The 72,089-nt window shown below is 44.4% G+C and overlaps 4 protein-coding genes across 4 annotated transcripts in view; all 4 read right to left on the reverse strand.

Annotated features, from left to right (window-relative positions):
* Positions 1 to 24,453: 24,453 nt before the first annotated feature.
* On the reverse strand, positions 24,454 to 26,933 carry LOC133134522 (zinc-binding protein A33-like; the record flags this gene model as incomplete). Its single annotated transcript, XM_061250724.1, has 3 exons — positions 26,904 to 26,933; positions 26,482 to 26,581; positions 24,454 to 24,842 (listed from the first exon to the last, which is right to left on the reverse strand). Coding segments are annotated over exons 1-3 (519 nt in total), but the record flags the coding sequence as incomplete, so codon positions are not given.
* Positions 26,934 to 39,363: 12,430 nt separating this feature from the next.
* LOC133134523 (zinc-binding protein A33-like) lies at positions 39,364 to 42,528 on the reverse strand. The gene is made up of 4 exons (XM_061250725.1): positions 42,280 to 42,528; positions 42,062 to 42,084; positions 41,858 to 41,976; positions 39,364 to 39,920 (listed from the first exon to the last, which is right to left on the reverse strand). Exons 1-4 carry the CDS (start codon positions 42,526 to 42,528, stop codon positions 39,364 to 39,366), a joined length of 948 nt encoding a protein of 315 aa, XP_061106709.1.
* An 11,593-nt stretch (positions 42,529 to 54,121) lies between these two features.
* Positions 54,122 to 57,964, reverse strand: LOC133134524 (zinc-binding protein A33-like). The gene is made up of 6 exons (XM_061250726.1): positions 57,557 to 57,964; positions 56,880 to 56,975; positions 56,510 to 56,740; positions 56,296 to 56,318; positions 56,092 to 56,210; positions 54,122 to 54,675 (listed from the first exon to the last, which is right to left on the reverse strand). The coding sequence occupies exons 1-6, from the start codon at positions 57,962 to 57,964 to the stop codon at positions 54,122 to 54,124; spliced, it is 1,431 nt and encodes a 476-aa protein (XP_061106710.1).
* A 7,675-nt stretch (positions 57,965 to 65,639) lies between these two features.
* LOC133134525 (zinc-binding protein A33-like) overlaps positions 65,640 to 72,089 on the reverse strand; it is an 11,569-nt gene continuing 5,119 nt past the window's right edge. Inside the window, exon 3 of the mRNA XM_061250728.1 lies at positions 65,640 to 66,196. Coding sequence (XP_061106712.1) covers positions 65,640 to 66,196 — 557 coding nt within the window. The remainder of the gene's footprint in view (positions 66,197 to 72,089) is intronic.

Genomic DNA, 72,089 nt, shown 5'->3' on the forward strand with positions numbered 1-72,089 from the left:
GCTGTGCGGATCTTACTTTGGCTACACTGGGAATCGAACCAGCGACCTTGCATGTCCCTATATACAGTAGCGGCTGCCACAAATCATAGAGGGCCCACAAACAATCTCTGCAGCCGTGTTAGCGTGTTGCTGCTATCCCTGGTATGCTCGGAGAAGGGCCAGGCCTGCTGTGGCTGGATGGTGTGCATAGTTGTCAGTGTTTTGAAGGTGTTCAGTAGCCTTTTTGATTTTTGACAGGGCCACAAACAGTTCTAATGTTTAAAGGGCAGCCAGCCTGATTCTAAAAAAGAGCAGTACTTTACGATTCAGATACAATTCAACACTTGCAACTAATTTGAGCCTGGAATGCCAGGCACGCTATTCAGAGTGGCATTCTGGTATCAACACGCTCCTTACTGAATACGCTAAAGGTGCCCATTTCCTGTTCAACACGTCACAACAGCACCCTCTGCTGGATGTGCGGGCGAAGTTACCTCAACTTTCAATCTGTGAAAACACTGAGACTGAGACATCTCTGCACCCCCACTGGAACAGATTCTGCAGATGGTCACATGTCTGAAGCATGCCTGACATTGACTGCACCTGGATTTACACATGGGAACATCCTCGTCATATCCAACACTGTAAGAAATGTAATCTATCAATATATGTGCAGGGTGATGGTTATGCTTCAGAATAAAAGTCCTCTGATGTATTCCCTTTGGAGCGTTTCATACTGTAGCATTCAGTGGCTGCTTGGCCTGGGACAAAGTGGTGTAGTAGGGTGAATGTTCTCCAGCTTTCCCCTATACCTTTATGGTAGCACTCACACTAATGTAGAAGCACTAAAAATATACCCCCACTGTATAGTGAAATACAATATTGTGATATCCAGCATCCAGCATTTTTATGTATCTTAATCTCTACTGTATCCTGCCCTGCATACTGTATGTATAGCACTTAAAATGTATATGAATATGCTCTTAAAAGTATTCAGTTGGAGCATGAAATAGGTTTTGAATGGATAATAGGTATGAAACTTTGGGTGTGCAGTATGTGTTCAATAACGCATAGCTTACTCTCTGGACACCAACTGCAGAGCCACAACAACAGAGAGAATCGAGGAGTTTAAGTATCTGGACACCATTATAGACAACAAACTGTCCCTTTTGGCCAATCAGGCCTGTTCAAAGGACTTGAAAAGTTCTGTGGTTGCTTGCTTGCACAATGTACTTCTCTGTAGCAATTTCAGCCTATTTTGTACTAGTCCTATAAAAGTGTCAATATCTCAAACTATTTACTGCACACCTGGCTGAAGACTTAAATGAAAGAAGAGGCTTGTACCATTCCAAACCATTTGAGACAGAATCAATTTATGTCAGAGCATGTACATACAGAGTACACAAAATATACATGAAAATATAAAGAAATTACATAAAGCCTTATGTTTTTATATTTTTACACTGAATATCTAGTGTCTATAGTGGACTTGTTTCCCATACATCATCATTACATCCTACATTCAATAAAAACATATCATGCACATATGAAAAGAGTTTGAGACCAATGGCAGGTGTGCAGGTAAGGCTACTGAAGGCTCAGATGTAAATCCTACAGCATGGTACTGACAGGGTGAATTTATTCTTCACTGCATCTGCAAAGTACAATCTGAAAAGAGCCCAGACTCTAATTAAAGCTTGTACACGCTCTCATGAATCCAGTTCAACAGGAATGACATCCATCAGGTATGAAAGCATTTGATTTACCTACAAGAGCGCATCTGTTTTATGTATAAACACTTCATAAAATAAAGTTCAAATGCTTCAAAACAGAACCCAAAAGATACAGCCTGCATGCACATGACCAAAAATGCATGTACAGTAGAGTAACTCAACAAAAGAATTGGTGATGAAAAGAAAATTTATTAATTTAAATTATTGAAATGGATTTCACCTTTTGTACCCTATAAGTGTGAAAGCACTTGGTCCTTTGCAGTTTCCAAAGTTCAGATGAATAAGAAATTACATTAACAAGAAACAATAGTCTCCTTTACAGCATAAAACACACCAGGTAAAAGCAAATAAGCACATTGTCATTACTCCCTTGTGACAGACACCCCCCTTTGTGCTAGATGTGTGTACCTGTCTAGACACTGAGACAGTGTACCTCTGTCTGTTTATCTTCCATTGGATACTGGTACACCATCAACCCCCCCCCCCCAGGCATGCTGAGGCAGATCCCTGACAGCATTTCTAGTTTCATTTTTACACAAACACCTTCACTGGGATGATGTCACTGTTACTGAGACTTTCACAGGGCAGATTTTCAGGGGCTCATCATTCCTACCACCATCTCTCAAACAGGGAGAGAAGAATGGGAACACCCTCTCAGTAAATGTGTGTTTAAAAGTGTAAATGAGTGACATGTCACTGGAGTTGAAGAAGGACACCTCCCCCCTGTCATAGTCCAGCTGCACCCTGATGCTCTGGGGTTTCCTCTTCAGTGTGAGGTCAGTACCTCCTGCTGCACTGTACTTATCACCATTCCTCAGCATTATGAGCCAGTATCCTTTCCCTGGGCTGTATGTTATATCTCCCTTCCTGTTGATGGACTCTTTCACCACTCCTACATCCCACTCACGTTTATTCCCAACCTTCACCTCCCAGCTGTGTTTCCCTGAGGTGAACCCCTCAGATCCCAGCACATTTACACAGCGGTTAAATCTCTCTGGGTTGTCAGGACATTTCTGCACTGTACCTGTGTGTCTCACAGTGGTCAGATCATCAGAGAGAGAGAGATAGGCACGTGCAGTGTTGGGGTCCATCATCACAGGAGCTGAAATATGAAGAAGAGAGATATTTAAACGGTGGGAAGAAGAGGTACAGGAGAGAACACACACACCTGGTGGAGGAGTGGGCGTTGCACCTCCTACCGCTGCTGTCAGGGGAGGTGCAACTGGCAGCATGAAATATACCAGCCGGGGCCCTGGCCAACTACACCACCAAAAGAGACTGAGGGAGCTTTCTTTTAAGACCGTCGCTCCTTTAAGGCAGTCGTGTAAGTGTTTGTCTTGTCTTGTTATTTGTTTGTTGAGTGAATGTATTTCCGCAATCACAGTATTTATTATTATTATATTTTATCTACAATGTGTTGTTTTTATAATTATTTGTAACTGGCTGAATGCAAAGCCCTTTGAGCTACATTTTATGTATGCAATACAAATTAAGCTTATTATTATTATTATTTTTTTTATGAATTTTTTTATTCCAATTTTTTTATTTATTTATTTATTAAAATGCCAGTGCTGCCTCACGTCTCGTGTTATTGTATCATAGCTTGTATCATAGCTTGTATTTGTGTTGAAATGTTTAGTTTCATGTTTTCTTGTCACGTTCCGTGCCTCTGTTGTAGTTCATTTCCCTGTTTATCCTTTTCTATGTGTTTTATGTCAATGTTCCATTCCATGTTTTCCCTTTCTCCCGATTACCTGCCTAGGTAACATTTCAGAGATTTAAAATGAAAGGTCAAAAGATAAACGTTTCTATAGAAGCAAGTATCAGAACCTCTGAACTGTAAGAACCTTCAAATGTCTTAAAAACTATGGTTAAGGTTTTCTTGATGTTGGTAGTTTGATGAGTGCAAAACTCAGACCTAGAAAGGTGGTCGTGTCATGACTCAGCTGTGCCTGTGATGCAGGCGGACAATTGTTTGGGAGGAATGAGGTGAAATGTGTTTTTTTATTTTATTTCATGGATTAGAAGTGAGGAAGCATCTGTAGCTTTGTGTGGAAGATTCTACAACAGCAGCGATGTTCAGCAGGAAAAAGACTGGAGAGGGAGAGCGGGAAAAAGAGACGGAGCGAGAGAAGAAAACGAGTGTGCCAACGCCAGCGCCATCTCCTGGTGAGACTCCATATTTGGGTGCATATTCTGGACATTTTCTTGTGAATAGTTATATATATGCTGTTATCGTACAACTGATATCTATTCAACCTGCTATATATGGCATCGAAAGCAGAGTTAAAAAATGAACACAGAACATAAGGGTCCATACGTACATGCACACATATTCATGTTTAAATACAATAGAGATATACAGTGCATCCGGAAAGTATTCACAGTGCTTCACTTTTTCCACATATTGTTATGTTACAGCCTTATTCCAAAATTGATTAAATTCCTCCAAATTCTACACACAATACATAATGACAATGTGAAAAAAGTTTTTTTGAGATTTTTGCCAATTTATTAAAAATAAAAAACTAAGAAATCACATGTACATAAGTATTCACAGCCTTTGCCATGAAGCTCAAAATTGAGCTCAGGTGCATCCTGTTTCCACTGATCAACCTTGAGATGTTTCTACAGCTTAATTGGAGTCCACCTGTGGTAAATTCAGTTGATTGGACATGATTTGGAAAGGCACACACCTGTCTATATAAGGTCCCACAGTTGACAGTGCATGTCGGAGCACAAACCAAGCATGAAGTCAAAGAAATTGTCTGTAGACCTCCGAGACAGGATTGTCTCGAGGCACAAATCTGGGGAAGGGTACAGAAAAATTCCTGCTGCTTTGAAGGTCCCAATGAGCACAGTGGCCTCCATCATCCGTAAATGGATGAAGTTCGAAACCACCAGGACTCTGCCTAGAGCTGGCCGCCCATCTAAACTGAGCAATCGGGGGAGAAGGGCTTTAGTCAGGGAGGTGACCAAGAACCCGATGATCACTCTGTCAGGGCTCCAGCGTTCTCTGTGGAGATGGTTGTCCTTCTGGAAGGTTCCCCTATCTCTGCAGCAATCCACCAATCAGGCCTGTATGGTAGAGTGGCCAGACCGAAGCCACTCCTTAGTAAAAGGCACATGGCAGCCCGCCTGGAGTTTGCCAAAAGGGACCTGAAGGACTCTCAGACCATGAGAAACAAAATTCTCTGGTCTGATGAGACAAAGATTGAACTCTTTGGCGTGAATGCCAGGCGTCATGTTTGGAGGAAACCAGGCACTGCTCATCACCTGGCCAATACCATCCCTACAGTGAAGCATGGTGGTGGCAGCATCATGCTGTGGGGATGTTTTTCAGCGGCAGGAACTGGGAGACTAGTCAGGATTGAGGGAAAGATGAATGCAGCAATGTACATCCTGGAAGAAAACCTGCTCCAGAGCGCTCTTGACCTCAGACTGGGGCGACGGTTCATCTTTCAGCAGGACAACGACCAAAAGCAGACAGCCAAGATATCAAATGAGTGGCTTCAGGACAACTCTGTGAATGAGTGGCCCAGCCAGAGCCCAGGCTTGAATCTGATTGAACATCTCTGGAGAGATCTGAAAATGGCTGTGCACCGACGCTCCCCATCCAACCTGATGGAGCTTGAGAGGTGCTGCAAAGAGGAATGGGCGAAACTGCCCAAAGATAGGCATGCCAAGCTTGTGGCATCATATTCAAAAAGACTTGAGGCTGTAATTGCTGCCAAAGGTGCATCAACAAAGTATTGAGCAAAGGCTGTGAATACTTATGTACATGTGATTTCTTAGTTTTTTATTTTGAATAAATTTGCAAAAATTTCAAAAAAACTTCTTTCATGTTGTCATTATGGGGTGTTGTGTGTAGAATTTTGAGGAAAAAAATGAATTTATTCCATTTTGGAACAAGGCTGTAACATAACAAAATGTGGGAAAAGTGAAGCGCTGTGAATACTTTCCGGATGCACTGTAATAGAAATATACGTTTCCTAAGTTTTTATTGTGTGCTGAGAATTTCAATACAAAGCAGAGCTTTGTAGTGCAAAAGCACACACCTTAATATTCTCAGCCATACTTCATAATTGTGTGCTGCGCATTGCAATACAAAGCAGAGCTTTGCCATACTTCATAATTTTATTTATTTAATTTTCTTCCTTCAAAAGTTTGGCATGCTACTCCTCCCACAGCTTTGAGAAATCCCAGGCAAGATATATATCAAAACGACCGGAATAGATGGGAATCGATGGGAAAGACTTACGAAATGCGAAAAACCGACCGATTTTTGCCGATAGGAATGAATGAGAATTCGTTAAAAAAAATCTCACAAATTGTGTTTAAAGGTTTAAACGGGTCACAAGACTTTGAACTGTGTTGATCTAAAGGCACTTTTTGATATCTTCTACGGTTTTTACAAAATCACAGTTTATGTTTTATGAAATATTTGAGATTTTCAGATTTTATAATGGGTGTGTATTGCGTGGCTTTAGAGTGCGGTGACATCACCCACTCTAGCATTCAGCCCTTCTAAATTTTATCAAAAATATTCAAGACATTCTCATCTTACTCCCACAGCTTCTACTCTACAATAACAGTGCCGGATCCAGCTCTCATTGACTCATGTTATCTGAAGCGTCAACTGCTAGCTTTCGTTAGCTTCGTTGCGCTAGCTTGCGTTAGCTTCGGCGCTAGCTTGCGTTAGCTTCGTCGCGCTAGTTAACATTAGCTTCGGCGCTAGCTAGCTTAACTAACTAACTGACGGTCTGACTAACTGATTAACTAAGTGACTGTTACTAACTAACTAACTAACTAGCTAGCTGACTGGCTAACTAGTTAGCTGACTGGCTAACTAACTAACTAACTAACTAGCTGACTGGCTAACTAACTAGCTAGTTAGCTGACTTACTGACAGACTAACTAGCTAGCTGACTAACTAACTAACTAACTAACTAACTAACTAACTAACTAACTAACTAGCTGACTGGCTAACTAGTTAGCTGACTGACTAACTAGCTAGCTAGCTGACTGGCTAACTAGTCAGCTGACTGGCTAACTAAGCTCAGCTGATTAGTGAACTGTCACTGTAATTTATATTTACCAAAACTAATGCAGTGTAATATTCTATAAAGTTTTTATTATTTTAGAGAGGTGTTGATTTGGTTGTTTGTTATCTGTAGTTTGTGATGCTGTTGAACTGTATGTATGTTCTGCCTCTGCCTAACATGTCTAACTAAGTAATTAATAAGAATAATTAACTAAATAACTAGCTAACTGACTGACTACATCCTGTCCACATTATATGAAAATACCAAGGTTTTTAACTGTTTTATTTCTATGTCCATGTCTTAATGGTTGTGCTAACTGTAACAGGAGGGTGGGTGTGGTTGAGCAACCCATATTTAGCCAGACAACGCCACCTTGGGAATTGTACCCTTATACTGCCCAGACCACCCTAGCAACCACCCAGAACACCCTAGCAACCGCCCATAACACCTTAGCAACCGCCCAGAACACCCTAGCAACTGCCCAGAACATGTGTATAGATGAGGATGTCTATTTTTGTGAGGACCAAATTTTGTTTTAGATCTGTGTGTGTGTGTGTGTGTGTGTGTGTGGCCTATGAACTTATCATAAGGGCAAATACACACACACACACACACAAGTGTATAGATGAGGTTCTCCATTTTTGTGAGGACCAAATTGTGGGTTACATTTGTGTTTGTGTGAGGGATGGGCACCAGCACACTTAAAATTTCCCTGGAATTTTTTCTAGTTTTATTTTAAAGTGTTCCATGTGGGTAAATGACTCAGACTGGCGCTGAAGCTCCATCACAGAATGGGAACCAGCTGTCCCCCTCTCTCCTGCAGGTGGCGTGAGACCAGCATCAGGGGCAGAGGAGGGGCAGACCCCTCTTCCTGGAGCCCCGTGTCCCTCAGAGCTCCGATTGGTGCTGCTGGGGAGGAAGGGGGCGGGGAAAAGCTCTGCGGGAAATGCCATCCTGGGCATCAGCGAGGGGGGCTTCACCGACGGCAGTCCGACGGAGGAATGCGTGGAGAGGTGGGCGCACGTGGCCGGCAGACGGGTGGTCATCGTGGACACCCCCGGGTGGGAGTGGTACTACCCTCTCAACGGCACGCCCGAGTGGGTGAAGTGGGAGACAGTGCGGAGTGTGACCCTGTGCCCGCCCGGACCCCACGCCCTGCTGCTGGTGGTCCGGGCCTACGCCTCGGTGGACGGAACCTACCGGAAGGAGATCCAGGAGCACATGGAGCTCCTGGGCGAGGCGGTCTGGAAGCACACGCTGGTGCTCTTCACGCAGGGCGCCGATCCGGAGGTCGTGGCGGACAGGATCGGCGAGGGCGGCGCGGACCTCCGGCTCCTGGTGGAGCGCTGTGGGAACTGGTGGCACGTGCTCCGTAGCACAGCCAGGGGGCGCCACGCCGCCCAGGACGCCCAGCTGCTGCGCAAGGTGGAGGAAATGGTGGCTGCCAACGGAGGCGCCCCCCTGGAGATGGAGCCGGTCCGTCTGCGCCTGGAGCAGCAGGGCGGCGGCCGGAGGCCTGGAGAGGAGAGGAGGAGCCAGAGACTACAAGAGGAGAGGAAGCTGAGAGAGTCCCTGCGAGAGATATTCACCGGTGAGTTCACTCAGTCTGAGTCTGGTAGTCACTGTGTTTGGTTTTTATTCAGCTTTTCAGGATGAATTAGCCCATTTACTCGGCAAATCTGACTGCGTTAATACTTTTCCATGAGACCGTAAAGAGAAAACTTGTTGAATTTTTTAATTCCTGTTTACAAAAATAACTGGAAGATCTAATAAAATTTATCTCAATAAAGTCCCCTTTAGTCATCTTTTGTCAAGCCTGAATTGTAATGTTCCTGTATTTGTCCTGTGTGTATTTATGTTTATTCTTGTTATTTATTCATTTTTGAAATTGGTTAGTGTTTTCCATTACAGTTCTCATTTGTCATCCCCTGTTATGTCTGCATCTGAATTTTTACCAGTCTAGTCACTCCCCTGTCTGCGTGTCCCACTATTCGGGCGGTTACGGTAGTTACAGTGAAGTGTTCGCACCTGTCTAACTATCACTACGTCTTCTAACTATGCAAATGTCTACTCCCTAATCCGGAGCCGTATGTTCTACATGTTTTGTTTCGTGCATCCAGTCCGCGTTTTCGTCTCCCTCCCGTTATTATGTTATTACCCTATTATGTTTCCCCACCTGTTGTCTATTTGTTTAGTCCACCTTTTCCCAGCCCCGCCTAGATTGTCACCTTCCCTCATGTATTTAAACCTCAGTCTCTGCATTGTTCTTTGTCAGAACGTTGATCAGTTTTAGTGCCGAATACCCTGTAAGCCTAACTCTTGAGATTCTTGATAGACACCCCTTTGCCTTTTGATTTCCGAGCCTGCCTTGCCCTTTTGTTTTGTTTGCCTTTCTGCTTTTCTGCTTTTCGACATTCTGCTTTGTTTTCTGGTTTTGATTCTTGCCTTCATCCTTTTGTACTTTAGCCTTTTGATTTTCTGGATTTTTGACCCCCTCCCCCTATTCTTTTGCCTTTCGTTTTTGCCTTTGTATTGGATCTCCTGGCTACGATTTTGGACTATTAAACAACGATTTTGGATAATCCTGTGGTCTGCGTTTGGGTTTTCAGAGCCGTACATAACATGAATAAATGTTGACCTTCCTCATAACAAGTGAAATGTAAAAATACAAATGTAGCGGCTCATCTTTGGGCACTCTCAGCAGCATCCATGTGTGTTCTGCCGTATGATTTGTATAATACTTTTGGGGAGCTGGAGGGACACATTTGCATGGGTCCAAATAGACTGAATTCACGCTGGTTATGTCTCTTTCTCACAGGCGATGGGAGCCATGTCACCTGGAGAGAGGAGGTACAGGCGCGCTGGCCCACAGGGCGTGGTCGTGGCCTCCCGGACCTACGGCTGGTGCTGCTGGGGGAGAGCGGGAGACCGGGAAAAGCTTGGCGGGAAACGCCATCTTGGGAGGGGCTCCGTTCCTGGCCGGCAGGGTTACGGAGGAGTGCACCAGCTCGCAGGGGGAGGTGGCGGGCAGACGGGTCACCGTGGTGGACACGCCCGGCTGGGAGAGCAAGCGGACCCCCGAGAGGGTCCGGCACGAGATTGGGAGGAGCGTGACACTGTGCCCGCCAGGGCCCCACGCCCTGCTGCTGGTGGTGGGCGTGGACTCGGACGTCACTGTGCAGGCCGCGGTGGAGCACATGGGGGTGCTGGGTGAGGAGGCCTGGAGGTACGCCCTCATCCTGTTTACGGGCGGAGACAAGCTGAGGCGTGGCGCCACCATCCAGCAGCACGTCCACAGTTCGGCCAAAGCCCACCAGCTCGTGGAGAGGTGCGAGGGCAGGTACCACGTCATCAGCGGCGCGGAGCCGGTGAACACGCAGGTCACAGAGCTGCTGGAGAAGGTGGAGGACCTCGTGGCGGGAAACGGCGGGCAGCCGTTCACGCCGCTGACGCAGGAAATAAGAGAGCTGATGGGACAGAAGGAGGAGAGACGGAAGAGTGAGACGGAAACGAAAGCAAAGAAGGAGAGAAGCAGGATGAGTTTTGAGAGGAAACCCAAGGAAAGGGAAAGAATGGAGGGGAAGCCGGAGGCGGGGAGGCAGGAACAGGAGGACAGAAGGCAGACAGAGATGAGGAAGCTCCTAGACAAAAGAGTAAAGGAAATGAAAGAGAAAAACGACAGAATCACAGCAATTCTTGACCAGGAGTACAGGCTTAGAGAGGGGGATATGAAGCTAAAGATGCAAGAGAAAGAGCGGGAGATCAAAGCCCTGATGGAGAAGAATGAAGAAAGAGAAATTAGAATACTGACCGCAGAGAGAGAGATGCACCTTGACAGGAGGATGTGGGAAAAGATGCACCAACAGAGCGCAAAAGAAAGGGAGGAGCTGGAGAAAAGTGCTGAGGAAGAAAAGAAGAAGAACAGTGAGCTGATGGAAAGAACAGCGGCGATGGAAAAAGAAGCAGACGAGTCGAGAAGGTTATGCCAGAGTCTTGTTAAAACAGAGGAAGAATTGAGAAAGATCATTCAAAATAAAACTACAGAAATGGAGGAGCTGAATCGACTGAATGAAGAGAAAAAGACAGAGCTCAACGACCTGGCGATGGAATTCCACAAACGTGGAGAGGAGATGGAGAACCTGGAGGAGAAGAAGAAAGAGAGAGACTTAATGTTGGATAAAATGAAAGAGTTTTATGAAGAGCAGAGGATGAAAAGAGAAGCTGAGATCAAAGCAAACATGCAGAAGTGTGACCTGGAAATAGGGGAATTAAAACGCAGGAATCTGGAAAAAAAGACAGAATTGTGTGACTTGCATCAAATGTATGAGGACAAAGAGAGGGAGGTGGAAGAACTACAGCACACAATTCAGGTGGCAGAGCAAACCACTGAAGTTCTGAAGCAGGATTTTGAGAAGAAACAGCGACAGAGAGAAGAGGTGTGGAGAGTGGAAACTGAGAAGATGAAAAAGCAGATAGAGGAGATAAAAGAGATAGAGCAGAATACAAATGGACAAGAGAAAGAGATTGGAGAGCAGAGGGAATACTATGAGAAATTAAAAAGCGTTCACACAGAAAATGAGGGGAAACTAAGAGAGCAAGAAAAAGACATCAGAAAGATGGAGTTAGCAGTCAGGGAAAAAGATAGAGAGATGGAAAACGTAAAACAGCAATATGAAGAGGAACTGAGGAGGATACAGATGGAGATGAAACTAAAGGATGCAGAGAGAGAGAGGGAGGCAGAGAGAAACACACAGGCTTTGGCAGAAAGAGAAGCACAACTTAAGCTGAAGGACAGAAGGATTCCAGAGCTGATGCATCAAGCACAAGAAAATGCAGGGGCAACAGAAAAGAGACTGAAGGATGAACAGAGGAAAAAAGAGGAGGAGCTGGAGAAGAAAATCAGGGAGAAGGAGAAGGAGGTAGAAGAGATGAGAGAGAGGTATGAACACAGTGAAAGGCAAAGAGCAAAACTAGAGGTCATGATTAAGCAGCTAAGGACTGATACCGCAGAACTGATGGAGAAATTTCACATTGCTGTGGAAGAGAGGGACGAGATTAAACAGCAACGTGGAGAGAAAGAACTACAGAGAGAGGAAGAGATGGAGGGAGTGGTCAGAGAAAAAGACAAGGAGATAAAAGACATGAAGATGGAACTGAATGAATTACAGAAGAAAAATGATAAGAAAGAGAAAGAACTGAGATGCATCATCAAGGAAAAAGAGGAAGAAATAACAGCTTCTCTGCAGAAATATGAGGAAGAGCTAAAGCAGAGGGAAGAGGAATGGAGAGATAAACACAAGACGATGCAGAAGGAGATGGAGGGTACAAAACAGATGGATGAGGAGAAAAGGCAGACGAGAGAGGCAGAGGTAGAGTCAGTCCTGGAGGTGAAATAAAAAGTGATTTCTGAATTAAAACAAAGGTATGATGAGCTGGAGAGAAACTTGGTTTGCCTCAGAGAGAGTTATGAGACACTGAGCCTGGAGAGAGATGAGATAAAAGAAAAGTGTGAGGACTACAGGAAAGAAAATGAAGAGCACAGAAAGAGGGCTGAGACAAGAGAGATGGAGATCAGAGAAATGGAGCAGAGAAACAACATGCAGAAGAGAGGTGCTGAATAAATAGATGAAATAAATGAGAAGAAAGACAAAGAGATGGAATATAAGAAAGAGCAATATGAAGAGGAACTGAGGAGGATACAGATGGAGATGAAACTAAAGGATGCAGAGAGAGAGAGGGAGGCAGAGAGAAACACACAGGCTTTGTCCGAAAGAGAAGCACAACTTGAGCTGAAGGACAGAAGGATTTCAGAGCTGATGCATCAAGCACAAGAAAATGCAGGGGCAACAGAAAAGAGACTGAAGGATGAACAGAGGAAGAGAGTGGAGGAGGCAGAAGAGAAAATCAGGGAGAAGGAGAAGGAGGTAGAAGAGATAAGAGAGAGGTATGAACACAGTGAAAGGCAAACAGCAAAACTAGAGGTCATGATTAAGCAGCTAAGGACTGATACCGCAGAACTGGTGGAGAGAATTCACATTATTGTGAAGGAGAGGGATGAGATTATACAGCAACGTGGAGAGAAAGAACTACAGAGAGAGGAAGAGATGGAGGGAGTGGTCCGAGAAAAAGACAAGGAGATAAAAGACATGAAGATGGAACTGAATGAATTACAGAAGAAACAATATGAGAAAGAGAGAGAAGTGGATGAACTGAGACACAACGCTGAAGAAAGGGAGGAGAAAATATCAGCTTCTCTGCAGAAATATGAGGAAGAGCTAAAGCAGAGGGAAGAGGAATGGAGAGATAAATATGAGAAGATGCAGAAGGAGATGGAGGGTACAAAACAGATGGATGAGGAGAAAAGGCAGATGAGAGAGGCAGAGGTAGAGTCAGTCCTGGAGGTGAAAGAAAAGGTGATTTCTGAATTAAAACAAAGGTATGATGAGCTGGAGAGAAACTTGGTTTGCCTCAGAGAGAGGTATGAGTCACTGAGCATGGAGAGATATGGAGCGATTGAGGAGATAAAAGAAAAGTGTGAGGACTACAGGAAAGAAAATGAAGAACTGAGAACAAGGGCCGAGATGAATGAGACAAAGATTGCAGAACTGAGGATTCATTATGAGGAGATCAGGAGAAATATGCAGACAGAATATGAGAGGAAACAGAGTGAGCGAGAAGCAGGGATTAGAGAGCTGGAAGGGGCGCTCAGAGAAAAAGACAAAGCAATGGAACAGATCAAGAGGGAACGGAAGAGAGAGGGGGATGAAATTAGAGGGACAATCGAGGAAAGAGATGAAGAGATACAAAAACTGAGCGAAGACACGTGGAAAGAAAAATATGAAAAAATGGAGAGAGAGACGAAGGACAAGAAACAGATTCATGAGGAGAAATTGAAGGCAATAGAGACAGAGATGGAGGTAAAAGAGAGATGCATTAATGAACTGAAAAAGAAGCACGATTGCAGTGAGAAACGAAACGATTGGTTTCCATCACAGAGAAGTATGAAGACAGTCAGGAGCAAGTAGAGGAACTGAAGAGACTGATCTCTCAAAGAGAGGCTGAGTTAGAGGAGATCAGAAAGAGCTGTAAGGAATACAAGAAGGAACTAGAAGAGCTGCAAGAGGCCATTTCTGAAAAAGAGAGGGAAGTTGACGGGAAAAATCTGAATTGTCCAGAGGAGTTAAAGAACAAGGAAGGGATAATACCATGGACAGAGGGTGAAGACGATAACGGGGCAGGGAGAGATAGACAAGTTCTAGAGGAAGGAACAAGAGAGAGGCAAATGGAGAGTAAACTCATTCCCCAGCCAAAGGAAAAAGAATCCAGAGAGAAGGAACTACTTTCTAAAGGAGAAACAAGAAACAGAAAGCAAAAGCTGATGGTGACTGTTTCAGAGAGGGAGGCTGTGATTCAGGAATTTAAAAGGACTTTTGAAAAGAAAGAGCAGGAGATTAAGGAGCTGGTAAAAACCCATGAAATGGAGTTAAACAGGAAAGAGTCTGAATTTTACCACAAGCTCAAAGGGACCGAGGATCAGCTCAAAGAGCTACAACTGAGGTACACAGAAAAAGAAAGGAAACTGTTAGACATGGAAAAAATGTACAAAAAGGCAAAAAAGGGACCAGTGGAATTCTGTACAGTGGATCCGGAAAACGGGGTGGACAACAGAGAGAGAGAAAAAGACAGGAAAGAAACACACGTGGAAGGGGCAGCAGGGCTGCAAAAAGAGAAGCAGGGGATGAGGGAAGATGATCCTGATCCCATTGTGAGCGAAGGACGAGGTTATGCCCTGAAAGAGGCGAATGGAGGGCAGGAGGAAGAGCTCCACAAGCCCAAACAGAAGAAAGAGAGACACGGAGCGAGGGAATGGTCAGAAAGAAAGAATCTCAAACTTTGCAGCAACAGTGAGAGCCTCAATGACCTTTTGCCTGAGTTTATGGACAGACGCTTCCAGAACCGGGTGAAGGAGATGAGAGGGAGAGGGGAACTGAATGTGCCTAAACCATGTCAAAGACTGGACTCCCATAAACCAGCTGCAGGTTAGTCTCTCTCATACACTGCTCGTATGGTACTTTTTAGCTTCAGATGTGAATAACTATTGTTAATACGAGGTGTGGCTATAATGAGATTGATTACACGTCTCAGCAGCCTCAAACTAATGAATTACGTTGTACAGTTGCACAACATTTGAACCCTATATAAGCTCAGCCTTGGTTCTTTTTACTTCATCATTCTTGTTTGTACAGGTGGGTTTCTAACTCTTGTGAAGTGTACTCTGTAGCGCTATGAATCTGGTTGCGAAGCTCATCTGGGGAAAAATCCAACGGAGACCCTTCTCACGCTGAAAGAAAGGTCTGGGGAGCACCATGCACCTGTCTGAGGGGAACGGGCAGTGCAGAGGGGGGCGGGATGACGCGTAGGATGATCCAAAAACCCGCACGATGCTCAGATCTGACGCCGACCTCCAGAGGGCCAAGGACCTGGCGCGGACGCTTCACACGCTGACAATCGGAGCGATCGCCGAGGAACCGGGATTAAGATTAAAGAGTCTGTGAGGACCACCTTGGGGGAAATCTGGCCATGGGGAAAGGCGTTCGCAAAGGAGGTGCCCAAGTTGCTTGACGAGGACCACAAGACTCGTCCCTCTCTGAACCGCTTGTGCCAATGGCACGGGCACAGGGCATAGTCTGCTTCCTGTGCACTCCGTTCAACAGTTAGAAACCCACCTGTGAAAACAAGAATAATACGTAAAAAAGAACCCAGACAGGGCTTGTATAATGTTTAGATATTGCGCAACTCTATAATGAAATTAATGAGTTTGAGGTTGCTGAGTTGTGTAAGCCTCTGGTTTATATTTTGCCCCATCTGTTACAGTTAAAGCCCCTCCATGAGGAGGAACAACAATAATGACAGCTGCTCATTATATCAAGTACACAACCTCACAGTTTGCCTTTTCTTGTTGTTTCAGTGATCGCTGAAGGGAGCCCTGCACAGCCTCCCAGTACGGTTTCCCCAACATTCCTGCTGTCTCCTCAGTCTCCCAGTCAAATCCGTACCGCATTCCCACCATTCCCAGAGTGTCCCGGTCCATCTGAGCTCAGGCTCGTCCTGCTGGGAGAGAGCTGGGCCTCCAACAGCTCGGCTGGAAACAGCATCTTGGGTGGACAGGAGGCCCAGACAGAGAGAGGCACAGTGAGGCGAGGGCAGGCAGCCGGGCGGCGGGTCGCTCTGGTGGAAGTGACAGGGCCCAAGTGGTACCTTGGGGACGGGGCCGCAGGTCACGCCCTGCAGAGGGCAGCTCTGTGCCCCCCAGGGCCCCACGCCTTCCTCCTGGTCGTCCCCGCGTATCTCTCTTTCACAGCCGGCTACGGCCGGGCGGTCAGGCTCAACATGGCCGCCTTCGGCACGCGGGTGTGGAGGCACACGCTGGTGCTCTTCACCTGGGCGGAGGCTTTGGGGGAGAGTGTCGAGCAGCACATTCTGAGGAGCCAGGGCCTCCGCAGGCTGGTGCACAGGTGCGGGAACAGGTATCACGCCCTACACAGCCGGAGGAATGCCCGTCACGTCTCCCAGCTGCTGGAGAAGGTGGAGGAGATGGTGACGTCAAACCGGGGCAGGTTCTACAGCTGCGGTGAAGAGGAGGAAGAGGAGGAAGAGGGGGAAGAGGAGGAGGACGAGGAGGAAGAAACAAACAAGTGCAGGAAGATTGTGGAGAACCCAACACAAGTGGGGAACCAGAGACCACACTGCTCTTTACAATGAACTGTTATTGACACATGCAATGTGTTAACAATTAAAAGGATCTCAGCTGACTTTAACCTCTTTTTCCCAGACCTGTTTTCAGTACTATTTAATAAAGCTGTTCCACTGTGTGGAAACACATTGCATGGTTGGCTGAATTTGACGGGCACATGTGTACCATCAAGATCAAAGTATAAGAGCCTAAGAAATACATGAGAAAGTACGTCTGGTAAACACAAAAAGCAAAAAGATCATACATTTACATGCTCTCATATTCATTGCACCAAATCTAAATCTGCTTGGGACAACAATTATTGTATACAGTTCATCCACAACAAAAAGTTTGTGTGGCTACATTACATTACATTATTGGCATTTGGCAGATGCTCTTATCCAGAGTGATGCACAGTTGATTAGACTAAGCAGGAGACAATCGTCCCCTGGAGCAATGCAGGGCTAAGGGCCCAACGGCAATGCAGATCTTATTGTGGCTACACCAGGATTTTAACCACTGACCTTGCCTGTCCCAGTCATTTACCTTAACCACTACACTACAGGCCCCCAGCTATCTGAAAGCAGTGACATTCTGCAAGTGTTTTTCCAAGATGTCCTTTTACTTATCCAAAATCTAAATGGCATATTTTGGATAATGTTGTGAACAAGTTCTCTCCACCTTCTTCTTCACTCAAAATTACTTATTTTGAACAGATAACAGAAGGAAATCAATTCTAATATGTTTAGTCTGTCTGTCTCAGGTGCAGCACAACCTGTAGGATGTTCAATTTGTTTGCCACAACATGTTAATCATGAATGAAGTAAAACAATTTAATCTTCAGTCCAACTGCTTAAAACTTTATTATTGCCTAGAGGTAACATAAAAAATGTTTTGCCGTTCTTTTATTTGCATAAAAGAGACATTAAAAGTAGTTTTCTCCCGTTTCTATGCATGATCAGCCCTATACCTGCACATCTGTGTTCATCTTTGCAGTTCCATGCAGCATCGATAAGTCAGTACTCGATGATCATGATAGGCTAATTAATAATATGCCAAATAATAATAATAATAACAATAATAGCAGCTAATTCCAACCGATATAGTGATTATTATTTGTATTTTTATAATTCTTTTTATTGTTATTGTTATTATTATTATTATTATTATTATTAATATTATGCAGTTGTATCTCTTTTTTTCATTCTTTGTCGTCCCAGGACTGTACGATGTTACGTCAGGCATTGCGCTGAGGATTCTGGGTTGTTTCTGAAGATAACAGTGACCGATCAACCCCCTGGATCAGCGGTAATCATACATGCGCTAAAATGACCACATAGCTCCAGATGATAGCATACAGGCCTGGGAAACTAACTGCTGCAGTTTTCCAGCACAGTCCACCCCAGCACCTTTCCATACGTAGGCTATCTAAACATGCTCCGATGCGGTAGCCTGACAGGTCTGCAGATTAAGGCGCGCAGAATGAGCAGAACGGACAGGGTCTTTGAAACGTATCGTGTCAGGTGCGTAATCGGATAGGTGCAAAGCAGGCCTGCATTTGAGCTCCATTCATGCTCATGGAGATTGATCAAAACACACTCATCTTTAAGCGGAACACAGATGGCAGAACAGGTGAGACACCCCATGGCCATCGGGAGTTCTGCACTGCATCATGGGACTGCCCAAGTGCCATTGTTGTAGCGTAATCATCATACACAAAGATATGACTTGAGAGGGAGAGATATAACCTCGTGTCTATTCCTTGGAGGTGTTTAGCTTACACATCTGAATCTTTGAATTCCATTGTCAGGAGTAGTGAATGTTGCCAAACCAAATGAAACTGTAAAACCCTACGCTAACCCAACGACGGAATTTAGCGAGGGCTGAAGGTATCAGCGTGCTCGTCCTTCTGGTGTTGCTGAAATAATACTAATAGGGTTAAAAATTAGTGGCCCCTATGCGGAGAGTCTAGATCAGCCAATAAATGAACCATGATACAAAGACAGGAGTACCACTCTGCCTTCTGCTCTTTACTGGTCCGGGCTGACCAAGAATCTCCACAATAGGGCCAATATATTCACCTTCGTTTATCTGACTCCATTTGAATAATAATTTAGATTAGTTGTCCACATTTGGTGGATGTCGCATTCATAATTTTGACTTGATCGCTACAGGAATCCTGTACTGAGAAGAACTCGCTGAACAATCCTCTCCTGGTACCACCGCATGTCACATCGCGCGTTATGTGCACGTCTCACGAACTGACTAGCTATCTGTAGTCATCACAGAGGTCACAGGAATAGCTACTCTTGGGTATATCTGTTCACAGCCTAGGGACCCAAGCAGACCAACCTAGCTACGGCTGTGCTCGACACGAATGAACTACCATGCGGAGGCGAGGGATTTACCATCATAGGTCTATGGGTGCTATACGCCGTGATACATTAAGCGTAAATATTCATCCTCCCTAGACCAGTTCGAGGGGGTAAACCAAGCATTCTCTGTATAACTTTGAGTGTCAGTAAGCGAAACCACACATATCAAGTTTTAACAATTTATTTTACCAGGCAGGTTACATACACGTAATTACATACTAGTTCCAAATCAAAAAACATTACAACTGAAACCAAATTACAGAGTCTTAAAAGTCATACCTGGTAATAAAAGCTACATAGGGGAGTCTGGCTACAGACACCCTGTACGTAGAAATTACGTGCACTGTGTGCACGGGAGGCTGATTGCATTCTCCCAGATTGCTTAGTTTACTGTCCTTAAATCCAAAATCTGGCCTATGATGTTAACCCTAAAAATGGGTCACCCATCTGTAATTTGGAGCCACGCCTCCCCAGGAAACGCAGGGGGGTTGAGGCACATGGCTTTCACTGGGGCAGAGCTCCACACAGTTTTTCCCTGGCTCCTGGTTGGTTATGATGTCCAGGGTTTGATGTTGCAGAAATAAAACCATTGCACCAGTCGCACTGAAACAATCAGAATAATACCAAACATGAATATTATCTAAACTGACTTTGTCATGAAACATCCAGTGCTGTACACATCATTTAGTGACTGAGGAAGAGGGAGATCTGAGAGGGAGGGAGTAAGAAAGGGGGGTCGAAGGGAATAATGGGCCCAACAGGCCGTGCCCTCTGAAACCTTCCCGTGCCGTAAAGGATGTTTCTCCTGTCGTAATGAGTTTTACGGCTGGAGGCCTGAGTCTTCCCCCACAGGCTCCTGCCCGTATGGGTGGGGAGATAGTGGGGGTTAATGGTGCACGCTCCTGGGTTAAATTACTTTACAGCCACATTTTGCCACAATAACAGAGGAAGCCAGCAAGCTGACCAGCCCTGAGTGATAATGCCAGATGTTAATCATTTCCACCTTACAATCTGACATTTGTATATACACCGGCTACAGACACAGACTGCAAGCATAGCTTATAGAAATGTCCGGAAACTAAAATCAAGGCCATCGGTTGGAACAAAACGCTGTGCACAGATTGGCCCTGGAGGACCGGAGTTGTGCACCCCTGCCCCACAGTAACTACACGGAGGAACAGAGACACAGACACACACAAACACACACAGACAGACGGGCACACACAGACACACACAGAAAGACACAGACAGACACATAGACACTGACAGACACACACTGACAGATGCAGAAACACAAACACTCACAGACGCACACAGACAAATACAGACACACAGACAGATGCAGACACACACAGACACATACAGACAGACCAGGCCTGTCAGGACTTGGCTGGTTAGATAATCGCATGAATAAGTAGGTGGGCTAAATATTTCCCAAAAGATATGCATTCATGAGATAAAGCAGTTTCTTTTATTTTCTTTACGAGGGAGAGTGCACATTCATCAATTCAGTTTCCACTATGCAAAGTGTACAAGAAGGCTCACATAGGAATTAAGTTATTGTGTCGATTTAATTTCATGAAATTAACAAAATAATATATGTTGCACCTTTTGAAACACCTCTGTATTGAAACAACATTTTCCCAGATAGTGGAAAGATCTTTCTGAAAGATATTTGTGTCATTTTTCTAAAATCACAGGGACTTGGATAAACTTGATGAATGAATGAATATGAACAGTCAGTTTCCATTGGGGAGAAAAGATTTTCCATATGTTTATGCCGTCTCTGATTCCGCGGCTGAAGAAGGACCTCTCTACCTCCTCCGTCTACCTACCTCCTCCAAAGGTATGATGGGTATTCCTGCAGGTTTCACCCGTTCCCCACTCACCTTGCAGGGATAGGGAAGAGGACTGGGAGACTTTTCATCAGCAGGGGACCGTAAGACAAACGTGGTGCGCGCTGACCTTCTCAGATGTTTCCACAAGTGACCCCTGGGGCCTGTTTCACCAAGCAGGATGAGTTACTCAGTCAGCTGGATGGCTGCACTCAGTACAGCCTGGATCCCCTCTCAAATCTGGATCATGGACTGAAGTGAAATGAGCTGATCCAGGCACAGCTATCCAGCTAACTGAGTGTTCCTACTTTGCGATCCTGCTTTAGACTTGTGGGCTAAAGGCATTACTAATCAACCATCAAAGGGGCTTTGCAGTATGTGTACTGAATTGAATGAAGCTGACACATGCAATATAGTAAACTCTAAACACCACCGTTTGACCCCCCAGTATGTACAATCATTTATCTCTCCTGGCTTTGTGATTCTGAATATGAGACTTTTATTTTGAAGTTTACAAAGCAGGTCCGGGTTCCATTTGATCAATACCATGGCTTGCATTCATAAGTAAGGGGAGCAGGGCATAGAAACTTTCAAAACTGGGGCCCAAAATAAGATACAGAATGTTAGAATAGAACCCATTTGAATCTCCCACATTCTGGGGGGGCTGGCATCAACCAACAAAGAGATGTTAGGTAGGAGGACACCTCAGTCATGCAATAAAATTGTTGAAGACCATTGATTTTCTTTGCTGTGAAACAATATTCTCAGAAAAGAATATTTAACAAAAGGTATGGTAAGAAACACGAAATTGGAAGTATAATTTTCAGCAGTGATACCCTTTAACTATATAAGCCTCAGTTTCCTTTGGCACACTTCTCCATGAGTGTTTGCAGCTCCGGGTTATGGAAATGGGCATGACTTAGTGTTGATAAGGCTTGACACGGCTCGCTGACACTCATGCTGTTCCAGACTGGCTGCTCCATCACTAACCCCAAGGTGAAAGGTGACAGGTATGTTCTCACCTGTCGCGTGGGGAAGGGTGTCACCTGTTCTGTCGACAGCGGCCACGGACATACAGCGTCCGGATGACCTGTTCCTGAGTCCCGGGGGGCGTCATAATCAAAGGTCATCAGTCTGTCACGCACCTAATGTGTGTTTGAGAGGATTCCTTGCATGGAGGTCCTGGCCTCCAAATGAATGGCTTCACAAACAATTGATTTAATTTTTATATACTAGTGACTCTATATTACATTACATTATATTATTGGCATTTGGCAGACGCTCTTATCCAGAGTGACGTACAGTTGATTAGACTAAACAGGAGACAATCCTCCCCTGGAGCAATGCAGGGTTAAGGGCTTTGCTCAAGGGCCCAACTGCTGTGCGGATTTTACTTTGGCTACACTGGGAATCGAACCAGCGACCTTGCATGTCCCTATATAGTATATACAGTAGCGGCTGCCACAAATCATAGAGGGCCCACAAACAATCTCTGCAGCCGTGTTAGCGTGTTGCTGCTATCCCTGGTATGCTCGGAGAAGGGCCAGGCCTGCTGTGGCTGGATGGTGTGCATAGTTGTCAGTGTTTTGAAGGTGTTCAGTAGCCTTTTTGATTTTTGACAGGGCCACAAACAGTTCTAATGTTTAAAGGGCAGCCAGCCTGATTCTAAAAAAGAGCAGTTCTTTACGATTCAGATACAATTCAACACTTGCGACTAATTTGAGCCTGGAATGCCAGGCACGCTATTCAGAGTGGCATTCTGGTATCAACACGCTCCTTAATGAATACGCTAAAGGTGCCCATTTCCTGTTCAACACGTCACAACAGCACCCTCTGCTGGATGTGCGGGCGAAGTTACCTCAACTTTCAATCTGTGAAAACACTGAGACTGAGACATCTCTGCACCCCCACTGGAACAGATTCTGCAGATGGTCACATGTCTGAAGCATGCCTGACATTGACTGCACCTGGATTTACACATGGGAACATCCTCGTCATATCCAACACTGTAAGAAATGTAATCTATCAATATATGTGCAGGGTGATGGTTATGCTTCAGAATAAAAGTCCTCTGATGTATTCCCTTTGGAGCGTTTCATACTGTAGCATTCAGTGGCTGCTGGGCCTGGGACAAAGTGGTGTAGTAGGGTGAATGTTCTCCAGCTTTCCCCTATACCTTTATGGTTGAACTCACACTAATGTAGAAGCACTAAAAATATACCCCCACTGGATAGTGAAATACAATATTGTGATATCCAGCATCCAGCATTTTTATGTATCTTAATCTCTACTGTATCCTGCCCTGCATACTGTATGTATAGCACTTAAAATGGATATGAATATGCTCTTAAAAGTATTCAGTTGGAGCATGAAATAGGTTTTGAATGGATAATAGGTATGAAACTTTGGGTGTGCAGTATGTGTTCAATAACGCATAGCTTACTCTCTGGACACCAACTGCAGAGCCACAACAACAGAGAGAATCGAGGAGTTTAAGTATCTGGACACCATTATAGACAACAAACTGTCCCTTTTGGCCAATCAGGCCTGTTCAAAGGACTTGAGAAGTTCTGTGGTTGCTTGCTTGCACAATGTACTTCTCTGTAGCAATTTCAGCCTATTTTGTACTAGTCCTATAAAAGTGTCAATATCTCAAACTATTTACTGCACACCTGGCTGAAGACTTAAATGAAAGAAGAGGCTTGTACCATTCCAAACCATTTGAGACAGAATCAATTCATGTCAGAGCATGTACATACAGAGTACACAAAATGTACATGAAAATATAAAGAAATTACATATTATGTTTTTATATTTTTACACTGAATATCTAGTGTCTATAGTGGACTTGTTTCCCATACATCATCATTACATCCTCCATTCAATAAAAACATATCATGCACATATGAAAAGAGTTTGAGACCAATGGCAGGTGTGCAGGTAAGGCTACTGAAGGCTCAGATGTAAATCCTACTGCATGGTACTGACAGGGTGAATTTATTCTTCACTGCATCTGCAAAGTACAATCTGAAAAGAGCCCAGACTCTAATTAAAGCTTGTACACGCTCTCATGAATCCAGTTCAACAGGAATGACATCCATCAGGTATGAAAGCATTTGATTTACCTACAAGAGCGCATCTGTTTTATGTATAAACACTTCATAAAATACAGTTCTAATGCTTCAAAACAGAACCCAAAAGATACAGCCTGCATGCACATGACCAAAAATGCATGTACAGTTGAGTAAGTCAACAAAAGAATTGGTGATGAAAAGAAAATTTATTAATTTAAATTATTGAAATGGATTTCACCTTTTGTACCCTATAAGTGTGAAAGCACTTGGTCCTTTGCAGTTTCCAAAGTTCAGATGAATAAGAAATTACATTAACAAGAAACAATAGTCTCCTTTACAGCATAAAACACACCAGGTAAAAGCAAATAAGCACATTGTCATTACTCCCTTGTGACAGACACCCCCCTTTGTGCTAGATGTGTGTACCTGTCTAGGCACTGAGAGTGTACCTCTGTCTGTTTATCTTCCATTGGGTACTGGTACACCATCAACCCCCCCCCCCCCCCCCTCACCTTCACTGGGATGATGTCACTGTTACTGAGACTTTCACTGGGCAGATTTTCAGGGGCTCATCGTTACCATCATCTCTCAAACAGGGAGAGAAGAATGGGAACACCCTCTCAGTAAATGTGTGTTTAAAAGTGTAAATGAGTGACATGTCACTGGAGTTGAAGAAGGACACCTCCCCCCTGTCATAGTCCAGCTGCACCCTGATGCTCTGGGGTTTCCTCTTCAGTGTGAGGTCAGTACCTCCTGCTGCTCTGTACTTATCACCATTCCTCAGCGCTATGACCCAGAATCCATCCTCTGGGCTGTATGTTATATCTCCCTTCCTGTTGATGGACTCTTTCACCACTCCTACATCCCACTCACGTTTATTCCCAACCTTCACCTCCCAGCTGTGTTTCCCTGAGGTGAACCCCTCAGATCCCAGCACCAACAAATAGTTGTTAAATCTCTCTGGGTTGTCAGGACAGTTCTGCGCTGTACCTGTGTATCTCACAGTGGTCAGATCATCACAGAGAGAGAGATAGGCCTTTGCAGTGTTGGGGTCCATCATCACAGGAGCTGAAATATGAAGAAGAGAGATATTTAAACGGTGGGAAGAAGAGGTACAGGAGAGAACACACACACCTGGTGGAGGAGTGGGCATTGCGCCTCCTACCGCTGCTGTCAGGGGAGGTGCAACTGGCAGCATGAAATATCCCGGCCGGGGCCCTGGCCAACTACACCACCAAAAGAGACTGAGGGAGCTTTCTTTTAAGACCGTCGCTCCTTTAAGGCAGTCGTGTTAGTGTTTGTCTTGTCTTGTTATTTGTTTGTTGTGTGAATGTATTTCCACATTCACAGTATTTATTATTATTATATTTTATCTACAATGTGTTGTTTTTATAATTATTTGTAACTGGCTGAATGCAAAGCCCTTTGAGCTACATTTTATGTATGCAATACAAATTAAGCTTATTATTATTTTTTATTTTTTAAATGTATTTTTTTATTCCAAATTTTTTATTTTTTATTTATTAAAATGCCAGTGCTGCCTCACATCTCGTGTTATTGTATCATAGCTTGTATCATAGCTTGTATTTGTGTTGTTAAATGTTTAGTTTCATGTTTTCCTGTCACGTTCCATGCCTCCGTTGCAGTTCATTTCCCTGATTATACTTTTCTATGTGTTTTATGTCAATGTTCCATTCCATGTTTTCCCTTTCTCCCGATTACCTGTCCACTCCCCCCACCCCCCTCCCCACCCTGCCTTCTCCACACTGCTCTGGTTACCTGTCCACTCCCCCCCACACCCCACACCCCACCCTGCCTTCTCCATACTGCTCTGGTTACCTGTACACACCCCCCCACACCCCACACCCCACCCTGCCCTCTCCACACTGCTCTGGTTACCTGTCCACACCCCCCCCACACCCCCCACCCTGCCTTCTCCACACTGCTCTGGTTACCTGTACACACCCCCCAACACCCCACCCCCCACCCTGCCTTCTCCACACTGCTCTGGTTACCTGTCCACACCCCCCCACACCCCACCCTGCCTTCTCCACACTGCTCTGGTTACCTGTCCACACCCCACCCCCCACCCTGCCTTCTCCACACTGCTCTGGTTGTTTGGACTCTGACCCTTTGGACTCAAACTGCCTTGCCTGTATTGCCCTGATTGCCGTGCACTGAACTATTTCAGTGGCACTTTGATTGAAGCTTGTTATTTATTACATCTTGGAGTCTGCGAATGGTTCCGATCATAACGACCTCCCTGTGTCCATCTCTTGTGTCCGCCCATGGCGTGTGGCAGGACCATTTCACATACTCTATTCAGATTAGGTCCCATACACAGGAAATGACATATACTAGTTATGGATAATAATATACTGTAGTTATAGTGATTAATATTTTAAATATAAAACATATTTGCATTATGTAAATTCATGAATCAATGAACACATCATTGCAAATTCAATGCAAACAATTCTCACAGCTAATAAAGCATATTATTCATGAGGTTTTACATTGTGTGTTAATTCTGTCTGCGTGAGTTCTGATATTAAACTGCGAGCAGTGCAGTGCAGCCCTCAGGATCTCCCTGCTCTGAGACTGGATGACTCTGTGCTGTTTATCTTCAGCACCATGTCAACATGCATGGTGTTCATTAAATGTTTGTAAAAAAAACCTGATTTCAGCATCTGGCCCAGATACTCACTGTACTGCACCATCCCCAGCATCTTCTCCCAGACTCTGAACGTCAGGTTGCCCAGGTGTTTGGCCACGTCTATCAGCGCCCCTGAGAGCAGCTCTGGGTCCTGCAGTGTGCACTGGGCTCTGTAACGACAGGCAGGAGTCAGTCAGCATCGGGAACTGAAGAGACTTAAACACACAAGATGAAATGAGCTGAGAGTCCACATACCTTTCCTTGATGTTGTTGTAGCTCTGAAAAACACACACAATAAGAGCATCATTGTGAGTGTATAAATGTATTCAGTCCATTCCATTATGAGAAACAATAGGTGAGAAACAGCAGGAGCCATGTTAATGAAAGTGAAGAGGGTGATAACAGTCAGCACACATGACGTTACTTTACTGAGGTTAATCGGTATAAACTCGGTCAGTAAATGAAGCTCCTACCTTTAAAAAGGAGGTGTCTTCGGTCTCCATGGCCGCATCTAGAGCTGTGATTTTGTCTGTAAGGGTGGAGATGTCTCCACTGATGTGTTCTAGCTTCTCCTCCATTATCCGACTCTTCTGCTCCTCTTCCTCTTTCAGTGCAGCTAGTCTGGCCTCCTCTTCCTCACGCAGGAACTGGTGGAGCTTCTCAAACTCTGCCTTTATCTGCCTCTCTGTGTGCTGGGCTTGACCCTGCGATTCAAACACCATTTTAAACCTAGTGTAACTACGCTTTGTTATTTATGCTTGGCAGTTGGTGTGTTTGTTATCCATGTCACACACAACATTCATCAAAAATACTACATATTTACTAATTGTGTTACTCACCCTGATGTGTTCTGCTGTCTTCTTATATCCTTGTTCAACCTCAGTAAACTTCTTCAGTTTTTCTTTAACAAGATTACGTGCAGGCTTGAGTTCCTCCTGGAGTGATATGAACCAGTTAAGACTTATTCTCACAAATAGCACAGTATTACCCCTGCTACACTAGTGACGGTCAGTGTAATTTTGTAAGTGTAAGCACATGGGAAATGTAGTAGGGAAAATACTACACTCGAGTGAAGATCAGTGAAATATTCTAATATGGCGTCATAACACAATATGTTATTGTGCATTTTCAGCACAATTAAACCAATAAAATATTTCAGCATAATAGGATAATAATACTGGGCTGTACATACATATAATTTACAGCCAACTGTAAGGAATGTTGAAGCATTCATAGAACCAGCTTGACTTATTGTGTTCGATATTAACACATCCATTTTGAGAAAGTATATACAGCTCTGTCTCCACTGGTTATTCAGTGTAGATTTCTGCACTTCCTGGTTGTTGCACAGTTCTCTCCTCAAGCAGATAACAGTTTATATGGCAGTAGTTTTATCAGATCTAGACCTTTATTTTGTTAGAGTAAAAGTCTTGTGCTATATTTGTGCTGTCAGTATCTAATCTCACACATCATTGCTATATATTTATGAAATCACACTGTATTTCAATGTTACACTTATGGAGCTGTATTCACTATAAAAGGCTCACTATCACAACTGTGATCCGGACTTAACCATGCCCACATTTTACTCCTAGTACATTGTACTGAAATCTAAAATACTGGATGTTTTGAGGCTTTTAAACAACACTTTCAGATACAATGCTGACTTTAATTTTAAATTATGATTTAAAAAGAATACCTTCAGCTCCAGAGCGGCCTCTTCCACTGGACAGACCGGATGGTTTCTGTGTTTTTTTGAAGTCTGACAGATGAAACAGAGAGGCTCTTTGTCATGTTCACAGAATAAAACAAATTTCTTAGCATGAAGACTACAGCGAGCCTCAGTCTTGTCTGTTGTTTTTCTCTCAGTCTTCTGCTTTAAGTAAGACTCCACAATGCTTCTTAAGGCCAGGTTTGGAGGAAGATCCTCCATAGAGGCCTTTCTCCTGCAGATGGGACACTCTCGAGAGCTCTTCTCTTCCCAGAACTGCTGCAGACACACTCTACAGAAGCTGTGGCTGCATTTCAGAATAACAGGATCTTTAAAAATGTCACAACATACAGAGCAACAGAGATCGCTCTCAGGAATCATTGCTTTAGCCTCCATGTTACATCTCTCGGTCTGATACTTTCACTTTCACTTCTGCTGAGCCTGGGACAGAACACACCCAACAAGCTTCAAAACAAGAAAAAGCAGGAACAGCAACTGCAGATCAGGCTTGTAGTTCTCAGTCAGCGGGAGATTCTTGGCTGGGTTTGTTCTCTCTCTCTTACGGAGATGGTCACCTGCCTGAACTGGATTGGATTTACAGGATGCAGTAATTTACCACTGGATCCATTCATGTACCATGTATGAAAATGTATTAAATGAGATAATTTGGAACAGCGAGGCCAATTCCTTTCTATTACACTGAATACATTTGGGGTTGAGATAAAAAGATGAACACGAGACAAGAGCTCATAATTTCATCTTTTATTTCCTCGTTTTTACGCCTAGATGCGCTAAACTACTTAAAACATAGCACCTTTGGTATCAGACCACCCAATTTCTAGGTGAGCAAAAGTATTGGTACAGAGAGTATTTAAGTAAATAATACTTCATATTTTGGAGCACATCCCTTGCTTGCAATATCTGCATCAAGCCTGTGACCCATGGACATCATCAAACTGTTGTATTAATCTTATTGTGATGCCTTTCCAGGCTTTTTCTGCATCTGTGACAAGTGAAAAGCAGTAATACACTCATAATTTGCGACGTTTAAAAAGATTGAATTAACGGTCTGTAATGTGATAAAGTTACAAATCAGTGATCTGCAAAATGATCTTATTCTGCTAACCTGATATTGATTACTCATGCCTGCCTTTGTGCAGTAGGGGGAGAACTTGTGATGAAGCCATCAGTGGAGAAACACTGTGTTGAGTCACAATTATTATTTCATCCCCCTATTCAGGGGTACAACACGGCCTCTTTCAGTTGCTGTTTGTTTGAGGGTTTTTTCCTTTCAATCTCCTCTTCAGGATGTGAAATGCGTGCTCAATTAAGGTCTGGTGATTGACTTGGCCAGTCTCAAACCATTCACTTCCTGCCCCGAATGAAGTTGTGTCTTGCTGCAGGATGAAGTTCCTCCTAATTAGTTAGGACGCATTTCTCGATAACTTTTCAGACAGAATGTTTTTGTAGACTTTTGTAGACTGAATTCATACTGGTGCTATCACCATAAGTTACATCATCAATACTGATTAGTGAACCCACTCCATGCAAGCCTAAGCCATTATCTGAACCCGCTTATCCTGATCAGGGTCGCAGGGGGGCTGGAGCCTATCCCAGCATACATTGGGCGAAAGGCAGGAATACACCCAGGACAGGTCACCAGTCTATCGCAGGGCACACACACCATTCACTCACACACTCATACCTACGGGCAATTTAGACTCTCCAATCAGCCTAACCTGCATGTCATGACACTTCCTGTCACTGACTGATGTTTTGGGGTTTTTCTTCATAGCTCTGACAATGTCTCTGTCATCAACTGCTGTTGTTTTCCGTGGTCGACCTGTTTCATATCTGTTGCTCAGTACACCAGCGGTTTATTTATATTTCTTCACAGGCAAAATCCAAGGTTTAAACCAAGAGTTCACACACAGAACTATTTAGTCAATGTAACAGGACACACCTGGGCAACAAGAAACACCTGTCAGTCACATGTTCCAATACTTTTGCTCACCTAAAACTTGGGTGGTCTGATACAAAAGGTGATACATTCTGATAAGTTATTTAACAAATCTAGATAAAAATACCAGGAAATAAAAGCTGAAATTCGGATCTCTCATGTCCATCTTTTGACCTCAAACTCTATTGTCTTCAGGGTATAGCAAAAACAAAGGAATTGACCTTTTTGTACAATGCTCTCGTAACAATGTTTTAAGAAGAATCTTACCGATTGTAGCCCAAACATGTCTTGATCTGACATTTGTATATGCCCTGGCTACAGACACATAACAAGCATAGTTTATAGAAATGTCCGGAAATTAAAATCAAGGCCATCGGTTGGAACGAAACGCTGTGCACTGATTGGCCGTGCAGGACTGGAGTTGTGCACCCCTGCCCCACAGTAACTACACGGAGGAACAGAGACACAGACACACACAGACACACACAGACACACTCAGAAAGACGGACACACACAGACACACACACAAAGACGGACACACACAGACACACACAGGCACACACAGACACACACAGGCACACGCAGAAAGACGGACACACACAGACACAGACAGAAAGACGGACACTCAGCAGTTTCTGAGATATTCAAACCCACCCTCTCTGCCACCAACAATCATTCCACGTCACTTATATTCCCCATTCTGATGTTTTACGTGAACATTAACTGAAGCTCCTGACCCATATCTACATGACTGTATGCATTGCACTGCTTCTACACAATTGGCTGGTTAGATAATCGCATGAATAAGTAGGTGGGCTAAATATTTCCCCAAAAGATATGCATTTACAAGCAAAAGCAGTTTTTATTTTATTTTTTTATGAGGGAGAGTCCATCCATCCATCCATTATCTGAACCTGCTTATCCTGATCAGGGTCGCAGGGGGGCTGGAGCCTATCCCAGCATACATTGGGCGAAAGGCAGGAATACACCCAGGACAAGTCACCAGTCTATCGCAGGGCACACACACCATTCACTCACACACTCATACCTACGGGCAATTTAGACTCTCCAATCAGCCTAACGTGCATGTCTTTGGACTTTGGGAGGAAACCGGAGTACCCGGAGGAAACCCACGCAGACACGGGGAGAACATGCAAACTCCACACAGAGAGGCCCCGGCCGACGGGGATTCGAACCCAGGACCTCCTTGCTGTGAGGCGGCAGTGCTACCCACTGCACGAGGGAGAGTCGACATTCATCAATTCAGTTTCCACTATGCAAAGTGTACAAGAAGGCTCACATCGGAATTAAGTTATGGTGTAGATTTAATTTCATGAAATGAACAAAATAATATATGTTGCACCTTTTGAAACATCTCTGTATTGAAACAACGTTTTCCCAGATAGTGGAAATATCTTTCTGAAAGATATTTTAGTGTTATTTTTCTAAAATCACAGGGACTTGGATAAACTTGATGAATGAATGAATATGAACAGTCAGTTTCCATTGGGGAGAAAAGATTTTCCTTATGTTTATGCTGGGTTTTAATGCAACTTACTGGCTACTGTAGATTTCCCATATAGTAATAGACCAGAACACACCAACGTTTCTCCTTCTAAAGTCTAAAGTCGTCTCTGATTCCACGGCCCTTTTTCCGAGGCTGAAGAAGGACCTCTCTACCCCCTGTTTCCGTTTGGTTTTCCCAAAGGTATGATGGGTATTCCTGCAGGTATCACCCGTTCCCCACTCACCTTGCAGGGATAGGGAAGAGGACTGGGAGACTGGGAGTCTTTTCATCAGCAGGGGACCGTGAGACAAACGTGGTGCGCGCTGACCTTCTCAGATGTTTCCACAAGTGACCCCTGGGGCCTGTTTCACCAAGCAGGATGAGTTACTCAGTCAGCTGGATGGCTGCACTCAGTACAGCCTGGAACCGCCTCTCAAATCTGAAACATGGACTGAAGTCAAAAGAGCTGATCTAGGCACAGTGTGCATTATTGTTCTGCAGTGGGTTGGTTGCATTTTCTCCTGGATTAGTTAAGTATTATTTGTTTGCTTGCTGATTCTAAATTCAGTTTAGTTGTCATTTTAGTGTTCTGTTGTGTACTTGTTTGTTTGTTAGCTATTACAAGTGGTGTTTATTTAGATTCAGTGAAACTGGGTTAGGTGTTTGTTTCTCTCAGGTAAGCTAGGCTATTAAGTTAGGCTATTGTTTTACTGGCTGGCAGGCCACAGCTTTTGTTGTAGGAGGAGCCAATACTTTGCACCCTGCTCAGGCTATTAGTACTGGCACACCTGAACTCACTTCAGTTTGCATTATTGTTCTGCAGTGGGTTGGTTGCATTTTCTGTATTCGGCGTCAGTGTTATTTAAGCAGTTGTGTAGCGCACCAGCGGCAGCTGTGTGCGGCAGCCTCGGCTACTTGCCTCGGCGTACGAAGTCGCAGGCTTACAAAGTCGAGGGTGTCTATCTACGGGTGTCCATCAAGGCTGTCCGAGAGCCTGATGATTGATTTTGTTTTTGCTGCATGCCCTCATTCCACTGTGTAGTATTCCTCTTGTCCTCCCTAGTTCCCTCCATGTGTTTCCTTCCCATCCCTGTCCTCTCTCCTCTCCCCAGGTCCCAGTCAGGTAGGAGGTTCGCCTCCCGCCAACATGGGCAGAATATCTCTAACCTCATCTTTCCTCCCAGATCCCCTGGTATTGATCTCTGTGTGGCTGGTGGCCTCTGGAACTGCCAGTCCGCCGTCCAGAAAGCAGACTTCATATCTGCCTATGCCTCCCACCTCAACCTTGACTTTCTTGCTTTAACTGAAACGTGGCTCTCACCAGAGAACACGGCCACCCCGGCTGCCCTTTCCTCTGCCTTCACTTTTTCCCACACACCCAGATCCTCTGGCAGAGGAGGTGGCACAGGTCTCCTAATCTCATCCTCATGGAGATCTAGTGTCTTCTCCTCATCCCTCTCCTTCTCCTCTTTTGAATTTCATGCGGTTTCTGTTACTCTGCCGTGCAAACTGTTTGTTATTGTTGTTTATCGCCCCCCGGGTCCTCTGGGGAACTTTTTGGATGAGATGGACATCCTCCTCAGCTCCTCACCTGTCAATGACACCCCCCTGATCCTCCTGGGTGACTTCAACCTCAACTCAGAGTCCACCCAGTCTACCTTTCTCTCCCTCCTCTCTTCTTTTGACCTTACCCTCACTCTTTCCCCTCCCACCCACAAAGCAGGCAACCTTCTTGACCTCATCTTCACAAGGAGCTGCACAACAACCAACCTCTCTGTAACACCACTCCATATATCTGACCACTCCTTCATCTCTTTCTCTCTTCCACTCTCCTCTAACACCCATCCATCTCTCCCACCGTCCACTGTCACCTGTCGACGGAACCTACGCCACCTGTCTTCCTCCACCCTCTCATCTACAATCCTCTCCTCCCTACCATCTGCGGAGTCTTTCTCTCGACTGTCTACCGATGATGCGGCTACAACTCTCATGTCCTCCCTCTCATCTTCCTTTGACTCTCTGTGTCCCCTCACCACCAAACTAGCTCGGGCCTCCCCCCCCCAGTCCTTGGCTTTCTGATGCTCTACGAGCTGTCCGAACCAAACTGCGGGCGGCGGAGAGAAAATGGAAAAGGTCCTGTCTCCCCAGTGATATAGCTTCCTTCCATGCCCTCTTATCATCTTTCCATTCCTCTGTCTCTCTAGCTAAATCTTCCTTCTTTCACTCGAAAATTAACGCGGCCGCCTCTAATCCCCGCAAACTGTTTTCAACTTTCTCCTCTCTTCTGGCCCCCCCTCCCCCCCCACCCCCCTCATCACTCACACCTGATGACTTTGTCTCCTTCTTTGAAAAGAAGGTCGATGCTATTCGCAATTCCTTCTCCCAACCCTCCACCCCTGCTGACCCTCCTACCCTCCCCAACTCCCTAACCTCCTTTTCTCCCCTCTCTGACGCCGACACACTGAAACTCCTTACTTCCCACCGCCCGACCACCTGTCCTCTTGACCCCATCCCCTCTCCCCTCCTACAATCTATATCTGAGGACATTCTCCCTTTTCTCTCCTCTCTAATCAACACCTCCCTCTCTTCCGGCACCATGCCCTCTTCACTGAAGAGGGCCAGAGTCACTCCCCTCCTCAAAAAACCTACTCTTGATCCCTCTGCCCTGAACAACTACCGGCCTGTCTCTCTTCTTCCCTTTCTCGCTAAAACCCTGGAACGGGCGGTCTGCTCCCAACTGTCCACTTATCTTCTCCGCAACAATCTCCATGACCCCAACCAGTCTGGCTTCAAGAGTGGCCACTCCACTGAAACCGCCCTGTTCGCGGTCACTGAGGCACTCCACTCTGCTAAAGCAAAATCCCTCTCCTCTGTCCTCATCTTCCTCGACCTGTCGGCCGCCTTCGATACAGTCAACCATGAGATTCTGCTCTCATCGCTGTCTGGGATGGGTGTCACAGGTTCTGCACTCGCTTGGTTTTCCTCCTACCTCTCTGGTCGCTCCTACCAGGTGACTTGGAGGGGCGCACTCTCCGACCCTCAACCCCTACGAACTGGAGTCCCGCAGGGCTCGGTTCTTGGGCCTCTCCTCTTCTCGCTATACACCATGTCCCTTGGTTCTGTTATCTCTTCCCACGGCTTCTCTTATCACTCCTACGCTGATGACACCCAACTCTTCATTTCCTTCCCCCCCGACACCCAAATCACCACACAGATCTCTGCCTGCTTGGCTGATATCTCTGCGTGGATGACTTCCCATCACCTGAAGCTCAACCTTGCCAAAACTGAGCTTCTCTACATCCCTGCTAAGTCCTCTCCGTCAATCGACCTCTCACTGACTGTGGAGGACTTTGTAGTTTCCTCCTCCCGTACGGCAAAGAATCTTGGGGTGACTCTTGATAACTGCCTCTCCCTGGCTCCACAAGTATCCTCCACTGCCAGAACCTGCAGGTTCTTTCTGTATAATATACGCCGCATCCGTCATCTCCTGACTGAGAAAGCCACCCAGCTCCTAGTCCAGGCGCTCGTCATTTCCCGCCTGGATTACTGCAACTCCCTCCTAGCCGGTCTCCCAGCGTGCGCCATAAAGCCCCTCCAGCTGGTCCAGAATGCTGCAGCCCGCTTGATCACCAGTCAGCCCAGGTCGGCTCATGTCACCCCGCTTCTCATTGGCCTCCACTGGCTTCCTATTGCCGCACGCATCCGATTCAAGGCCCTAGTGTTGGCATTTCAGGCTGCTAAGGGGACTGCCCCACATTACATACACTCCCTGATCACTCCCTACTCCCCAGCTAGACCACTCCGGTCTGCCAGCTCTGGTCGCCTTACGGTTCCCTCTCTACGGGCACCTGGCGGTCGAGCTGCACGTTCACGCCTGTTTTCCGTTCTGGTTCCTCAGTGGTGGAATGACTTGCCTACCACTGTCAGGACAGCAGAATCCCTCCCCCTATTTCGACGCAGACTCAAAACACACCTCTTCAAACTCTACCTTAGTCCTCCCTCCTGATTTACCCCGCCCCCCCCTTCTGATACCCCTATCCCTGTCTAACCCCCCACCAAAAAAAAAAAAAAAAAAAATTGCACTTATGATGACGACTATATGTTTAGAACAGCAGTCCAGGTGTATTTTCCTAGTTCTGGATGTGATGCTTTGACTTGTGGTAGAACCTATGCACTTGTAAGTCGCTTTGGATTAAAAGCGTCTGCCAAATGACTAAAATGTAAATGTAATGTAAGCTATCCAGCTAACTGAGTGTTCCTACTTTGCGATACTGCTTCAGACTTGTGGGCTAAAGGCATTACTAATCAACCATCAATGGGGCTTTGCAGTATGTGTACTGAATTGAATGAAGCTGACACATGCAATATAGTAAACTCTAAACACCAGCGTTTGACCCCCCAGTATGCACAATCATTTATCTCTCCTGGCTTTGTGATTCTGAATATGAGGCTTTTATTTTGATGTCTACAAAGCAGGTCAGGATTCCATTTGATCAATACCATGGCGCATGTTTCATTAAGGTGGGGCTTGCATTCATAAGTAAGGGGATCAGGCCAGAGAAACTTACAAAACTGTGGCCCAAAAAAAGATAGAGGATGTTAGAATAGAAGCCATTTGAATCTCCCACATTCTGGGAGGGCTGGCATCAACCAACAAAGAGATGTTAGGTAGGAGGACACCTCAGTCATGCAATAACATTGTTGAAGACCATTGATTTTCTTTGCTGTGAAACAATATTCTCAGAAAAGAATATTTAATGAAAGGTATGGTTAGAAGCATGAAATTGGAAGTATAATTTTCAGCAGTGATACCCTTTAACTATAAAAGCCTCAGTTTTCTTGGCATACTTCTCCATGAGTGTTTGCACCTCCGCGTTATGGAAATGGGCATGACTTAGTGTTGATAAGGCTTGACACGGCTCGCTGACACTCATGCTGTTCCAGACTGGCTGCTCCATCACTAACCCCAAGGTGAAAGGTGACAGGTATGTTCTCACCTGTCGCGTGGGGAAGGGTGTCACCTGTTCTGTCGACAGCGGCCAGGGACATACAGCGTCCGGATGACCTGTTCCTGAGTCCCGGGGGGCGTCATAATCAAAGGTCATCAGTCTGTCACGCACCTAATGTGTGTTTGAGGGGATTCCTTGCATGGAGGTCCTGGCCTCCAAATTAATGGCTTCACAAACAATTAATTTAATTTATATGTACTAGCGACTCTATATTACATTACATAACATTATTGGCATTTGGCAGACGCTCTTATCCAGAGTGACGTACAGTTGATTAGACTAAGCAGGAGACAATCCTCCCCTGGAGCAATGCAGGGTTAAGGGCCTTGCTCAAGGGCCCAACGGCTGTGCGGATCTTACTTTGGCTACACTGGGAATCGAACCAGCGACCTTGCATGTCCCTATATACAGTAGCGGCTGCCACAAATCATAGAGGGCCCACAAACAATCTCTGCAGCCGTGTTAGCGTGTTGCTGCTATCCCTGGTACACTCGGAGAAGGGCCAGGCCTGCTGGGGCTGGATGGTGTGCATACTTGTCAGTGTTTTGAAGGTGTTCAGTAGCCTTTTTGATTTTTGACAGGGCCACAAACAGTTCTAATGTTTAAAGGGCAGCCAGCCTGATTCTAAAAAAGAGCAGTTCTTTACGATTCAGATACAATTCAACACTTGCAACTAATTTGAGCCTGGAATGTCTTCTGTAAAAAAAAAAATTTGAAAACCCAGGGAAAGCATTTAAATGGTTGCCATTTATATAGCGCCTTTATCCAAAGCGTTGTACAATTGACAACCGACCAGCTCGTCAGGAGCATTTGGGGGTCAGGTGTCTTGCTTAGGGACACTTTGACACAGCCCGGGCAGGGGATCAAACCGGCAACCCTCCGACTGCCCGACAACTGCTCTTACCGCCTGAGCCTTGCCACCCCAAATAAGAAGAATTACAACAAATAAGAATCAGGGTTACCCTCTACGAGCAATGCATCATTTAAGGCTGCAGTAATAGTTTATTTCTCAGTTACACAGAAAGGCATTACCTGTAGCTGCTGTTATACTGTTGTCATTTTATTGTCTGGAGAATGTATATCAAAGGATTATTCCACTCTTCAGACGGACACTCTCTGTACGATGTGAAATGTCTGGTGCTCTGGTGTCAAGCGCTGCAGAAATACTGTACGAGATTCAGAAAGCCGGAGGCACCGTGGTTGGGCTGATACCCTGGGAGGACTTTGGAATAACCGTGTTTCTGTCATTTGAGCCAGGCACGCCATTCAGAGTGGCATTCTGGTATAGACACGCTCCTCAATGAATACGCTAAAGGTGCCCATTTCCTGTTCAACACGTCACAACAGCACCCTCTGCTGGATGTGCGGGCGAAGTTACCTCAACTTTCAATCTGTGAAAACACTGAGACTGAGACATCTCTGCACCCCCACTGGGACAGATTCTGCAGATGGTCACATGTCTGAAGCACGCCTGACATTGACTGCACCTGGATTTGCACATGGGAACATCCTCGTCATATCCAATAATGTAAGAAATGTAATCTATCAATATATGTGCAGGGTGATGGTTATGCTTCAGAATAAAAGTGCTCTGATGTATTCCCTTTGGAGCATTTCATACTGTAGCATTCAGTGGCTGCTTGGCCTGGGACAAAGTGGTGTAGTAGGGTGAATGTTCTCCAGCTTTCCCCTATACCTTTATGGTAGCACTCACACTAATGTAGAAGAACTAAAAATATACCCCCACTGTATAGTGAAATACAATATTGTGATATCCAGCATCCAGCATTTTTATGGATCTCAATCTCTACTGTATCCAGCCCTCCATACTGTATGTATAGCACTAAAAATGGATATGAATATGCTCTTAAAAGTATTCAGGTAGAGCATGAAATAAGTTTGGAATGGATAATAGGTATGAAACTTTGGGTGTGCAGTATGTGTTCATTAACACGTTCAATAAAAACATATCATGCAGATATGAAAAGAGTTTGAGACCAATGGCAGGTGTGCAGGTAAGGCTACTGAAGGCTCAGATGTACAGCATGGTACTGACGGGGTGAATTTATTCTTCACTGCATCTGCAAAGTACAATCTGAAAAGAGCCCAGACTCTAATTAAAGCTTGTACACGCTCTCATGAATCCAGTTCAACAGGAATGACATCCATCAGGTATAAAAGCATTTGATTTACCCACAAGAGCACATCTGTTTTATGTATAAACACTTCATAAAATAAAGTTCTAATGCTTCAAAACAGAACCCAAAAGATACAGCCTGCATGCACATGACCAAAAATGCATGTACAGTTGAGTAACTCAACAAAATAATTGGTGATGAAAAGAAAATTAATTAATCCAAATTATTGAAATGGATTTCACCTATAGTACCCTATAAGTGTGAAAGCATTTGGTCCTCTGAAAAGTACCATTTGCAGTTTCCAAAGTTTGGATGAATAAGAAATTACATTAACAAGAAACAATAGTCTCCTTTACAGCACAAAACGCACCAGGTAAAAGCAAATAACCACATAGTCATTACTCCCTTGTGACAGACACCCCCCTTTGTGCTAGATGTGTGTCCCTGTCTAGACACTGAGAGTGTACCTCTGTCTGTTTATCTTCCATTGGGTACTGGTACACCATCAACCCCCCAAAGCTCAAGTCAACAGCCAGGCATGCTGAGGCAGATCAGACACATCCTAAATCCCTGACAGCATTTCTAATTTTATTTTTACACAAACACCTTCACTGGGATGACGTCACTGTTACTGAGACTTTCACTGGGCAGATTTTCAGGGGCTCATCGTTCCTACCACCATCTCTCGGCCAGGGAGAGAAGAATGGGAACACTCTCTCAGTAAATGTGTGTTTAAAAGTGTAAATGAGTGACATGTCACTGGAGTTGAAGAAGGACACCTCCCCCCTGTCATAGTCCAGCTGCACCCTGATGCTCTGGGGTTTCCTCTTCAGTGTGAGGTCAGTAACTCCTGCTGCACTGTACTCATCACCATTCCTCAGCACTATGAGCCAGTATCCTTTCCCTGGGCTGTATTTTAGGCTTCCCTTCCTGTTGATGGACTCTTTCACCACTCCTACATCCCACTGACGTTTATTCCCAACCTTCACCTCCCAGCTGTGTTTCCCTGAGGTGAACCCCTCAGATCCCAGCACATTTACACAGCGGTTAAATCTCTCTGGGTTGTCAGGACAGTTCTGCGCTGTACCTGTGTGTCTCACAGTGGTCAGATCATCAGAGAGAGAGAGATAGGCATGTGCAGTGTTGGGGTCCATCATCACAGGAGCTGAAATATGAAGAAGAGAGATATTTAAACGGTGGGAAGAAGAGGTACAGGAGAGAACACACACACCTGGTGGAGGAGTGGGCGTTGCGCCTCCTACCGCTGCTGTCAGGGGAGGTGCAACTGGCAGCATGAAATATCCCGGCCGGGGCCCTGGCCAACTACACCACCAAAAGAGACTGAGGGAGCTTTCTTTTAAGACCGTCGCTCCTTTAAGGCAGTCGTGTTAGTGTTTGTCTTGTCTTGTTATTTGTTTGTTGAGTGAATGTATTTCCACAATCACAGTATTTATTATTATTATATTTTATCTACAATGTGTTGTTTTTATAATTACTTGTAACTGGCTGAATGCAAAGCCCTTTGAGCTACATTTGATGTATGCAATACAAATGAAGCTTATTATTATTTTTTATTTTTTAAATGTATTTTTTTATTCCAAATTTTTTATTTTTTATTTATTAAAATGCCAGTGCTGCCTCACGTCTCGTGTTATTGTATCATAGCTTTTATCATAGCTTGTATTTGTGTTGTTAAATGTTTAGTTTCATGTTTTCCTGTCATGTTCCATGACTCCGTTGTAGTTCATTTCCCTGATTATCCTTTTCTATGTGTTTTATGTCAATGTTCCATTCCATGTTTTCCCTTTCTCCCGATTACCTGTCCACACCCCCCCACCCCCCTCCCCACCCTGCCTTCTCCACACTGCTCTGGTTACCTGTCCACTCCCCCCACACCCCACACCCCACCCTGCCCTCTCCACACTCCTCTGGTTACCTGTCCACACCCCACACCCCACACCCCACCCTGCCCTCTCCACACTGCTCTGGTTACCTGTCCACACCCCCCCACACCCCACCCTGCCTTCTCCACACTCCTCTGGTTACCTGTCCACACCCCCCCACCCCCCTCCCCACCCTGCCTTCTCCACACTGCTCTGGTTACCTGTCCACTCCCCCCACACCCCACACCCCACCCTGCCTTCTCCACACTGCTCTGGTTACCTGTCCACACCCCACCCCCCACCCTGCCTTCTCCACACTGCTCTGGTTACCTGTCCACTCCCCCCACACCCCACACCCCACCCTGCCTTCTCCACACTCCTCTGGTTACCTGTCCACACCCCACCCCCCACCCTGCCTTCTCCACACTGCTCTGGTTACCTGTCCACACCCCCCCACACCCCACACCCCACCCTGCCTTCTCCACACTGCTCTGGTTACCTGTCCACACCCCCACATTCCACCCTGCCTTCTCCACACTGCTCTGGTTACCTGTCCACACCCCCCACACCCCACACCCCACCCTGCCTTCTCCACACTGCTCTGGTTGTTTGGACTCTGACCCTTTGGACTCAAACTGCCTTGCCTGTATTGCCCTGATTGCCGTGCACTGAACTATTTCTGTGGCACTTTGATTGAAGCGTGTTATTTATTACATCTTGGAGTCTGCGAATGGCTCCGATCATAACGATCTCCCTGTGTCCATCTCTTGTGTCCGCCCATGGCGTGTGGCAGGACCATTTCACATACTGTATTCAGATTAGGTCCCATACACAGGAAATGACATATACTAGTTATGGATAATAATATACTGTAGTTATAGTGATTCATATTTTAAATATAAAACCTATTTGCATTATGAAAAGTCATGAATCAATGAACACATCATTGCAAATTCAATACAATCAATTCTCACAGCTAATAAAGCATATTATTGATGAGGTTTTACATTGTGTGTTAATTCTGTGTCTGCGTGAGTTTTGATATTAAACTGCGAGCAGTGCAGTGCAGCCCTCAGGATCTCCCTGCTCTGAGACTGGATGACTCTGTGCTGTTTATCTTCAGCACCATGTCAACATGCAGCCTGTTCCTCCTCTTTCATGTGTTCATTAAATGTTTGTAAAAGAAAACCTGATTTCAGCATCTGGCCCAGATACTCACTGTACTGCACCATCCCCAGCATCTTCTCCCAGACTCTGAACGTCAGGTTGCCCAGGTGTTTGGCCACGTCTATCAGCGCCCCTGAGAGCAGCTCTGGGTCCTGCAGTGTGCACTGGGCTCTGTAACGACAGGCAGGAGTCAGTCAGCATCGGGAATTGAAGAGACTTAAACACACAAGATGAAATGAGCTGAGAGTCCACATACCTTTCCTTGATGTTGTTGTAGCTCTGAAAAAAACACACAATAAGAGCATCATTGTGAGTGTATAAATGTATTCAGTCCATTCCATTATGAGAAACAATAGGTGAGAAACAGCAGGAGCCATGTTAATGAAAGTGAAGAGGATGATAACAGTCAGCACACATGACGTTACTTTACTGAGGTTCATCGGTATAAACTCGGTCAGTAAATGAAGCTCCTACCTTTAAAAAGGAGGTGTCTTCGGTCTCCATGGCCGTATCTAGAGCTGTGATTTTGTCTGTAAGGGTGGAGATGTCTCCACTGATGTGTTCTAGCTTCTCCTCCATTATCCGACTCTTCTGCTCCTCTTCCTCTTTCAGTGCAGCTAGTCTGGCCTCCTCTTCCTCACGCAGGAACTGGTGGAGCTTCTCAAACTCTGCCTTTATCTGCCTCTCTGTGTGCTGGGCTTGACTCTGCGATTCAAACACCATTTAAAACCTGAATAGTGTAACTACGCTTGGTTATTCATGTAGGCAGTTGGTGTGTTGTTATCCATGTCACACACAACATTCATCAAAAATACTACATATTTACTAGTTGTGTTACTCACCCTGATGTGTTCTGCTGTCTTCTTACATCCTTGTTCAACCTCAGTAAACTTCTTCAGTTTTTCTTTGACAAGATTAAGTGCAGGCTTGAGTTCTTCCTGGAGTGATATGAACCAGTTCAGACTTATCCTCACAAATAGCACAGTATTACCCCTGCTACACTAGTGACGGTCAGTGTAATTTTGTAAGTGTAAGAACATGGGAAATTTAGTATGGAATATACTATACCTGCAACCACTCGAGAAAAGATGAGTGAAATATGCTTCTATGGCGTCATAGCATTATGCATTATGCATTTTCAGTACAATTAAACCAGTCAAATACTTCAGCATATTCGGATTAGAAAACCGCCACCACTGGGCTGTACATAATGTAATTTACAGCCAACTGTTAGGAATGTTGAAGCATTCACAGAACCGTCCATCCATCCATTATCTTAACCCGCTTATCCTGAACAGGGTCTCAGGGGGGCTGCAGCCCATTGGGTGAAAGGCAGGAATACACCCTGGACAGGTCACCAGTCCATCCCAGGGCACACACACCATTCACTCACACACTCATACCTATGGGAAATTTACACTCTCCAATCAGCCTAACATGCCTGTCTGTGGACTGTGGGAGGAAACCGGAGTACCCGGAGGAAACCCACGCAAACACGGGGAGAACATGCAAACTCCGCACAGAGAGGCCCCGGCCGATGGGGATTTGAACCCAGGACCTCCTTGCTGTGAGGCGGCAGTGCTACCCACTGCACCATCCGTGCCGCCATTCACAGAACCGGCTTGATTTATTGTGTTCGATATTAACACATCCATTTTGAGAGAGTATATACAGCTCTGTCTGCACTGGTTATTCACTCAGTGTAGATTTCTGCACTTCCTTGTTGTTGCACAGTTCTCTACTCAAGCAGATAACAATTTATATGACAGTAGTTTTATCAGATCTAGACCTTCATTTTGTTTGAGTAAAAGTCTTGTGCTATATTTGTGCTGTCAGTATCTAATCTCACACTTCATTGCTATATATTTATGAAATCACATTGCATTTCAATGTTACATTTCTGGAGCTGTATTCATGATAAAAGGCCCATAATCACAACTGTGAATCAGGACTTAACCATGCCCACATTTTACTCCAAGTACATTGTACTGAAATCTAAAATACTAGATGTTTTGAGGCTTTAAAACAAGACTTTCAGACACAATGCTGAGTTGAATTTTTAATTATGATTAAAAAAAGAATACCTTCAGCTCCAGAGCGGCCTCTTCCACCGGACAGACCGGGTGGTTTCTGTGTTTTCTTGAAGTCTGACAGATGAAACAGAGAGGCTCTTTGTCATGTTCACAGAATAAAACAAGTTTCTCTCCGTGAAGACTACAGCGAGCCTCAGTCTTGTCTGTCGTTTCTCTCTCAGTCTTCTGCTTTAAGTAAGACTCCACAATGCTTCTTAAGGCCAGGTTTAGAGTAGGACAATACATAGAGGCCTTTCTCCTGCAGATGGGACACTCTCGAGAGCTCTTCTTTTCCCAGCACTGCTGCAGACACACTCTACAGAAGCTGTGGCTGCATTTCAGAACAACAGGCTCTTTAAAAATGTCACAACATACAGAGCAACAGAGATCATCCTCAGGAATCATAGCTTTAGCCTCCATGTTACAGTCTTTCAGTTTCTTTGTCTGATACTTTCACCGCTGCTGAATCTTGGACAGAACACACCCTATGTGATTCAAAACAGGAATAAGCAGGAACAGGAACTGCAGATCAGGCTTGTAGTTCTCAGTCACCAGGAGATTCTTGACTGGGTTTGTCCTCTCTCTCTTACGGAGATGGTCACGTGCCTGAACTGGATTGGATTCACGGGATGCAGTAATGTACCACTGGATCCATTTATGTATGATGTGTTGGAAAACATGGGAGGCAAGTCCACTACAGCCAACCCCTGAAGCACCTCGCTTTGTTTGGTCAATCTACAACCCTATCTAGCCCCCAATCTTGTGAAATGTACCTCTTTGATCAGTACCTCTCTGTTATATCCTCTACCCCCTCCCTCAACCCCTTTCCCCACACATTGTTTTACCTCCCCACCTGACCTAATCACTTGACCCCCTCACCAGATCTAATCACCCCCCTCCCCACTCCTGTGATGTGTTTTAATGTATGACAATGGCCATATGTTCCACTGTCTCCATTGAGGGACATGGTATAAGTGTTGACATCCTGCCTCATCTTTTAGCTCTTGTTGATCTGAACTCGGGGAACAGAACCACTAGTTCCTCTACTATATTAAACTATCTATTTGAAACAAAGACGCATTTATTTTTCTACTGACAATCGTACGGAGGAATACATTTACCTCTACACCATGTATGAAAATAAATTAAATGACATTATTTGGAACAGTGAGGCCAATTCCTTTGTGATACACTGATTACATTTGGGTTTGAGGTAAAAAGATGAACTCGAGACAAGAGTACATCATTTCATCTTTTATTTCCTCGTATTTACGCCTAGATGCGCTAAACTACTTAAAACATAGCACCTTTGGTATCAGACCACCCAATTTCTAGGTGAGCAAAAGTATTGGTACAGAGAGTATTAAAGTAAATAATACTTCATATTTTGTAGCACATCCCTTGCTTGCAATAACTGCATCAAGCCTGTGACCCATTGACATCATCAAACTGTTGTATTAATCTTTTTGTGATGCCTTTCCAGGCTTTTACTGCAGCTGTGACAAGTGAAAAGCAGTAATACACTCATAATTTGCGACGTTTAAAAAGATTGAATTAACGGTCTGAAATGTGATAAAGTTACAAATCAGTGATCTGCAAAATGATCTTATTCTGCTAATCTAATATTGATCGCAATTATTATTTCGTCCCCCTATTCAGGGGTACAACACAGCCTCTTTCAGTTGTTGTTTGTTTCGAGGGTTTTTTCCTTTCAATCTCCTCTTCAGGATGTGAAATGCGTGCTCAATTAAGGTCTGGTGATTGACTTGGCCAGTCTCAAACCATTCACTTCCTGCCCCGAATGAAGTTGTGTCTTGCTGCAGGATGAAGTTCCTCCTAATTAGTTAGGACGCATTTCTCGATAACTTTTCAGACAGAATGTTTTTGTAGACTTTTGGAGACTGAATTCATACTGGTGCTATCACCATAAGTTACATCATCAATACTGATTAGTGAACCCACTCCATGCAAGCCTAAGCCATTATTTGAACCCGCTTATCCTGATCAGGGTCGCAGGGGGGCTGGAGCCTATCCCAGCATACATTGGGCGAAAGGCAGGAATACACCCAGGACAGGTCACCAGTCTATCGCAGGGCACACACACCATTCACTCACACACTCATACCTACGGGCAATTTAGACTCTCCAATCAGCCTAACCTGCATGTCATGACACTTCCTGTCACTGACTGATGTTTTGGGGTTTTTCTTCATAGCTCTGACAATGTCTCTGTCATCAACTGCTGTTGTTTTCCGTGGTCGACCTGTTTCATATCTGTTGCTCAGTATGCCGGCGGTTTATTTATATTTCTTCACAGGCAAAACCCAAGGCTTAAACCAAGAGTTCACACACAGAACTATTTAGTCAATGTAACAGGAGACATCTGGGCAACAAGAAACACCTGTCAGTCACATGTTCCAATACTTTTGCTCACCTAAAAATTGGGTGGTCTGATACAAAAGGTGATATGTTCTGATAAGTTATTTAACAAATCTAGATAAAAATACTAAAACTAAAAGCTAAAAGCTGAAATTCGGATCTCTCATGTACATCTTTTGACCTCAAACTCTATTGTCTTCAGTGCATAGCAAAAACAAAGGAATTGACCTTGCTGTTCCAATACTTTTTGTACAATGCTCTTATAACAATGTTTTAACAAGAATCTTACCTATTGTAGCCCAATCATGTCTTGATCTTGTAAAACCCCACGCTAACCCAACGACGGAATTTAGCGAGGGCTGAAGGTATTAGCGTGCTTGTCCTTCTGGTGTTGCTGAAAGAATACTAATAGGGTTAAAAATTAGTGGCCCCTATGCGGACAGTCTAGATCAGCCAATAAATAAACCATGATACAAAGACAGGAGTACCACTCTGCCTTCCGCTCTTTACTGGTCCGGGCTGACCAAGAATCTCCACAATACCTTCACCTTCGTTTATCTGACTCCATTTGAATAATAATTTAGATTAGTTGTCCACATTTGGTGGATGTCTTATTTATCATTTTGACTTGATCGCTATAGGAGTCCTGTACTGAGAAGAACTTGCTGAACAATCCTCTGCTGGTACCACCGCATGTCACATCGCACGTTATGTGCACGTCTCACGAACTGACTAGCTATCTGTAGTCATGACAGAGGTTGCAGGAATAGCTACTCTCGGGTATATCTGTTTGCAGCCTAGGGACCCAAGCAGACCAACATAGCTAAGGCTGTGCTCGACATGAATGAACTACCATGCGGAGGCAAGGGATTTACCAACATAGGTCTACGGGTGCTATACAGGAAGTGAAAATAATCATCCTCCCTAGACCAGTTCGAGGGGGTAAACCACGCATTCCCTGTATAACATTGAGTGTCAGTAAGCGAAACCACACAGATCAAGTTTTAACAATTTATTTTACCAGGCAGGTTACATACGCAATTACACACTAGTTCCAAATCAAAAAACATTACAACGGAAACCAAATTACGGAGTCTTAAAAGTCATACCTGGTAATAAAAGCTACATATGGGAGTCAGGCTATAGACACCCTGTACATAGAACTTACATGCACGGTGTGCACTGGAGTCTGATTGCATCCTCCCAGATTGCTTAGTTTACTGTCCTTAAATCCAAAATCTGGCCTTTGATGTTAACCCTAAAAATGGGTTCCTGATCTGTAATATGGAGCCACGCCTCCCCAGGAAACGCAGGGGGGTTGAGGCACATGACTTTCACTGGGGCAGAGCTCCACACAGTTTCTCCCTGGTTCCTGGTTGGTTATGATGTCCAGGGTTTGCTGTTGCAGAAATGAAACCATTGCACCAGTTGCACTGAAACAATCAGAATAATACCAAACATGAATATTATCTAAACTGACTTTGTTATGAAACATCCAGTGCTGTACACATCATTTAGTGACTGAGGAAGAGGGAGATCTGAGAGGGAGGGAGTAAGGAAGGGGTTGAAGGGAAAAATGGGCCCAACAGGCCGTGCCCTCTGAAACCTTCCCGTGCCGTAAAGGATGTTGCCCCGTCGTAACGAGTTTCACGGCTGGAGGCCTGAGTCTTCCCCCACAGGCTCCTGCCTGTATGGGAGCGGAGATAGTGGGGGTTAATGGTGCATGCTCCTGGGTTAAATTACTTTACAGCCACATTTTGCCACAATAACAGAGGAAGCCAGCAAGCTGACCAGCCCTGAGTGATAATGCCAGATGTTAATCATTTCCACCTTACAATCTGACATTTGTATATACACCGGCTACAGACACAGACTGCAAGCATAGCTTATAGAAATGTCCGGAAACTAAAATCAAGGCCATCGGTTGGAACAAAACGCTGTGCACAGATTGGCCCTGGAGGACCGGAGTTGTGCACCCCTGCCCCACAGTAACTACACGGAGGAACAGAGACACAGACACACACAGACACACACAGACAGACGGACACACACAGACACACACAGAAAGACACAGACACATAGACACTGACAGACACACACTGACTGACGCAGAAACACAAACACTCACAGACGCACACAGACAAATACAGACACACAGACAGATGCAGACACACACAGACACATACAGACATACAGACACGCAGACACGCACATACAGATACAGACATACAGACACGCAGACACGCACATACAGATACAGACACACACAGACACATACAGACAGACCAGGCCTGTCAGGACTTGGCTGGTTAGATAATCGCATGAATAAGTAGGTGGGCTAAATATTTCCCAAAAGATATGCATTCATGAGATAAAGCAGTTTCTTTTATTTTCTTTACGAGGGAGAGTGCACATTCATCAATTCAGTTTCCACTATGCAAAGCGTACAAGAAGGCTCACATAGGAATTTAGTTATTGTGTCGATTTAATTTCATGAAATTAACAAAATAATATATGTTGCACCTTTTGAAACACCTCTGTATTGGAACAACATTTTCCCAGATAGTGGAAAGATCTTTCTGAAAGATATTTGTGTTATTTTTCTAAAATCACAGGGACTTGGATAAACTTGATGAATGAATATGAACAGTCAGTTTCCATTGGGGAGAAAAGATTTTCCATATGTTTATGCTGGGTTTCAATGCATGTGATTTACAACTTACAGGCTACTGTACATTTCCCATATAGTAATAGACCAGAACGCACCAACGTTTCTCCTTCTAAAGTCTAAAGTCGTCTCTGATTCCGCAGCCCTTTTTCCGTGGCTGAAGAAGGACCTCTCTATCTCCTGTTTCCGTTTGGCTTTCCCAAAGGTATGATGGGTATTCCTGCAGGTATCACCCGTTCCCCACTCACCTTGCAGGGATAGGGAAGAGGACTGGGAGACTGGGAGTCTTTTCATCAGCAGGGGACCGTAAGACAAACGTGGTGCGCGCTGACCTTCTCAGATGTTTCCACAAGTGACCCCTGGGGCCTGTTTCACCAAGCAGGATGAGTTACTCAGTCAGCTGGATGGCTGCACTCAGTACAGCCTGGAACCGCCTCTCAAATCTGAAACATGGACTGAAGTCAAAAGAGCTGATCTAGGCACAGCTATCCAGCTAACTGAGTGTTCCTACTTTGCGATACTGCTTCAGACTTGTGGGCTAAAGGCATTACTAATCAACCATCAATGGGGCTTTGCAGTATGTGTACTGAATTGAATGAAGCTGACACATGCAGTATAGTAAACTCTAAACACCACCGTTTGATCCCCCAGTATGCACAATCATTTATCTCTCCTGGCTTTGTGATTCTGAATATGAGGCTATTATTTTGATGTCTACAAAGCAGTTCAGGATTCCATTTGAGCAATACCATGGCGCATGTTTCATTAAGGTGGGGCTTGCATTCATAAGTAAGGGGATCAGGGCACAGAAACGAACAAAACTGTGGCCCAAAATGAGAAACAGAATGTTAGAATAGAACCCATTTGAATCTCCAACATTCTGGGAGGGCATCAACCAACAAAGAGATGTTAGGTAGGAGGACACCTCAGTCATGCAATAACATTGTTGAAGACCATTGATTTTCTTTGCTGTGAAACAATATTCTCACAAAAGAATATTTAACAAAAGGTAGGGTAAGAAGCATGAAATTGGAAGTATAATTTTCAGCAGTGATACCCTTTAACTATAAAAGCCTCAGTTTCCTTTGGCACACTTCTCCATGAGTGTTTGCAGCTCCGCGTTATGGAAATGGGCATGACTTAGTGTTGATAAGGCTTGACACGGCTCGCTGACACTCATGCTGTTCCAGACTGGCTTCTCCATCACTAACCCCAAGGTGAAAGGTGACAGGTATGTTCCCACCTGTCGCCTCCAAATGAATGGCTTCACAAACAATTAATTTCATTTATATGTACGAGCGACTCTATATTACTGTAAGCCAGTCATAAGTAACATTTGGTCTCATGCGCTGGTCAGCTTGCTGACTTCCCCCTCCTGGAGCATACATTGTTAGCCCCCACCGTTGGCATGCATGCCTGTGGGGGAGAGCTAGAGAAGGATTCTTAGAGGCGCCTTCTTGGGCCCTGGGGGCCCCCCTTTTCTCACATTCCAGAACAGGAATATTGGAGATGGTATAAAGATGTTTCATGATAATCCCAGGTCAGAATATAGTGATGTTTGGTGTTATTCTGATTGGTTCAGTGTGACTGGTGTAATGGTCTAGTTTTTGTAACAGTCTACTACAGCATTCATAGATATGATGGGGCGGCCTGTAGCATGGTGGTTAAGGTCAGGAAGGGCTGCCATTTGTGAGGGGCCTGAGAGCTGGGGTTCCAATGTTGTTTAGACTACCTGTTGGGGAGTTAAGATGTATGAGTGGTCCAAGGCCAGTTGGGTCATGGGAAAAGAATCCTCCCGAACATTGGTGACCTCCCTGTGACCCCATACCTGGTCACTTCCAAGGGGGAAGACTCTGGACAATGCCACAGTGCCCTCATTTGGGCACTGCTGTCATTACACTGGTGACTGCTCTCTTAGATTAAATATTCAAAACTGCTATTAAGATAGTAAATAGACCCGGTAACACCTTGAAAACATTGCCCATGTGATCCTTGTATTATTGCATTAAGTCTTATGTAATGGTAACAGGAATTGCATGTAAAATGGATAATCAGGAGGGAAGTTTCATGATAACTGCAACATAATAAAACATAAGGGTAATCTGTTTGGTATGGATGTGATCTGATAAAATCAAGGAATCGGATGAGATACATTTCATACCAAATGGAATTTAATAAACTATAGTTTCAGTATCCCAAGGGAAAACCTACACGTCCTCTCCTGGTAATCATCTCATTTTCCCTACTGAACAACCCCCAACGGTGGGGGTCTAAATAACAGATTTGACCACCCCTCCGGGTTGATTTATGGCACTGCCGCCTGGTTCCAAACGTATGATTTGGCATAAAAGCAAGGGAGACAGACCAATCTGGGAAGATCGTATTCGACTTCCCACACAACATGTCTTGTGTATGTATGTATGTATGTGTAGCAGTGGAAGATCGTATTCGACTTCCCACACAGCATATTGTACGTGTATGTAAGTATCAGGAAGATCGTATTCGACTTTCCATACGGCATATTCTATACTCTGTGTTTGTGTGTAGTCCAAGCAGGCCAAGTATGATTATTTACTCTATCTCTATTCTTAATTTGTGTATTTTATACTTGATTGTGATATTCTAAAGCTAATAACCTACCTGTCTGCGAATAAACTATTTTGTTTGTAACTTGCGTGATCTCCATGACTCTAATTCATCTTGTACCTTTTCAGCCTAAATTACAACTGAATACTCAGGGGGAAATGGTGGCTAAAGACCGACGATCGGCGGGGCGGTTCACCTGTGGTAGTTCTAAGCTGTGCGGCCAGCAATTTCTGTCCCTTAAAGGGTCGGGTGACGCACGGCTCTTGTGATTTGGTGCGAAGGGAACCCTTGGGCGTTACGGCGCTGGTTCCTGCCAAATTAGCTCTAAGGAGCCCAGTTAATGCTACGCCAACCTGGGCTCGCAACTATCATGGCAGGTTTGCATGTATTGTGTTGACTGGACCCGCAGCCTCTGAGTTCTCCACCGAACTGAGATTTCAGCAGTAATGCTAATCCCGGGAGCATCTATTGAGTAATGGTGGCGCAGGTACAAGTCGAATGTAATCACTCCCGAGGTCCGCGTAAGTTGCAAAACCAAATTTCTAAATTATATTTTAAATGGAGTCAGATAAACGAGTAAAACTATAGTAACCACTAAGCGTACAATACGGCCCCGTTTGAGAACGGAGAATATTAAGAATTGTACTGATCCGTTTCTGGCCAGCTATAAGCGGGATATGGGGCAGGTCAATCCTTATCCGACCCATGGCAACGGACCCAGTATATTCTTAAACATAATTGTGCTCTGTTCTTGTACGGAGGTTAATAATTAACCCAACTAATGTTCTCCCAGCAACGCCAGAAGGACAAGCACGCAAAACCCCCTTCGGCCCCCGCTAAATTCCGTCATTGGGTTAGCTGTGGGGTTTTACATTACATTACATTACATTATTGGCATTTGGCAGAAGCTCTTATCCTGAGCGACGTACAGTTGATTAGATTAAGCAGGAGACAATCCTCCCCTGGAGCAATGCAGGTTTAAGGGCTTTGCTCAAGGGCCCAACTGCTGTGTGGATCTAATTGCGGCTACACCGGGAATCGAACCAGCGACCTTGCATGTCCCTATATAAAGTAGCGGCTGCCGAGTGCGCACAAACAATCTCTGCAGCCGTGTTATCGTGTTGCTGCTATCACTGGTACGCTCGGAGAAGTGCCAGGCTGGATGGTGTGCATAGTTGTCAGTGTTTTGAAGGTGTTCAGTAGCCTAATGTGTAAAGGGCAGCCAGCCTGACTCTACAAAGGAGCAGTTCTTTACGATTCAGATGCAATTCAATACTTGCAACTAATTAGAGCCTGGAATGTTGTCTGTAAAAAAATAAATACATTTGAAAACCCAGGGAAAGCATTTAAATGGTTGGCGTTTATATAGCGCCTTTATTCTAAGCGATGTACAATTGACAACCGACCAGCCAATCAGGAGAATTTGGGGGTTAGGGATCAATCTGGCAACCCTCCGACTGCTCTTACTGCCTGAGCCATGCCTCCCCAAATAAGAACTACAACAAATAAGAATCAGGGTTAATCTCTACAAGCAATGCGTCATTTAACGCTGCAGTAATAGTTTATTTCTCACTTACACAGAAAGACATTACCTGTAGCTGCTGTTATACTGTTGTCATTTTATTGTGTGGATGATGTAATATCCAAGAATGTAAGAAATGTAATCTATCAATATATTCCAGGGTGATGGTTATGCTTCAGAATAAAAGTCCTCTGATGTATTCCCTTTGGAGCGTTTCATACTGTAGCATTCAGTGGCTGCTTGGCCTGGCACAAAGTGGTGTACTCGATGTGTGTACCTGTCTAGATACTGAGAGTGTTCCTCTGTCTGTTTATCTTCCATTGGGTACTGGTTACATTACATTACATTATTGGCATTTGGCAGACGCTCTTATCCAGAGCGACGTACAACAAAGTGCATATCCATAACCAGGGATAAGTTCGCTGAAAGACCCTAGAGGGAAGTACAATTTCAACTGCTACCTGTACAACAAAGATAAGGACGAGGGCCAATTTGTTTTTGTTTTTTTTGAACAAAGAAACAAACAAACAGAGCAAAAGTGACCAAAGTTAACTATCCAAACACTGCTTACCTAGAAAACTAAAAATACCGATACACAAAGCAAGTCACAGAGACGACAATTAAGGTTCACAGGGAGGTAGGGAGGGATGGGGAGAGGTGCTGCTTGAAGAGGTGTGTCTTCAGCTTGCGCTTGAAGGTGGGGAGAGATTCTATAGTTCTGACCTCAACGGGGAGTTCGTTCCACCACCGTGGAGCCAGAACAGACAGCAGTCGTGAGCGTGAGGTGGAGGTTCAGAGAGGGGGAGGTGCCAAGCGGCCTGTGGAGGCTGAACGAAGAGGTCTGGCAGGGGTGTAGGGTCTGATGATTTTTTGTAGATAAGCTGGGGAAGACCACTTAACTGCTTGGAAGGCTAGCACCAATGTTTTGAATTTGATGCGAGTACACCATCAACTGGTACACCGTCAACCCCCCCGATCATCTCCAGCATGTGTCCCAAAGCTCAAGTCAACAGCCAGGCATGCTGAGGCAGATCAGACACATCCTAAATCTCAGACAGTATTTCTAGTTTCATTTTTACACAAACACCTTCACTGGGATGACGTCACTGTTACTGAGACTTTCACTGGGCAGATTTTCAGGGGCTCATCGTTCCCATCATCTCTCAAACAGGGAGAGAAGAATGGGAACACCCTCTCAGTAAATGTGTGTTTAAAAGTGTAAATGAGTGACATGTCACTGGAGTTGAAGAAGGACACCTCCCCCCTGTCATAGTCCAGCTGCACCCTGATGCTCTGGGGTTTCCTCTCCAGTGTGAGGTCATCTACTCCTGCTGCACTGTACTCATCACCATTCCTCAGCATTATGACCCAGAATCCTTTCCCTGGGCTGGCTGCTATATCTCCCTTCCTGTTGATGGACTCTTTCACCACTCCTACATCCCACTGACGTTTATTCCCAACCTTCACCTCCCAGCTGTGTTTCCCTGAGGTAAACCCCTCAGATCCTAGCACATTTACACAGTGGTTAAATCTCTCTGGGTTGTCAGGACATTTCTGCGCTGTACCTGTGTCTCTCACAGTGGTCAGATCATCAGAGAGAGAGAGATTGGCATGTGCAATGTTGGGGTCCATCATCACAGGAGCTGAAATATGAAGAAGAGAGATATTTAAACGGTGGGAAGAAGAGGTACAGGAGAGAACACACACACCTGGTGGAGGAGTGGGCGTTGCGCCTCCTACCGCTGCTGTCAGGGGAGGTGCAACTGGCAGCATGAAATATCCCGGCCGGGGCCCTGGCCAACTACACCACCAAAAGAGACTGAGGGAGCTTTCTTTTAAGACCGTCGCTCCTTTAAGGCAGTCGTGTTAGTGTTTGTCTTGTCTTGTTATTTGTTTGTTGTGTGAATGTATTTCCACAATCACAGTATTTATTATTATTATATTTTATCTACAATGTGTTGTTTTTATAATTATTTGTAACTGGCTGAATGCAAAGCCCTTTACATTTTATGTATGCAATACAAATGAAACTTATTATTATTATATTTTTTTTAATGAATTTTTTGAATCCAATTTTTTTATTTTTTATTTATTAAAATGCCAGTGCTGCCTCACGTCTCGTGTTATTGTATCATAGCTTGTATCATAGCTTGTATTTGTGTTGATAAATGTTTAGTTTCATGTTTTCCTGTCACGTTCCGTGCCTCTGTTGTAGTTAATTTCCCTGTTTATCCTTTTCTATGTTTTTTATGTCAATGTTCCATTCCATGTTTTCCCTTTCTCCCGATTACCTGTCCACACCCCACACCCCACACCCCACCCTGCCCTCTCCACACTGCTCTGGTTACCTGTCCACACCCCCCCACCCCACCCTGCCTTCTCCACACTGCTCTGGTTACCTGTCCACACCCCCCCACCCCACCCTGCCTTCTCCACACTGCTCTGGTTGTTTGGACTCTGACCCTTTGGACTCAAACTGCCTTGCCTGTATTGCCCTTATTGCCGTGCACTGAACTATTTCTGTGGCACTTTGATTGAAGCGTGTTATTTATTACATCTTGGAGTCTGCGAATGGTTCCGATCATAACAACCTCCCTGTGTCCATCTCTTGTGTCCGCCCATGGCGTGTGGCAGGACCATTTCAAATACTCTATTCAGATTAGGTCCCATACACAGGAAATGACATATACTAGTTATGGATAACAATATACTGTAGTTATAGTGATTCATATTTTAAATATAAAACCTATTTGCATTATGAAAAGTCATGAATCAATGAACACATCATTGCAAATTCAATAGAATCAATTCTCGCAGCTAATAAAGCATATTATTGATGAGGTTTTACATTGTGTGTTAATTCTGTGTCTGCATGAGTTCTGATATTAAACTGCGAGCAGTGCAGTGCAGCCCTCAGGATCTTCCTGCTCTGAGACTGGATGACTCTGTGCTGTTTATCTTCAGCACCATGTCAACATGCAGCCTGTTCCTCCTCTTTCATGTGTTCATTAAATGTTTGTAAAAAAAACCTGATTTCAGCATCTGGCCCAGATACTCACTGTACTGCACCATCCCCAGCATCGTCTCCCAGACTCTGAACGTCAGGTTGCCCAGGTGTTTGGCCACGTCTATCAGCGCCCCTGAGAGCAGCTCTGGGTCCTGCAGTGTGCACTGGGCTCTGTAACGACAGGCAGGAGTCAGTCAGCATCGGGAACTGAAGAGACTTAAACACACAAGATGAAATGAGCTGAGAGTCCACATACCTTTCCTTGAGGTTGTTGTAGCTCTGAAAAAAACACACAATAAGAGCATCATTGTGAGTGTATAAATGTATTCAGTCCATTCCATTATGAGAAACAATAGGTGAGAAACAGCAGGAGCCATGTTAATGAAAGTGAAGAGGATGATAACAGCACACGTGACGTTACTTTACTGAGGTGAATCGGTATAAACTCAGTCAGTAAATGAAGCTCCTACCTTTAAAAAGGAGGTGTCTTCGGTCTCCATGGCCGTCTCTAGAGCTGTGATTTTGTCTGTGAGGGTGGAGATGTCTCCACTGATGTGTTCTAGCTTCTCCTCCATTATCCGACTCTTCTTCTCCTCTTCCTCCTTCAGTGCAGCTAGTCTGGCCTCCTCTTCCTCATGCAGGAACTGGTGGAGCTTCTCAAACTCTGCCTTTATCTGCCTCTCTGTGTGCTGGGCTTGACTCTGCGATTCAAACACCATTTTAAACCTGAATAGTGTAACTACGCTTTGTTATTTATGTATGGCAGTTGGTGTGTTTGTTATCCATGTCACACACAACATTCATCAAAAATACTACATATTTACTAGTTGTGTTACTCACCCTGATGTGTTCTGCTGTCTTCTTACATCCTTGTTCAACCTCAGTAAACTTCTTCAGTTTTTCTTTGACAAGATTAAGTGCAGGCTTGAGTTCCTCCTGGAGTTATATGAACCAGTTAGGACTTATTCAGCAAAATAGGATAATAATACTGTGCTGTACATACAAATAATTTACAGCCAACTGTAAGGAATGTTGAAGCATTCATAGAACCGGCTTGATTTATTGTGTTCGATATTAACACATCCATTTTTGAGAGAGTATATACAACTCTGTCTCCACTGGTTATTCACTCGGTGTAGATTTCTGCACTTCCTGGTTGTTGCACAGTTCTCTCCTCAAGCAGATAACAGTTTATATGACAGTAGTTTTATCAGATCCAGACCTTTATTTTGTTAGAGTAAAAGTATTGTGTTGTATTTGTGCTGTCAGTATCTAATCTAATGCATCATTGCTATATATTTATGAAATCACACTGTATTTCAATGTTACACTTATGGAGCTGTATTCACTATAAAAGGCCCACAATCACAACTGTGAATCCGGACTTAACCATGCCCACATTTTACTCCTAGTACATTGTACTGAAATCTAAAATACTGGATGTTTTGAGGCTTTAAAACAAGACTTTCAGATGCAATACTGACTTGAATTTCAAATTATAATTGAAAAAAGAATACCTTCAGCTCCAGAGCGGCCTCTTCCACTGGACAGACCGGGTGGTTCCTGTGTTTTTTTGAAGTCTGACAGATGAGACAGAGAGGCTCTTTGTCATGTTCACAGAATAAAACAAGTTTCTCTCCATGAAGACTACAGCGAGCTTCAGTCTTGTCTGCAGTTTCTCTCTCAATCTTCTGCTTTAAGTAAGACTCCACAATGTTTCTTAAGGCCAGGTTTAGAGGAGGTTCATCCATAGAGCCCTTTCTCCTGCAGATTGGACACTCTCGAGAGCTCTTCTCTTCCCAGCACTGCTGCAGACACACTCTACAGAAGCTGTGGCTGCATTTCAGAACAACAGGCTCTTTAAAAATGTCACAACATACAGAGCAACAGAGATCGTCCTCAGGAAGCAAAGCTTTAGCCTCCATGTTACAGTCTCTCCGTCCCTCGGTCTGATACTTTCACCGCTGCTGAACCTTGGACAGAACACACCCAATGTGCGTCAAAACAGGAATAAGCAGGAACAGGAACTGCAGATCAGGCTTGTAGTTCTCAGTCATTCTTGACTGGGTTTGTCCTCTCTCTCTTACGGAGATGGTCACGTGCCTGAACTGGATTGGATTCACAGGATGCAGTCATGTACCACTGGATCCATTTATGTACCATGTATGAAAATAAATTAAATGAGATAATTTGGAACAGCAAGGCCAATTCCTTTGTTATTGCAATACAATGAATACATTTGGGGTTGAGATAAAAAGATGAACACGAGACAAGAGCTCATAATTTCATCTTTTATTTCCTCGAATTTACGCCTTGATGTGCTAAACTACTTAAAACATAGCACCTTTGGGATAAGACCACCCAATTTCTAGGTGAGGTATTGGTACAGAGAGTATTAAAGTAAATAATTCGTAATATTTTGTAGCACATCCCTTGCTTGCAATAACTGCATCAAGCCTGTGACCCATTGACATCATCAAACTGTTGTGTTAATCTTTTTGTGATGCCTTTCCAGGCTTTAAATGAAGCTGAGACAAGTGAAAAGCAGTAATACACTCATAATTTGCAAAGTTTGACTGAATTCATGGTCTGTTTTGTGAAAAATCAATGATGTGCAAAACCGTCTCATTCTGCTAACCTGATATTGATTACTCATGTCTGCCTTTGTGCAGTAGGAGGAGAACTTGTGATGAAGCCATCAGTGGAGAAACCCTGTGTTGAGTCACAATTATTATTTCGTCCCCCTATTCAGGGGTACAACACGGCCTCTTTCAGTTGTTGTTTGTTTGAGGGTTTTTTCACTTCCATCTCCTCTTCAGGACGTGAAATGCGTGCTCAATTAAGTTAAGGTCTGGGGATTGACTTGGCCAGTCTAAAACCTTCCACTTCCTGCCCCTAATGAAGTTGTGTTCTCAATGCGTTTTGGGTCATTGTCTTGCTGCATGATGAAGTTCCTCCTAATTAGTTTGCATGCATTTCTCGGTAGCTTTTCAGACAGAATGTTTTTGTAGACTTTGTAGACTTAATTCATACTGGTGCTATCATCATGTACATCTTTTGACCTCAAACTCTATTGTCTTCAGTGTATAGCAATGCTTGTACAATGCTCTTGTAACAATGTTTTAACAAGAATCTTAGCGATTGTAGCCCAATCATATCTTGATCTGACATTTGTATATGCACCGGCTACAGACACAGACTGCAAGCATAGTTTATAGAGATGTCTGAAAACTAAAATCAAGGCCATCGGTTGGAACGAAACGCTGTGCACTGATTGGCCGTGCAGGACCGGAGTTGTGCACCCCTGCCCCACAGGAACTACACGGAGGAACAGAGACACAGACACACACAGACACACACAGACACACACTGACACAAAGACACATACACACACAGACACACTCAGACAGACACACACAGACACACTCAGACAGACACACACAGACAGACGGACAAACACAGACACACACAGACACACACAGACAGACACATACAGATACAGACACACAGACACAGACAGACACAGGCACATACAGACACACACAGACACACACACAGATACAGACACACACAGGCACACACAGAAAGACAGACCCATACAGACACACACAGACACACACAGACATTCACAGACACTCACAGACACACACAAACACAGAAACACTCAGATCTTCACACTTCCTGTCACTGACTGATGTTTTGGGGTTTTTCTTCATAGCTCTGACACTGTTTTTCCGTGGAGGAACAGAGACACAGACACATACACACACAGACACAGACACACACAGAAAGATGGACACACACAGACACACACAGAAAGACACAGACAGACACATGCACACACAGACACACACTGACAGACGCAGAAACACAAACACACAGACGCAGACACTCAGACACACACAGACAAATACAGACACACAGACAGACACATACAGATACAGACACACACAGACACACACAGACTATGTTTTGGTCGGAAGCCAGATTGGAAGGGTTCAAGGAGGTTATTTGAATCCAGGTGAGTTTGAAGTTGGGCTGCCACAACACGTTCAAGTACTTTTGACACAAATGGGAGGTTGGAAATTAGACGGAAATTGTTATAATCTACACCAGATTTGTGGAAGATGTATATCATAGGATTATTACACTCTTCAGACGGACACTCTCTGTACGATGTGAAATTTCTGGTGCTCTGGTGTCAAGCGCTGCAGAAATACTGTACGAGATGCAGAAAGCCGGAGGCACCGTGGTTGGGCTGATACCCTGGGAGGACTTCGGAATAACTGTTTCTGTCATTTGAGCCAGGCACGCTATTCAGAGTGGCATTCTGGTATGGACACGCTCCTTAATGAATACGCTAAAGGTGCCCATTTCCTGTTCAACACGTCACAACAGCACCCTCTGCTGGATGTGCGGGCGAAGTTACCTCAACTTTCAATCTGTGAAAACACTGAGACTGAGACATCTCTGCACCCCCACTGGAACAGATTCTGCAGATGGTTTTTGTACAATGCTCTTGTAACAATGTTTTAACAAGAATCTTAAACGATTGTAGCCCAATCACATCTTGATCTGATATTTCTATTTGCACCGGCTACAGACACGGACTGCAAGCATAGTTTATAGAAATGTCTGCAAAGTAAAATCAAGGCCATCGGTTGGAACAAAAAGCTGTGCACAGACTGGCCCTGGAGGACCGGAGTTGTGCACCCCTGCCCCACAGTAACTACACGGAGGAACAGAGACACAGACACACACAGACACACTGACACACACAGACAGACGGACACACACAGACACAGACAAATACAGACACACAGACTGACACATAATGACGCAGACACACACAGACACACACAGACACAAAGACACGTACACACACAGACACACACAGAAAGACGGACACACACAGAAAGACACAGAAAGACACAGACAGACACATACACACAGACACACACTGATAGAAGCAGAAACACAAACACACACAGATGCAGATACTCACAGACACACACAGTCAACCAGTCTGGCCATTCTCCTCTGACCTCTCTCATTAACAACGAGTTTCTGTCTGCAGAACTGCAGAACTGCTGCTCACTGAATTTTTTTGTTTTGTTTTTTGCACCATTCTCTGCAAACTCTGGGCTGAAGGTATCAGCATGTTTGTCCTTCTGGTGTTGCTGAAAGAATATTAGTAGGGTTAAATATTAGTGGCCCCTATGCGGAGAGTCTAGATCAGCCAATAAATAAACCACGATACAAAGACAGTAGTACCATTCTGCCTTCCGCTCTTTACTGATCCGGGATGACCAAGAATCTTCACAATAGGGCCAATACATTCACCTTCGTTATATCTGACTCCATTTAGAATAATAATTTAGATTAGTTATCTACCTTTGACTTGATCGCTACGGGAATCCTGTACTGAGAAGAACTCGCTGAACAATCCTCTGCTGGTACCACCGCATGTCACATCGCGCGTTATGTGCACGTCTCATGAACTGACTAGCTATCTGTAGTCATCACAGAGGTCACAGGAATAGCTACTCTTGGGTATATCTGTTCACAGCCGAGGGACCCAAGCAGACCAACCTGGCTACGGCTGTGCTCGACATGAATGAACTGGTGTTTTATAACCATTTGGAATTTGGAGCCAGGCCTCTCCAGGAAACGAGATCTGATCAGTGGGGTTGAGGCACATGTCTTTCACTGGGGCAGAGCTCCACACAGTTTTTCCCTGGTTCCTGGTTGGTTATGATGTCCAGGGTTTGCTGTTGCAGAAATAAAACCATTGCACCAGTCGCACTGAAACAATCAGAATAATACCAAACATGAATATTATCTAAACTGACTTTATCATGAAACATCCGATGCTTTATGCAAACTTTCAGGGAAACTGAGGAAGAGGGAGATCTGAGAGGGAGGGAGTAAGGAAGGGGGGCCCAAGAGAATAGCCCGGGCCCAACAGGCCGTGGCTTCCTGAAACCTTCCCGTGCCGTAAAGGAAGTTGCCCCCTGTCGTAACAAGTTTTACAGCTGGAGGCCTGAGTAAACCCTGGGACAAGAGAGCTTCTCAAGAAAACAGATGCCTGAGTCTTCCCCCACAGGCTCCTGCCCGTATGGGTGCGGAGATAGTGGGGGTTAATGGTGTATGCTCCTGGGTTAAATTACTTTATAGCCACATATTGCCACAGTACCAGAGGAAGCCAGCAAGCTGACCAGCGCACTGAGTGACAATGCCAGATTTTAATAATTTCCGCCTTACATCCCGATATACAGTAGCGGCTGCCAAAAATCATAGAGGGCCCACAAACAATCTCGGCGGCCGTGTTAGCGTGTTGCTGCTATCCCTAGTACGCTAGAAGAAGGGCCAGGCTTGCCGTGGCTGGATGGTATGCATAGTTTTTTGAAGGTGTTCAGTAGCCATTTTGATTTTTGACAGGGCCACAAACAGTTCTAATGTTTAAAGGGCAGCCAGCCTGACTCTAAAGAAACAGCAGTTCTTTACGATTCAGATACAATTCAGCACTTGCAACTAATTTGAGCCTGGAATGTTTTCTGGAAAAGAATTATTTAGAAAAGCCAGGGAAAGCATTAAAATCCATCCATCCATCCATTATCTTAACCCGCTTATCCTGAATAGGGTCGCAGGGGGGGCTGGAGCCTATCCCAGCATACATTGGGTGAAAGGCAGGAACACACCCTGGACAGGTCACGAGTCCATCGCAGGGCACACACACCATGCACTCACACGCTCATACCTACGGCCAATTTAGACTCTCCAATCAGCCTAACCTGCATGTCTTTGGACTGTGGGAGGAAACCGGAGTACCTGGAGGAAACCCACGCAGACACGGGGAGAACATGCAAACTCCACACAGAGAGGCCCCAGCCGACAGGGATTTGAACCCAGGACCTCCTTGCTGTGAAGCGGCAGTGCTACCCACTGCACCATCCGTGCCGCCCAGCATTTAAATGTTTGGCATTTTTATAGCGCTTTTTTCCAAAGCGTTGTACAATTGACAACCGACCAGCCAATCAGGAGCATTTAGGGGTTAGTTGTCTTGCTCAGGGACACTTTGACACAGCCCGGCCAGGGGATCGAACCGGCAACCTTCCGACTGCCAGACGACCGCTCTTACTGCCTGAGCCATGCCGCCCCAAATGGGAAGAATTACAACAAATAAGAATCACTCTCTACGCGCATAGGATTATTACACTCTTCAGACGGACACTCTCTGTACGATGTGAAATGTCTGGTGCTCTGGTGTCAAGCGCTGCAGAAATACTGTACGAGATGCAGAAAGCCGGAGGCACCGTGGTTGGGCTGATACCCTGGGAGGACTTTGGAATAACCGTGTTTCTGTCATTTGAGCCAGGCACGCTATTCAGAGTGGCATTCTGGTATGGACACGCTCCTTAATGAATACGCTAAAGGTGCCCATTTCCTGTTCAACACGTCACAACAGCACCCTCTGCTGGATGTGCGGGCGAAGTTACCTCAACTTTCAATCTGTGAAAACACTGAGACTGAGACATCTCTGCACCCCCACTGGAACAGATTCTGCAGATGGTCACATGTCTGAAGCACGGCTGACATTGACTGCACCTGGATTTGCACATGGGAACATCCTCGTAATATCCAACAATGTAAGAAATGTAATCTATCAATATATGTGCAGGGTGATGGTTATGCTTCAGAATAAAAGTCCTCTATTGTATTCCCTTTGGAGCGTTTCATACTGTAGCATTCAGTGGCTGCTGGGCCTGGGACAAAGTGGTGTAGTAGGGTGAATGTTCTCCAGCTTTCCCCTATACCTTTATGGTTGAACTCACACTAATGTAGAAGCACTAAAAATATACCCCCACTGTATAGTGAAATACAATATTGTGATATCCAGCATCCAGCATTTTTATGTATCTCAATCTCTACTGTATCCAGCCCTCCGTACTGTATGTATACCACTTAAAATGGATATGAATATGCTCTTAAAAGTATTCAGTTGGAGCATGACATAAGCTATGAATGGATAATAGGTATGAAACTTTGGGTGTGCAGTATGTGTTCATTAACACAATGCTTACTCTCTGGACACCAACTGCAGAGCCACAACAACAGAAAGAGTCGAGGAGTTTAAGTATCTGGACACCATTATAGACTACAAACTGTCCCTTTTGGCCAATTAGGTCTGTTCAAAGGACTTGAGAAGTTCTGTGGTTGCTAGCTTGCACAATGTACTTCTTCTGAAGCAATTTCAGCTTATTCTGTACTAGTCCTATAAAAGTGTCAATTACATTACATTACATTACATTATTGGCATTTGGCAGACGCTCTTATCCAGAGCGACGTACAACAAAGTGCATACCCATAACCAGGGATAAGTTCGCTGAAAGATCCTAGAGGGAAGTACAATTTCAACTGCTACCTGTACAACAAAGATAAGGACCAGGGCCATTTTTTAAATTTATTTATTTATTTATTTTTGAACAAACAAACAAACAGAGCAAAAGTGACCAAAGTTAACTATCCAAACACTGTGTCAATATCTCAAACTATTTACTGCACACACATGGTTGAAGACTTAAATGAAAGAAGAGGTTTGTACCATTCCAAACCATTTGAGACAGAATCAATTTATGTCAGAGCATGTACATACAGTGTACACAAAATATTCATGAAAATATAAAGAAATTACATAAAGTCTCATGTTTTTATAGTTTTTACACTGAATATCTAGTGTCTATCATGCATATATGAAAAGAGTTGGGGTGGCCTGTATCATAGTGGTTAGGGTACATGACGGGGACCCACAAGGTCGGTGGTTCTAATCCCCTGTTTAGCCACAATAAGATCCGCACAGCCGTTGGGCACTTGAGCAAGGCCCTTAACCCTGCATTGCTCTAGGGGAGGATTGTCTCCTGCTTAGTCTAATCAACTGTACGTCGCTCTGGATAAGAGCGTCTGCCAAATGCCAATAATGTAATGTAAAGAGTTTGTGACCAATGGCAGGTGTGCAGGTAAGGCTACTGAAGGCTCAGATGTAAATCCTACAGCATGGTACTGACAGGGTGAATTTATTCTTCACTGCATCTGCAAAGTACAATCTGAAAAGAGCCCAGACTCAAATTAAAGCTTGTACACGCTCTCATGAATCCAGTTCAACAGGAATGACATCGATCAGGTATAAAAGCATTTGATTTACCCACAAGAGCACATCTGTTTTATGTATAAACACTTCATAAAATAAAGTTCAAATGCTTCAAAACAGAACCCAAATGATACAGCCTGCATGCACATGACCAAAAATGCATGTACAGTTGAGTAACTCAACAAAATAATTGGTGATGAAAAGAAAATTTATTAATTTAAATTATTGAAATGGATTTCACCTTTTGTACCCTATAAGTGTGAAAGCACTTGGTCCTTTGCAGTTTCCAAAGTTCAGATGAATAAGAAATTACATTAACAAGAAACAATAGTCTCCTTTACAGCATAAAACACACCAGGTTGTGTGTACCTGTCTAGACACTGAGACAGTGTACCTCTGTCTGTTTATCTTCCATTGGGTACTGGTACACCATCAACCCCCCCCCCCCACCTTCACTGGGATGATGTCACTGTTACTGAGACTTTCACTGGGCAGATTTTCAGGGGCTCATCGTTCCTACCACCATCTCTCAAACAGGGAGAGAAGAATGGGAACACCCTCTCAGTAAATGTGTGTTTAAAAGTGTAAATGAGTGACATGTCACTGGAGTTGAAGAAGGACACCTCCCCCCTGTCATAGTCCAGCTGCACCCTGATGCTCTGGGGTTTCCTCTTCAGTGTGAGGTCAGTACCTCCTGCTGCACTGTACTTATCACCATCCCTCAGCCTTATGACCCAGAATCCTCTCTCTGGGCTGTATGTTATATCTCCCTTCCTGTTGATGGACTCTTTCACCACTCCTACATCCCACTTTGGTTTATTCCCAACCTTCACCTCCCAGCTGTGTTTCCCTGAGGTAAACCCCTCAGATCCCAGCACATTTAAACATGGGTAAAATCTCTCTGGGTTGTCAGGACAGTTCTGCGCTGTATCTGTGTCTCTCACAGTGGTCAGATCATAAGAGAGAGAGAGATAGGCATGTGCAGTGTTGGGGTCCATCGTCACAGGAGCTGAAATATGAAGAAGAGAGATATTTAAATGGTGGGAAGAAGAGGTACAGGAGAGAACACACACACCTGGTGGAGGAGTGGGCGTTGCGCTGTCGAGGACCCGGCCCTAGGCCCTCCTGATGAGAGATTGACAGAAAATGGGTTAAGCAGGAATGCATTGTTAACCCCTCGCACACGCCATCGAGGTGGTAGTAAGAACGCCCGTAAGAAGAAAAATATGTGGTTCAGAGAATGAGCAGCCATACTTGTCAGTAGAGGAGTCTGAAGTCGGGGGACTTAGATTTAGGGTTTTAAGGAGCAAGGTTAAAGTTCTGACTGAGAATACCCCAACCCTACAGGGGAGGGGCACAATGCCTGGCTAAAGAAAAACAAAAATAAGGAAAACGGAAGGGACGTCAATACCGAAAGAAAATTAAGAGGCTTCAAGGGCCTTCCTGAGGATAACACAAATAACTTATCGAATAGATTTAAAGGACTAACTATAGAGGAGTTAAATGATGAATTACACTCAGCTATTAGCTGGATGTCCTTTGTAGATCCCTTAAGGCGCCACAAAAAGGGGCACCTGAAGAGGGTGTTGGGATGGTGGCAGGCTTTAACGTCTGGCTTACATGAAATCAAAGTTTGGAGGAAGTCAAGGAGAGATTATGAAACTGACACAGACACCAGTGATGAATAGGTTCATTAAAAACAACATAAGGGCTAGTGTTTTTCCACTCATATATTAAGTTGGGGGAAATTCCCAAACCAGAGGGGCCCATGAAATAAAATATTGGGGACAGTTCTTTGGAGGTATGAGAAAATGACAATTGGAAAAACAGAAATAATTAATATGGTCATTGAAAAACAGGTTATATAAAAGATAAATGTCTTCCCGCTTGACATAATGGGGGCATTTCTTATCAAAAAAGGTACACTTTTGTATGCAAAAAAGATATATAAGGGATAAGTTTTTAGACCTTAGAGCAGGATCCCAGAATTTGGCTTCAGAAGATATCTACGAGCTGTTGAAGAGAGAGCAACGCAAGACAGTCAAGCTGGAGTGGCGCGCTCCCTCTGCGCGCCACTCCAGGATATGGATATGGAGAGAGGAGTGACGTACGCGGTACGGACTCAGGTGAAGAAAGATCCACGCAGAACAATTATAACCAAGCTGGAGTGGTAATTATAATCTATATTACTTGTAGAAGTAGGAAAAGTAACATATTATAAGTTTACTTTTATATATCTTTTATTTCTCATTAGGGTACTATATAAAGTAGAAAAATGTAGAGAAGTTATCATATTTAGATAAATATAATATTATAGGAATAGTTTCTTTTTAAACGTCAAGAAGGGGGAGCTATAGGATAAGGCTAAGGCCAAAGAGGATGGATATAGGAAGGGTGTACCTTGATTTTTAAACATCGTGGTGGAAAGGTAATTTAGAAAGAGCTAAGAGGGGTATATGTAACTTGCATGTGATTAGCAAACTGCAAAAGATGATATGTACACTGTAATCTGTACAACTCTATTCTTTTGATTGATTATAATAAAATATATCTTACTATAATCATATGTGACAAAGAGTCTTTAGAGGAATACATTGAATACAGGACATCGATTACCAGATTTGCATCACACCCTTCACTTCGAGACTGGGCTGGAAGTTCAGTAGAACTTACCAGGGCTCCAGGACGTTCGGAGTACTTGAGTTCGTCCCCGAGACACCTCATTGTGAGGTACTGCTCGTGGGAACGTGAGGTCTGAGCTCGGCAAGGGGTCCGTGGCTCACGACAATTTTGGCGCCCAACGTGGGGCACGAGCAGCAGAGAATTGCTCACGGCCTATTGAGGCATTGTCCGAGTGGATTCCTACTCGAGGGTCTCGAGTTGATTACTGGCACTGAAGAGAAAGGTGCTGGACACCTAAGTAGTGAAACCGTAAATACTCGAACTCAAAAGGAATCGAAGTAATTTAGAATAAGTTACAATATTAGAAAACTGTATAGGACAGTAGATTCTAATAAAGTAATAGTATACATATCAATTTATAAATAGGTGGGAAAATGGCTGTCAGTGATATGCCAGACCCACATATAGAAATATATTATCTAATAAAGAATAGCCCATAGTAGGGACTACTAGGGACTAAACAAGTCGCGCCTCCGACAGAGGGAGAGGCATTGGTTCGGAAAATACATAAAGAGAATGGATATTTCTCTTTTAATTGTAATTAAGAACTTGAATAGGTTACATATACCCAAGCTGAAAGAGGTAGTGCAGGGAGTAGTTAAGAACTGCTCACAATGCCAGATGATTAATACACCACACGGCCTGTGGAGTGCTGGATTAACTATAAGGTCGGGAGTACCCTGGGGAAGTATTTGCATGGACGTGGCCGGTCCTGTAGTACGATCCACAGGGGGGCACCGATACTTACTGATAATAGTTGATTCGTGCACTGGGTACACCCTGGTCCATCCTCTGCGGCAAGGTATGGGGAGACAGATTCTAGCCAAGCTAGAAAGCACAGTAATGGCAATAGGAAAACCTAAAGAAATTAGATCAGACAATGGAGCACATTTCAAGAATACCCTTATCAATAAATGGTGTATCAAAAACAATATAGAAAGAATATTTTCCCCACCCTATCATCCTCAAGGAAATGAGGGTAGAGAAAGTGTTAGATAAAAACACGGTAGAATTGAAAAAGGGAGGAATAACCTCAGTAGCACAGTGTAAGAAAATATAATGGAGATAGGATCACAGAAATATTTACTGCCTAAAAGCTTGTTCCCTAAAGTCTGGGTCAAGGTGGTCAGACAGACAGAGGGAACATTTAGAGTTTTAACAGCTAGAAAAGGTCATGACCTGGCACAACATGGGGGCCAGAAATTAATAAAACCTTGTCCAGTGCTGGAAGAAATTAAAGGACCAGGCTGTTGCATCATGTGTTCATGTAATGAATTAAGGCCAGGATATCAGGGACCTGGTGGGGCAAGAGTACCCCCAAAAATAGAGGGGTTACCAGGGGACGCCCTATGGGGAATGACAACCCAGACAGGGCATTCTCCAGTAGTAATGATGCACAGATTAGTGGTCTGTGGACAGTGCAGAATTAGCATTGCGACAAATACCACTTTTCTCATGGCCAGAGAAATAGAGGGGCCTGAGAAGGGGGGGCAGCCTAGGAAAAAATGTAGCTGCCTTGAAACAGCAGAAGGGGAACTTGTGACATGTAATGAGTGCAGGGAACTCACTTTCGAGGGATCAGCTGTAGCAGCGGGCCTCACTCATGCATTAATCCCCTATGATAAAAACGAGACCTCTAAAGGTCAGGAAAAGTCAACATATGCCCAGCCCATTATGGGTAGACAAAGAGACGACCAACTAAGAAATGTTATTGAACAGACATACAACTACGGGCCCACCTGGCTGCTGATGGTTAACCGAAGGGGAGAGACAGATACCAGACCTATGAGGTTTAGGCGAAAAGCCATAAATAGAGAAGGAAGAGTAGTATGGAGATTAACAGATTATAAAGAGGAAGTTAAAAATTGTCTGTACCCACCAGAAGATGCTGAAATACTAGACATACCTTTTGGGGATCATAAAACCAGAGCATGGTACAGCAGTGATACAGATTTATTAATGAGAAAGTTCAAAGCTAGAGCACAAAAAGTAGGGCAAGTGGCATACTTCAGGTTACATGCTTTCCCTGTAGAAGGGATATTAAAAGGGGTGAGAAGACAATTGATTGTGTGCGCAGAAGGCCTAATTGATGATAAAGGGCAAGTGAGAGAAACAATTGTGGTTGAGGAATCTCGGAGGGGAGCCACAGGGCGGATAAACCCTCGCCGCAACCATTCTGATGATAAAGACGAGGCCACAGGGCCTCTTTACACACTAACCATAACAGTCACCACCAGAGTTGGGGTTGGCGAAGGTGTATACTCTGTTTCAGCTAGGCACTCAGTGGAACCCCTGTCTACATACGCTGACGGAAAAGCAGCTGAACCTGTAGTTCCAGACCCCGAGCCAGAGTACAAGGACGTCCACGATTTTGCTACTACAATACCACTGAGAAATAACCCGAACGATGGAGGACCTAGAGATGCTTCTCAGCAACGATGCACAAGGAGGCCGAGAATGTCGTGCTTCAGCGGGTGTTTCCGATCAGGAAATGCTGACAGAGTACATGAAAATCCGAAATCAAAAGAAAAATCAACAAATCCTGCGCAGTGAGTCTTTGAAGAAGGGACAAAATCGGGAAAAGAAAGGGTTAGCAATACTAGGGTTAATAATTTTTGTCCCTTACCAATACACATGCGTTACTAAGGAAATAAATGTGATCTGGTGTGAATACAATATGACATCACCAGGAAGTGAAAATAGTACTGAAAATTGCGGTCAGGAAATGAAAAACGAAACATGCTGTCACTATTTGACTCAAGGAGGTCGGAAATCCAGTATGATAGAATGCGATGTCAGCTGTATCAACACAGACGGGAAACAGAAATGTTCAAGAGGCAGGCAAACTCGATATTATCCAAGCTCATTGGGGCATAAAGTAAAGCGGGAGGTCCCGACAAAAAATACTCAAAAGGCAAGGAGATGTGAGCTTAGATACCCCTTGCTTATAAGGAAAGGGTTACCGAGTTACACTGGACTTCGATGGTCACAATTAGAACAACGAGGAATAATATGGGGACCCACAACACCACTACTCACTAGTCTATATATAGGGGACCCGCAACAATATCCCAAAATAGATAAATCAATAAAGATGCAAAAGGAACTAGGGTGGACAAGTACATATGTATATCAGAATAGAACTTTACTGTGTACATTAGCCTATTGGAGTCAAGATAAATTTCGAAAGGGCATTTGGGCAGCTGATACAATCCAAGCAATGCCATCGTTATTGATTAAGACAGTAATACCTTCTCGAGAAATAGTAGAGAAGATACTTCAGAAAGAAAGGGAGATGATAGAAGAAATGAGACAGTATGCAATATCAGTATATATAGAAGACGAAAAAGATATAAGGGAAAAATCAATCTCTAAAAACGACATTAAAAAGGGTGTAATGACAATGGCATGCGCCTGGGAAGATGATGAATACGTAACCTTCAGATATAGGCCCGTAGAAGAACAACTTAGGAATTGGATAAGTTGGTACTGGAACAAAGTTATGAAAGGAAAAGATCCTAAAACAGATTACAAGGAAGAATGGATTCATTATACGTTAATGAGTGGTTGGTGGGAGGCCTATGCTGGAGATATAGGGAATAATGCACAAAACCAGGACTATTTTAAAAATTATGTCCCTGACCACTTCGTGCCACCGCTCAGAACAATTACACAGGGAAGCAAGAACATGGAGCTAAGCCTCAACTAATATATTTTAATGACAAATTTGGGAAAAGGTTGTATATAGTAAATCAGACTTCTGGGGCCCTACTTAAAAATATGGAGGTCATAACCCCAGATAACACCTGTAAGAGAGGAAAAGAGTTAATATGGCAACAGCCAGCTTGTGACCTTCGAGACGACTTGCGTCTGGTATGGAAAGCTTGGAAGGAGATGATTAATGCAGGACATGTATACGAAGGATATAAGTGGATGAGAAACTTAACTCTTTATAGCAATACAAGTAAACGTATTTTTATAGGGAGAGGAGGGGTCTCTAATGTGATCAGAGCAATCTGGACAGGAGTTAAACAAGGAGTGAATAATGGAGTAAATATGTTTAAAGAAACCACTTCTAATATCATGTCCTGGGGATGGGACACTATTAAATCCCTGTTTGGGCCCTGGGTATGGGTTATAGGAGTTGGAATATTAATCATAGGAATAATATATGTCATTTTTGTATGCTTAAGGTGCAGGCGTCATAGACAACAGTATTC

Source organism: Conger conger, chromosome 8 (genome assembly GCF_963514075.1).
Source record: "Conger conger chromosome 8, fConCon1.1, whole genome shotgun sequence".
NCBI classification, from domain to species: Eukaryota; Metazoa; Chordata; class Actinopteri; order Anguilliformes; family Congridae; genus Conger; species Conger conger.

Excerpts from the sequence above, each read along its gene's own strand:
- LOC133134523 (XM_061250725.1), bottom strand. The coding sequence starts at position 42,528 with ATGGTGTTTGAATCGCAGAGTCAAGCCCAGCACACAGAGAGGCAGATA. Across the intron at positions 42,085-42,279 it reads AAGACACCTCCTTTTTAAAG|AGCTACAACAACATCAAGGA; the intron begins GTAGGAGCTTCA and ends TGTTTTTTTCAG. Across the intron at positions 41,977-42,061 it reads TACAACAACATCAAGGAAAG|AGCCCAGTGCACACTGCAGG; the intron begins GTATGTGGACTC and ends CTGTCGTTACAG.
- LOC133134524 (XM_061250726.1), bottom strand. The coding sequence starts at position 57,964 with ATGGAGGCTAAAGCTTTGCTTCCTGAGGACGATCTCTGTTGCTCTGTA. Across the intron at positions 56,741-56,879 it reads AGACAGCAGAACACATCAGG|AGTCAAGCCCAGCACACAGA; the intron begins GTGAGTAACACA and ends TTTGAATCGCAG. Across the intron at positions 56,211-56,295 it reads TACAACAACCTCAAGGAAAG|AGCCCAGTGCACACTGCAGG; the intron begins GTATGTGGACTC and ends CTGTCGTTACAG.